This window comes from Triticum aestivum, chromosome 2A, assembly GCF_018294505.1.
Source record: "Triticum aestivum cultivar Chinese Spring chromosome 2A, IWGSC CS RefSeq v2.1, whole genome shotgun sequence".
NCBI lineage: Eukaryota > Viridiplantae > Streptophyta > Magnoliopsida > Poales > Poaceae > Triticum > Triticum aestivum.
This window is the reverse complement of record NC_057797.1, coordinates 559,302,513-559,374,601: the sequence shown is the minus strand read 5'-3', so window position 1 is coordinate 559,374,601 and position 72,089 is coordinate 559,302,513. Positions and strand designations below refer to the sequence as shown.

General features: G+C 44.9%; 2 protein-coding genes across 7 annotated transcripts; one reads left to right on the top strand and one right to left on the bottom strand.

Moving 5' to 3' along the window:
* Nucleotides 1–19,250: 19,250 nt before the first annotated feature.
* On the bottom strand, nt 19,251–24,400 carry LOC123189410 (uncharacterized). Of its 6 annotated transcripts, none has more exons than XR_006495809.1 (9): nt 24,150–24,400; nt 23,561–23,633; nt 23,247–23,341; nt 22,514–22,599; nt 22,204–22,312; nt 20,677–20,750; nt 19,983–20,212; nt 19,622–19,891; nt 19,251–19,533 (listed from the first exon to the last, which is right to left on the bottom strand). XR_006495809.1 is itself a non-coding variant. In XM_044601820.1 (3 exons), exons 1-3 carry the CDS (start codon nt 19,988–19,990, stop codon nt 19,479–19,481), a joined length of 333 nt encoding a protein of 110 aa, XP_044457755.1. In that variant the 5' UTR covers nt 19,991–20,670; the 3' UTR covers nt 19,251–19,478. The 6 variants fall into 6 exon arrangements, 2 of the variants coding, with proteins under 2 accessions (XP_044457755.1, XP_044457754.1); XR_006495810.1 differs by having other exon boundaries at nt 24,194–24,397; XR_006495807.1 differs by lacking the exon at nt 24,150–24,400 and having other exon boundaries at nt 19,983–20,062; nt 23,561–24,110.
* Nucleotides 24,401–53,445: 29,045 nt separating this feature from the next.
* Nucleotides 53,446–57,848, top strand: LOC123189408 (glutathione hydrolase 1). Its single transcript, XM_044601818.1, has 7 exons — nt 53,446–53,549; nt 53,642–53,967; nt 55,446–55,961; nt 56,406–56,638; nt 56,838–57,102; nt 57,202–57,339; nt 57,474–57,848. Exons 1-7 carry the CDS (start codon nt 53,543–53,545, stop codon nt 57,693–57,695), a joined length of 1,707 nt encoding a protein of 568 aa, XP_044457753.1. The 5' UTR covers nt 53,446–53,542; the 3' UTR covers nt 57,696–57,848.
* The last annotated feature ends 14,241 nt before the right edge of the window (nt 57,849–72,089 follow it).

Sequence of the window (72,089 nt, the reverse complement as noted above, 5' to 3'; positions counted from 1 at the left end):
CGAGCGTAGGAGGTCTTCTAACTTGCGGATAATGCCCTTGAGTGCGATGATATGCTCCTTCAACAAAATATTTTCACGTGTGAGATACTTATTTTGTATACGAGCTAACTCAATCATCTTGAAAGCTTCGATTTCTGTTGGGGTAAGAAGATTGTGATCCAGTTGAAGGGTGTCTTTTGTTGTCGGAACTTGGTCCTCCATGGCCTTATTGATCCCTTCATCCTTGTTGATCTCCATGGGTTCTTCTCTCTTCAGCTCTATATTCATTAGCCAAGCATCGTTGTCCTCATGGTTGGAGGAGGAGGGAGATGACATAGTGCCTGGCCTTGACAACCCTGACAGAAAACAACATGAAACAAATATAGGATATTTTTGCGTGATACGGGAGTCGAAACCCCCGGGAGGTTATATAATGAATTTTTACCGACCAAAATACGTGTCGTGTACGAAAATGGAGTCCAGAGAGCACACGAGGTGCCCACGAGGTAGGGGGCGCGACCTCCACCCTCGTGGAACCCTCGTGTCCTTCCCGGACTGCTGCTTATTTTTCTATTTTTTAAATATTCCAAAATGGACAAATATTGCCTTGAAAACTGTTTTGGAGTCGGTTTACTTACCGTACCACATACCTATTCATTTTCGGAGTCTGAAACATTCCGGAAAGTGTCCCTTATGTATTCCTTCGGGGTTACGGTTTCAATAACATTGGTTTCAACATTTATGGGATTATCTGAGATATAGTGTTTGATTCTTTGACCGTTCACCACCTTTGAATTCGTGCCTTCGAAATTGTTGATTTTTATGGCACCGGAACGGTAGACCTCCTCGATAACGTAAGGACCTTCCCATTTAGAGAGAAGTTTTCCTGCAAAAAATCTTAAACGAGAGTTGTATAGCAATACATAATCACCTACATTAAACTCACGCTTTTGTATCCTTTTGTCATGCCATCTTTTAACTTTTTCTTTAAACAACTTGGCATTTTCATAGGCTTGGGTTCTCCATTCATCAAGTGAGCTAATATCAAATAACCTCTTCTCACCGGCAAGTTTAAAATCATAATTAAGTTCTTTAATAGCCCAATAAGCCTTGTTTTCTAGTTCGAGAGGTAAGTGACATGCTTTTCCATAGACCATTTTATATGGAGACATACCCATAGGATTTTTATATGCAGTTCTATAGGCCCATAATGCATCATCAAGTTTCTTGGACCAATTCTTTCTAGACCTATTAACAGTCTTTTGCAAAATTATTTTGAGTTCTGTATTACTCAATTCTACTTGACCACTAGACTGAGGGTGATAAGGAGATGCAATTCTATGATTAACATCATGTTTAGCAAGCATTTTACGGAAAGCACCATGAATAAAATGTGAACCACCATCAGTCATTAAATATCTAGGGGCTCCAAATCTTGGAAAAATAACTTCTTTAAGCATTTTAATAGAACTGTTATGATTAGCACTACTAGTTGGAATAGCTTCTACCCACTTAGTAACATAATCAACAACAACTAAAATATGTGTATAACCATTAGAGGAAGGAAAAGGTCCCATATAGTCAAAGCCCCAAACATCAAATGGTTCAATAACAAGTGAATAATTCATAGGCATTTCTTGGCGTCTACTAATATTACCAATTCTTTGGCATTCATCACAAGATAAGACAAACTTACGGGCATCCTTGAAGAGAGTAGGCCAATAAAAACCAGATTGCAGTACCTTATGTGCAGTTCTATCTCCAGCATGGTGTCCTCCATAAGCTTCGGAGTGACACTTGTGTAGGATCTGTTCCTGTCCATGCTCAAGTACACAACGTCTAATAAAACCATCTACTCCTTCTTTATAAAGATGTGGGTCATCCCAAAAGTAATGCCTCAAATCATAGAAGAACTTTTTCTTTTGCTGGTATGTGAAACTAGTTGGTATAAACTTAGCAACAATGTAATTAGCATAATCAGCATACCATGGAGCAGTATGAGAAGCATTTATGACATTTAATTGCTCATCAGGAAAGCTATCATCAATAGGTAGTGGGTCATCAAGCACATTTTCTAACCTAGACAAGTTGTGTGCAACGGGGTTCTTAGCTATCAACAATATGCAAATCAAATTCTTGTATCAAGAGAACCCATCTAATAAGTCTAGGTCTAGCATCTTTCTTTTCCATAAGATATTTAATAGCAGCATGATCAGTGTGAATAGTTACTTTAGAATCAACAATATAAGGTCTAAACTTATCACAAGCAAATACAACTGCTAAGAATTCTTTTTCAGTAGTAGCATAATTTCTTTGAGCATTGTCTAGAGTTTTACTAGCATATTGAATAACATTTAGTTTCTTAACAACTCTTTGTCCTAGAACAACACCTACAACATAGTCACTAGCATCACACATAATTTCAAAGGGTAAATTCCAATCAGGTGGCTGAACAATAGGTGCAGAAATCAATGCTTTCTTAAGTATTTCAAATGCTTCTACACAGTCATCATCAAAGACAAATGGTATATCTTTTTGTAATAAATTAGTTAGAGTCCAAGAGATCTTTGAGAAGTCTTTAATGAACCTCCTATAAAAACCGGCATGACCAAGGAAACTTCTTATACCTTTGATGTCCTTGGGACATGGCATCTTTTCAATAGCATCAACCTTGGCTTTATCAACTTCAATACCTCTTTCAGAAACTTTATGCCCCAAGGAAATACCTTCATTAACCATAAAGTGGCACTTTTCCCAATTCAAGACAAGATTAGTTTCTTAACATCTCTGCAAAACTCGATCAAGGTTGCTAAAGCAATCATCAAAAGAAGATCCATAGACGGAAAAGTCGTCCATGAAAACCTCACAAATCTTTTCACAAAAGTCAGAGAATATAGCCATCATGCATCTTTGTAAGGTAGTAGGTGCATTACATAAACCAAAAGGCATACCTCTATAAGCAAAAGTACCAAAAGGGCATGTAAAAGTAGTCTTTGATTGATCTTTGGCTGACACATGTATTTGAGAGAAACCAGAATAACCATCTAGAAAGCAAAAATGTGTATGTTTGGACAATCTTTCTAGCATTTGATCGATAAAAGGTAAGGGGTAATGATCCTTTTTAGTAGTCTTATTTAATTTGCGGAAATCAATTACCATCCTATAACCTGTAATAATTATTTGAGGAATCAATTCATATTTATCATTAGGAACAACAGTAATACCTCCCTTCTTAGGGACACAATGGACAAGGCTTACTCACTAACTATCAGCAACGGGATAAATTATAACTACCTCAAGGAGCTTTAGTATCTCCTTTCTTACCACTTCTTTCATTTTAGGATTCAGCCGGCGTTGATGATCACGAACTGGTTTAGCATCTTCTTCCAAATTAATTTTATGTTGACATAGAGTAGGACTAATGCCCTTAAGATCATTAAGAGTATACCCAATAGCAACGCAATGCTTCTTCAGAGTTTTCAATAGCTCTCTTCCTCATGCTCTGAAAGGTTAACACTAATAATAACAGGACATATCTTTTTCTCATCAAGATAAGCATATTTAAGAGTATCAGGTAACGGTTTAAGATCAAACACGGGATCACCCTTGGGTGGAGGATCCCCTAGGATTTCAACAGGTAAATTATTTTTCAGAATAGGTTCCTGTTTAAAGAATACATCATCTAATTCCCTTCTTTCATTCATAAACATATCACTTTCATGGTCTAGCAAGTATTGCTCTAAAGGATCACTAGGAGGTATGGCAATAGAAGCAAGACCAATAATTTCATCCTTACTAGGTAATTCTTCTTCATGGTGTTGTCTACTAAATTAAAAAATAAATAAATTCATGATTCATATCATCTAAACTGATAGTAACAACATCTCTTTTGCAATCTATGGTAGCATTAACAGTATTTAAGAAGGGTCTACCAAATATAATGGGACAAAAGTTATCTTGTGGGGAACCAAGAAACAAGAAAATCAGTAGGATATTTAGTTTTCCCACACAAGACTTCAACATCTCTAACAATTCCCATTGGTGAAATAGTATCTCTATTGGCAAGTTTAATTGTGACATCAATATCTTCCATCTCAGCAGGTGCAATATCATGCATAACTTCTTTGTATAAGGAATAAGGTATTGCACTAGAACTAGCACCCATATCACATAAGCCATGATAACAATGATCTCCTATTTTAACAGAAATAACAGGCATGCCTACCACAGGTCTAGGTTTATCTTTATCACGGGGTTTAGCAATTCTAGCAGTTTCATCACAGAAATAAATAACATGCCCATCAATATTATCAGACAAGAGATCTTTAACGATAGCAATATTAGGTTCAACTTTAACTTGCTCAGGAGGTGTATATGTTTTAATATTGCTTTTACGAACCACAGTTGAAGCTTTAGCATGATCCTTTATCCTAACAGGGAAAGGTGGTTTCTCAACATAAGAAGTAGGAACAATAGGATCATTATAAGTGATAGTCTTTTCTTCAACTTTAATAGGTGCAACTACTTTTACTTCTATGGGAGGATGATATTTAAACCACTTCTCCTTGGGGAGATCAACATAAGCAGCAAAAGATTCACAGAAAGAAGCTACTATCTCAGAGTCAAGTCCATATTTAGTGCTAAATTTGCAAAAAATATCGGTATCCATAAAAGATTTAACACAATCAAAACTAGGTGTCATACCTGACTCCTTACCATTGTTGAAGTCCCATTCTCCAGAGTTGCATTTAATTCTTTCCAATAATTCCCATTTGAATTCAATAGTATTCATCATAAAAGAGCTAGCACAAGAAGTATCAAGCATGGTGCGATTGTTACCAGAAAGCCGAGCATAAATTTTTTGAATAATCATTTCTCTTGAGAGCTCATGATTGGGGCATGAATATAACATTGATTTAAGCCTCCCCCAAGCTTGAGCAATGCTTTCTCCTTCACGAGGCCAAAAATTATATATATAATTGCGATCACGATGAACAAGATGCATAGGATAAAACTTCTGATGAAATTCCAATTTCAATCGTTTGTAATTCCAAGACCCCATATCATCATAGCCTATACCATGTTGATGCATCTCCCCTCAAAGATAAAGGGAAGACCTTCTTCTTAACAACATCTCCGGGTACACCTGCAAGCTTAAATAATCCACAAACTTCATCCACATATATCAGATGTTCATCAGAATGTTTTGTTCCATCTCCTAAAAAAGGATTAGCTAGCAGTTTTTCTATCATACCCGAAGGAACTTGAAAGCAAGCATTTTCATTTTCATTTTCATTTTCAGTAGGTTGAGGAGCAACTCTTTGCTCTACTGGTCGGCGTGAAGATACCCCGAACAAGCCCCTCAGAGGATTACTTTCCATGGTAATAAGTGACAGTCAATTTCAGCACACTATATAAATTTTTCCTTACCAAATTCCACCTACCAAAGGCGCTTCACTCCCCGTCAACGGCGCCAGAAAAGAGTCTTGATGACCCACAAGTATAGGGGATCTATCGTAGTCCTTTCGATAAGTAAGAGTGTCGAACCCAACGAGGAACAGAAGGAAATGATAAGTGGTTTCCAACAAGGTATTCTCTTCAAGTACTGAAATAAGTGGTAATAGATAGTTTTATGATAAGATAATTTGTAACAAGCAACAAGTAACAAAAGTAAATAAGGTGCAGCAAGGTGGCCCAATCCTTTTTGTAGCAAAGGACAAGCCTGGACAAACTCTTATATGATGTAAAGCGCTCCCGAGGACACATGGGAATATCGTCAAGCTAGTTTTCATCACGTTCATATGATTCGCGTTTGGTACTTTGATAATTTGGTATGCGGGTGGACCGGTGCTTGGGCACTGCCCTTACTTGGACAAGCATCCCACTTATGATTAACCTCTATTACAAGCATCCGCAACTACAACAAAAGTATTAAGGTAAACCTAACCATAGCATGAAACATATGGATCCAAATCAGCCCCTTACGAAGCAACGCATAAACTAGGGTTTAAGCTTCTGTCACTCTAGCAACCCATCGTCTACTTATTACTTCCCAATGCCTTCCTCTAGGCCCAAATAATGGTGAAGTGTCATGTAGTCGACGTTCACATAACACCACTAGAGGAGAGACAACATACATCTCATCAAAATATCGAACGAATACCAAATTCACATGACTACTAATAGCAAGACTTCTCCCATGTCCCCAGGAACAAAAGTAACTACTCACAAAGCACATACATGTTCATAATCAGAGGGGTATTAATATGCATATAGGATATGAACATATGATCTTCCACCAATTGAACCAACTAGCATAAACTACAAGGAGTAATTAACACTACTAGCAACCTACTAGCACCAATCCCGGACTTGGAGACAAGAATTGGATACAAGAGATGAACTAGGGTTTTGAGATGAGATGGTGCTTATGAAGATGTTTATGGAGATTGCCCTCTCCCGGTGAGAGGAGCATTGGTGATGACGATGGCGATGATTTCCCCCTCCGGGAGGGAAGTTTCCCCGGCAGAACAGCTCCGTTAGAGCCCTAGATTGGTTCCGCCAAGGTTCCGCCTCGTGGCGGCGGAGTCTTGTCTCGAAAGCTTGCTTATGATTTTTTTCCCATCGAAAGACTCCATATAGCAGAAGATGGGCATCGGAGGGCCACCAGGGGGCCCACGAGGCAGGGGGCGCGCCCAGGGGGGTAGGGGGCGCCCCCACCCTCGTGGCCAGGGTGTGGCCCCCCTCTGGAACTTCTTGTGCTTAGTATTTTTTTATTCTGAAAATGACTTCCGTGAAGTTTCAGGACTTTTGGAGCTGTGCAGAATAGGTCTCTAATATTTTCTCCTTTTCCAGCCCAGAATCCCAGCTGTCGGCATTCTCCCTCTTTATATAAACCTTGTAAAATAAGAGAGAATAGGCATAAGTATTGTGACATAATGTGTAATAACAGCCCATAATGCAATAAATATCGATATAAAAGCATGATGCAAAATGGACGTATCAACTCCCCCAAGCTTAGACCTCGCTTGTCCTCAAGCGAAAGCCTAAATCGAAAAATATTTCCACATGTTTAGAGATAGAGGTGTCGATAAAAAATAAAATGGGGACATGAGGGCATCATGATCATTCTTAAAACAACAACTTATATAATTCTTGTCATATGATCTCTTATGCTAGAGTAACAATTCAATCACAATTTCAAGTATGAATCATAAACTTCATTGAAAACTAACAAACTATAATCTCAGTCATTGGAGCAATTGCAATTTACCATAACATAGGAAAGAGTCAATATAAGAGCTTTTCAGCAAGTCCACATACTCAACTTGATATAGTCTTTCACAATTGCTAACACTCATGCAATACTTATGGGTATGGAGTTTTAATCGGACACAGAGAAAGATAGGGGCTTATAGTTTTGCCTCCCAACATTTTACCTCAAGGGTAATGTCAACAATAATAGTTCATGAAAACTCACATCCAATTAGCCATATATACCAGGATCTTTCCAACATGTTGTGCTTGCCAAATGATAAAAATGTAAAAGGAAGGGTGAAGATCACCATGACTCTTATGCAAGGTAGGAGATAAAAGTAAAAGATAGGCCCTTCGCAGAGGGAAGTAGAGGTTGTCATGCGCTTTTCTGGTTAGATGCACAAAATCTTAATGCGAAAGAACATCACTTTATATTGGCACTTGTGATATGGACCTTTATTATGCAGTCTGTCACTTTTATTTCTTCCGTATCACATGATCGTATAAAGCTTATTTTTCTCCCACACTAATAAGTCATACATATTTAGAGGGCAATTTTTATTGCTTGCACCGATGACAACTTACTTGAGGGATCTTACTCAATCCATAGGTAGGTATGGTGGACTCTCATGGCAAAAGTGGTTTAAGGGTGTTTGGAAGCACAAGTAGTATCTTGACTTGGTGCAAAGAATTTGGCTAGCATGAGGGGGAAAGGCAAGCTCATCATGTTGGATTATCCATGACAATATAATTTATCTCAGATGTAAGAAAACATAACCCATTATGTTGTCTTACTTGTCCAACGTCAACTCTTTAGCGTGTCATATTTTAATGAGTGATCACAATCATAAAAGATGTCCAAGATAGTGTATTTATATGTGAAGACCTATCTTTCTTTATTACTTCCTATTAATTGCAACGATGATCAAAACTATGTTTGTCAACTCTCAACAACTTTTATTCATCATACTCTTTCTATGTGAGCTCATTACTCTCCATAAGATCCATATGATCTCTTTGTTTATTTTTATTTCTTATCTTTTCTTTTATTCACTCAAGATTATGGCAAAATAATCAAGCCCTTAAATCAACACTAATCTTTATTATAAATAGCTCACGAACTCGATTACATAGAAGGATCATAAAGCAAAACTCACAACTAGATCATACTAAAACTTTATGCTACTAGATCAAGATATTACCAAAAGGATCAAACAAAGAAAAACGGTAAAGATAGAAGTGATGGTGATACGATACCGGGGCACTCCCCCAAGCTTGGCAGTTGCCAAGGGGAGTGCACATACCAGATACTCAATTCTTCTTTGTTGGTGGAGAGGGTGGAGTTGTTGATGATGTAGGCTTGTCGTCCTTCTTCCAAGGCATAGGCTCGCCATCATAGAAGGATGACTGAGTCTCCTGAATCCTCAAATTTGTAGCCAAACTCATCCTCTTGAATCTATACTCATACTCACAGTTTTGGTTTTGCAGGTCATAGATCTGGGCTTGGAGGTGCTCGATTTTCTCGTGAAGCTTGAAGATGGCCTCCCCAATGTCCTTGGCATCCAGCTTGTGGTTGTTGGTTAACTCCGTGATCATAATATGATTGGAGTCAAGTCCACGCTCCACCATCTCCTGGCACCTGAAAACTTGTTGCTCCATTGCCTCGAGCCTTGTTTCCACGCTTCCGGTCCTCCTTGGTCCCTCAACATCGCAGATGTGCAACAACCCCTCACGCATCTCAATGGTTTGAGGGTGTTGCAGCACCTCTGCGAGGTAGGGGTTGATGACCTTCTCAAATAACTTGTCCTTGGGGGAACTTGAGGACGACATGATGACCTAGATCTGTCAGATAAACAGCTCGAAACAAAGACGAGAGATATTTGCGTGATACATGAGCCAAAACCTCCGGGAGATTATATAATGAATTTTTACCGACAAAAAGAAGTATCGTGCAAGAAAACGGAGTCCGGAGAGCACACGAGGTGCCCACGAGGCAGGGGGGCGCACCCTCCACCCTCGTGGAGCCCTCGTGTCCTTCCCGAACTGCTTCTTATTTTTCTATTTTCTAAATATCCCAAAACGGAGAAAAATTTCCATTAGAATTGTTTTGGAGTCGGCTTACTTACCGTACCACATACCTATTCCTTTTCGGATTCTGAAACGTTCCGGAAAGTGTCCCTTATGTATTCCTCCGGGGTTACAGTTTCAATAACATTGGTTTCAACATTTATAGGATTACCTAAGATATAATCTTTGATTCTTTGCCATTCACCACCTTCGGGTTTGTGCCTTCGAAGTTGTTGATTTTTATGGCACCAGAACGATAGACCTCCTCGATAACGTAAGGACCTTCCCATTTAGAGAGAATATTTCCTGCAAAAAATCTTAAACGGGAGTTGTATAGCAATACATAATCACCTACATTAAACTCATGCTTTTGTATCCTTTTATCATGCCATCTTTTAACCTTTTCTTTAAACAATTTGGCATTCTCATAGGCTTGGGTTCTCCATTCATCAAGTGAGCTAATGTCAAATAACCTTTTCTCACCGGCAAGTTTGAAATCATAATTGAGCTCCTTAATATCCCAATAAGCCTTATGTTCTAGTTCGAGAGGTAAGTGACATGCTTTTCCATAAACCATTTTATACGGAAACATACCCATGGGATTTTTATATGCAGTTCTATAGGCCCATAATGCATCATCAAGTTTCTTGGACCAATTCTTTCTAGATCTATTAACAGTCTTTTGCAAAATTAATTTGAGTTCTCTATTACTCAATTCTACTCGACCACTAGAATGTGGGTGATAAGGAGATGCAATTCTATGATTAACATCATACTTAGCAAGCATTTTACGGAAAGCACCATGAATAAAATGTGAACCACCATAAGTCATTAAATATCTAGGAACTCCAAACCTCGGAAAAATAACTTCTTTAAGAATCTTAATAGAGGTGTTATGATCAGCACTACTAGTTGGAATAGCTTCTACGCACTTAGTAACGTAATCAACAACAACTAAAATATGTGTATATCCATTAGAGGCAGGAAACGGTCCCATATAATCAAAGCCCCGAACATCAAATGGTTCAATAACAAGTGAATAATTCATAGGCATTTCTTGACGTCTAGTAATATTACCAATTCTTTGACATTCATCACAAGACAAGACAAACTTATGGGCATCCTTGAAGAGAGTAGGCCAATAAAAACCGGATTGCAATATCTTATGTGCAGTTATATCTCCAGCATGGTGTCCTCCATAAACCTCAGAGTGACACTTGCGTAGGATCTGTTCCTGTTCATGCTCAGGTACACAATGTCTAATAATACCATCTACTCCTTCTTTATAAAGGTGTGGGTCATCCCAGAAGTAATGTCGTAAATCATAGAAAAACTTTTTCTTTTGCTGGTATGTGAAACTAGGTGGTATAAATTTAGCAACAATGTAATTAGCATAATCAGCATACCATGGAGCAGTATGAGAAGCATTTATGACATTTAATTGTTCATCAGGAAAGCTATCATCAATAGGTAGTGGGTCATCAAGAACATTTTCTAACCTAGACAAGTTGTCTGCAACAGGGTTCTCAACTCCTTTCTATCAATAATATGCAAATCAAATTCTTGTAGGAGGAGAACCCATCTAATAAGTCTAGGTTTAGCAGCTTTCTTTTCCATAAGATATTTAATAGCAGCATGATCAGTGTGAATAGTTACTTTAGAATCAACAAAATAAGGTCTGAACTTATCACAAGCAAATACAACTACTAAGAATTCTTTTTCAGTTGTAGCATAATTTCTCTGGGCATTGTCTAGAGTTTTACTAGCATATTGAATAACATTTAATTTCTTATCAACTCTTTGCCCTAGAACATCACCTAAAACATAATCACTAGCATCACACATAATTTCAAAAGGTAAATTCCAATCAGGTGGCTGAACAATAGGTGCAGAGATCAATGCTTTCTTAATTATTTCAAATGCTTCTACACAATCATTATCAAAGACGAACGGTATATATTTTTGTAATAAATTAGTCAGAGGCCGAGAAATTTTTGAAAAGTCCTTAATGAACCTCTTATAAAAACCGGCATGACCAAGGAAACTTCTTATACCTTTGATGTCCTTGCGACACGACATCTTTTGAATAGCATCAACTTTAGCTTTATAAACTTCAATGCCCCTTTCAGAAATTTTGTGCCCCAAGACAATACCTTCATTAACCACAAAGTGGCATTTCTCCCAATTCAAGACAAGGTTAGTTTCTTCACATCTCTGCAAAACTCGATCAAGGTTGCTTAAGCAATCATCAAAAGAGGATCCATAAATGGAGAAATCATCCATAAATACCTCACATATCTTTTCACAAAAATCAGAAAATATAGCCATCATGCATCTTTGAAAGGTAGCAGGTGCATTACATAAACCAAAAGGCATACGTTTATAAGCAAAAGTACCAAAAGGACAAGTAAAAGTGGTCTTAGATTGATCATCAGCTGACACAGGTATTTGGGAGAAACCAGAATAACCAGCTAGAAAGCAAAAATGTGTATGTTTGGATAATCTTTCTAGCATTTGATCAATAAAAGGTCAGGGGTAATGATCTTTTTTAGTAGCCTTATTTAATTTGCGAAAATCAATTACCATCATATAACCTGTAATAATTCTTTGCGGAATCTCATCTTTATCATTAGGAACGACAATAATACCTCCCTTCTTAGGAACACAATGGACAGGACTTACCCACTGACTATCAGCAACGGGATAAATTATACTGCCTCAAGGAGCTTTAGTATTTCTTTTCTTACCACTTCTTTCATCTTAGGATTCAGCCGTCGTTGATGATCAATAACTGGTTTGGCATCTTTCTCCAAATTTATTTTGTGTTGACATAGAGTGGGACTAATGCCCTTAAGATCATCAAGAGTATATCCAATAGCTGCATGGTGCTTCTTCAGAATTTTCAATAATTTTTCTTCCTCCTTCTCTGAAAGGTTAGCACTAATAATAACATGATATATCTTCTTTTAATCAAGATAAGCATATTTAAGATTATCAGGCAAAGGTTTAAGATCAAACACGGGATCATGCTATGGTTAGGTTTACCTTAATACTTTTGTTGTAGTTGCGGATGCTTGCAATAGAGGTTAATCATAAGTGGGATGCTTGTCCAAGTAAGGACAACACCCAAGCACTGGTCCACCCACATATCAGATTATCAAAGTACCGAACGTGAATCATATGACCGTGATGAAACCTAGCTTGACGATAATTCCCATGTGTCCTCGGGAGCACTTTTCTCTATATAAGAATTTGTCCAGGCTTGTCCTTTGCTACAAAAAGGATTGGGCCACCTTGCTGCACTATATTTACTTTTGTTACTTGTTGCTCGTTACAAATTATCTTATCACAAAACTATCTGTTGCCTATAATTTCAGTGCTTGTAGAGAATACCTTGCTAAAAATTGCTTATCATTTCCTTCTGCTCCTCGTTGGGTTCGACACTCTTACTTATCGAAAGGACTACAATAGATCCCCTATACTTGTGGGTCATCATCCTCCTCCTAGTAGGAGTAGGATTCCCCTCCTTCCTACTCCTACTAGTTGGGGGAAAGGAAGGGGGAGAAGGAGCAGGAAAGTGGGCGCCGGCCCCCCTCTCCTAGTCCAATTCGGACCAGAGGGGGAGGGGGCGCGCGACCTGCTCTGGCCGGCCCCTCTCACCATTATTTCACCTGGAACTCTTCCGATGTCCAAATGTAGGCTTCCACTATATCATCTTTATGTCTTGACCATTTTGAGACTCCTTGTCATGTCTGTGATCATATCCGGGACTCCGAACTACCTTCGGTACATCAAAACATATAAACTCATAATACCGATCATCACAGAACTTTAAGCATGCGGACCCTACGGGTTCGAGAACTATGTAGACATGACCGAGACATGTCTCCGGTCAATAACCAATAGCGGAACCTGGATGCTCATATTGGTTCCTACATATTCTACGAAGATCTTTATCGGTCAAACCGCATAACAATATACATTGTTCCCTTTGTCATCAGTATGTTACTTGCACGAGATTCGATCGTCGGTATCCTAATACCTAGCTCAATCTCGTTACCGGCAAGTCTCTTTACTCGTTCCGTAATGCAACATCCCGCAACTAACTCATTAGTCACATTGCTTGCAAGGTTTATAGTGATGTGCATTACCGAGAGGGCCCAGAGATACCTCTCCGATAATCGGAGTGACAAATCCTATTGTTGAACTATGCCAACTCCACGAACACCATCGGAGACACCTGTAGAGCACCTTTATAATCACGCAGTTATGTTGTGATGTTTGGTAGCACACAAAGTGTTCCTCTGGTATTCGGGAGTTGCATAATCTCATAGTCATAGGAACATGTATAAGTCATGAAGAAAGCAATAGCAGTAAACTTAAACGATCAAGTGCTAAGCTAAAGAAATGGGTCAAGTCAATCACATCATTCTCTAATGATGTGATCCTGTTAATCAAATGACAACTCATGTTTATGGCTAGGAAACTTAACCATATTTGATTCAACGAGCTAGTCAAGTAGAGGCATACTAGTGACACTTTGTTTGTCTATGTATTTACACATGTACTAAGTTTCTGGTTAATACAATTCTAGAATGAATAATAAACATTTATCATGATATAAGGAAATAAATAATAACTTTACTATTGCCTCTAGGGCATATTTCCTTCACCACCTTTCTTCAACAATTATCGGTTAGTATCAGTTGAGCCTAAGTTTTTGCTTATCCACATGAGTTGTGCTATTGTTGGAATTTCATTTTATTTTGTTTTGCTAGCTATTTTAATAAGATACTTAGATCTGAAAGTTTTTAAATAAAATAGAGTCCTCAAATAGTTGCCAGAGAGGCTAAGTAAGAGGCATTCACATCCCGTGAACGAAGCTCTTTCCTATGTCATTTACTCTTGTGATTATCCTATGAGCAAATTGTTGAATAAATTGAATATCATGAAGTTGAAATAATATCATGCCTAGTGGTAGCTTCACATTGGGTTTAGAAAGTGAAATCTTTTGAGGCTTGACAATCACAATATTGGTCACACAAACAATTCATGAATAATTAGTATAAGGAAGAGAACTTTCACATATAAATACACTATCATGGAAATCTTTTGTGATTGTGAGCCCCCATCAAAATATTATATGTCAAAATTGTTGACGTTGGACAAGGAAGACAACGTAATAGTTTATGTTTGTTCATATTCACATAGAAGTTATATTGTCATAGATCCTTCAACATGTGGTGCTTGCCTTCCATCTTTTCTAGCCAAAAATTCCGCACCAAGTAGAGATACTACTTGTGCATCCAAAAACCATTAAACCCAAATCTTATTTTTTAAGAGTCCACTATACCTACCTATATGTTGTATTATTTTGCCGTTCTAAGCAAATTTGTATGTGCCATCTCTAATTTTCAAAATAAATTTCTCTTTTGTGTGCTCGTACCGCTCGTGAGGCGGCGAGGGGTGGCCAATATTTTCCATGATATATGTGTTATTCTCATGATGAGTGTTTATTCACTTGTCATTGCACGAGAGTAAGGCAAAGGTATTAGGGATGCCCAGTCCCGAAATGAAAAATGAATTTACTTTATGTTGTCAAATAATAAATTCCATGGAAAGTGTTGGTATGGTGGGCACCCGTGGATACGGTTAGCCATGGAAAGTGAAAGTATGGTGGAAAAAGGAATAAACTTTATTTTCTGTTTGGGAATCGCCAATGATATATCTAGCATGGAAAGTGTTGGGAGCTCTAAGTCGTTTTCGTTGGTGGGAAAATTATGCCTCTCAAAATGTTTTTATCTCTCAATTTTCACCTTGAGCTCTGGCACCTCTACAAATCCCTACTTCCATCTGCGAAGGGCCTATCTTTTACTTTTTAGTATTTACTTTTATGCAAAGAGTCAAAGTATTCCTCTCTATTCCTTTTTATTTTCTCTTTTGGTAAGCATCATGTGGTGAGGAAAGATCTAGGAACATATGTCCAGTTGAATATGGGTAGCATGAGTTATTATTGTTGACATCACCCTTGAGGTGAATACGTTGGGAGGCGAAATTATAAGCCCCTATCTTTCTATGTGTTCGGTTGAAACGTTTTGCCCATGTGTACAAGGTGAGTGTTAGCACTCATAGAGGACTATATGATGGTTGAGTATGTGGAGCTCTTACTTAAACTTTGTTGAATAAGTTGAATTGCAATTGCTTAGTGACTAAGAACATAGGTTGTTGAGTTTCAAGAGAATTTATTGTTTGAACCTTAACATGTGAATTGGTTGCTACTATAACATAAGAAGTTTCATAAGAAAGAATTGCTGCTATGATGCTAGGAAAAGTGATTGAAATTATCATTGATCAAACTTATGCACTTTGCTAGCATTCACACTTCATAAATTATTTCTTTTATCATTTACCTACTCGAGGACGAGTATGAATTAAGCTTGGGGATGCTGATACGTCTCCAACGTATCTATAATTTATAAAGTATTCAAGTTGTTATTTTATCATTCTTCGGTGTTTTACAATCATTTTATAGCAACATTATATCATTTTTTGGGACTAACCTATTGACCCAGTGCCCAGTGCCAGTTGTTGTTTTTTGCTTGTTTTTTACATCGTAGGAAATCAATATCAAACGGAGTCCAAACACCGCGAAACTTTACGGAGATTATTTTTGGACCAGAAGGAACCCAATGGGCTAGAGCTACTCTTGGGGGTGCCCCGAGGGGGGCACAACCCACCAGGGCGCGCCAGGGCCCCCTAGCGCGCCCAGGTGGGTTGTGCCCACCTCGGTGTCCTCCTGTACCCCTTCTTTGCACTATAAATTCCCAAATATTCCGAAACCGCTCGGGGTTAACCTAGATCAGAAGTTCCACCACCGCAGGGCTCCGTAGCCACCGAAAACCAATCTAGACTCGTTCCGGCACCCTGCCGAATGGGAAGAATCATCTCCGGTGGCCATCTTCATCATTGATACGTCTCCAACATATCTATAATTTTTGATTGTTCCATGCTATTATATTATCAACCTTGGAAGTTTTATATGCATTTATATACTATTTTATATGATTTTTGGGACTAACCTATTAACCTAGAGCCCAATGTCAGTTTCTATTTTTTCCTTGTTTTAGAGTATCCCAGAAAAAGAAAATCAAACGGAGTTCAATTGATCTGAAATTTCACGGAGATCATTTTTGAACCAGAAGAAGCCCATAGAGTACCGGAGATGGGCCAGAAGAGTCTCGAGGCCACCATGAGGGTGGGGGGCGCGCCCTACCCCCCTGGGTGCGCCCCCCTACCTCGTGGACGCCTCGGGGACCCCCCAAACTTGTTCCCGACTCCAACACCTCTTATATAACCCAAAACTTCCATAAAGAAACCTAGATCGGGAGTTCCGCCGCCGCAAGCCTCTGTAGCCACCGAAAACCAATTTGGACCCGTTTCGGCACCCTGCCGGAGGGGGGGAATCCCTCTCCAGTGGCCATCTTTGTTGGAAATATGCCCTAGAGGCAATAATAAATTGGTTATTATTATATTTCCTTGTTCATGATAATCGTTTATTATCCATGCTAGAATTGTATTGATACGAAACTCAGATACATGTGTGGATACATAGACAACACCATGTCCCTAGTAAGCCTCTAGTTAACTAGCTCGTTGATTAATAGATGGTTACGGTTTCCTGACCATGGACATTGGATGTCATTGATAACGGGATCACATCATTAGGATAATGATGTGATGGACAAGACCCAATCCTAAGCCTAGCACAAAGATCGTGTAGTTCGTATGCTAAAGCTTTTCTAAATGTCAAGTATCATTTGCTTAGACCATGAGATTGTGCAACTCCGGATACCGTAGGAATACTTTGGGTGTGCCTAACGTCACAACGTAACTGGGTGGCTATAAAGGTACACTGCAGGTATCTCCGAAAGTGTCTGTTGGGTTGGCACGAATCGAGACTGGGATTTGTCACTCCGTGTAAACGGAGAGGTATCTCCGGGCCCACTCGGTAGGACATCATCATAATGTGCATAATGTGACCAAGGAGTTGATCACGGGATGATGTGTTACGAAACGAGTAAAGAGACTTGCCGGTGACGAGATTGAACAAGGTATCGGGATACCGACGATCGAATCTCGGGCAAGTATCGTACCACTAGAGAAAGGGAATTGTATACGGATTGATGAAGTCCTTGACATCGTGGTTCATCCGATGAAATCATCGTGGATCATGTGGGAGCCAACATGGGTATCCAGATCCCACTGTTGGTTATTGACCGGAGAGGTGTCTCGGTCATGTCTGCATGGTTCCCGAACCCGTAGGGTATACACACTTAAGGTTCGATGACGCTAGGGTTATAGGGAATAGATATACGTGGTTACCGAATGTTGTTCGGAGTCCCGGATGAGATCCCGGACGTCACAAGGAGTTCCGGAATGGTCCGGAGGTAAAGATTTATATATGGGAAGTCCTGTTTTGGTCGCCGGAAAAATTTCGGGTTTTATCGGTAATGTACCGGGACCACCGGGAGGGTCCCGGTGGTCCACCAAGTGGGGCCACCAGTCCCGGAGGGCTGCATGGGCCAAGTGTGGGAGGGGACCAGCCCCTGGTGGGCTGGTGCGCCCCCCCACCAAGGCCCAAGGCGCCTCCAAGAGGGGAGGGGGGCAAACCCTAGGGCAGATGGGCCCTAAGGCCCACCCCAGGTGCGCCTCCCCCTCTCCCCCTTGTGGCCGCCACCCAGATGGGATCTGAGGGCTGCCGCCACCCCTAGGAAGGGAACCCTAGGTGGGGGCGCAGCCCCTCCCCTTCCCCTATATATACTTGAGGTATTGGAGGCTACAAGACACACGAGTTCTTCTCCTTCTTGGCGCAGCCCTACCCCTCTCCCTCCTCGTCTCTTGCGGTGCTTGGCGAAGCCCTGCTGGAGTACCACGCTCCTCCACCACCACCACGCCATCGTGCTGCTTCTGGATGGAGTCTTCCCCAACCTCTCCTTCTCCCCTTGCTGGATCAAGGCGTAGGAGACGTCACCGGGCTGTACGTGTGTTGAACACGGAGGCGTCGTCCGTTCGGCACTAGGATCATCGGTGATTTGGATCACGACGAGTATGACTCCATCAACCCCGTTCTCTTGAACGCTTCCGCGTAGCGATCTATAAGGGTATGTAGATGCACTCTCCTTCCCTCGTTGGTAGACTTCTCCATAGATTGATCTTGGTGATGCGTAGAAAATTTTGAATTGCTGCTATGTTCCCCAACAGTGGCATCATGAGCTAGGTCTATGTGTAGTTTCTATGCACGAGTAGAACACAAAGTAGTTGTGGGCGTTGATTTTCTTCAATATGCTTACCGTTACTAGTCCAATCTTGATTTGGCGGCATTGTGGGATGAAGCGGCCCGGACCGACCTTACACGTACTCTTACGTGGGACTGGTTCCACCGACTGACATGCACTAGTTGCATAAGGTGGCTGCGGGTGTCTGTCTCTCCCACTTTAGTCGGATCGGATTCGATGAAAAGGGTCCTTATGAAGGGTAAATAGCAATTGGCATATCACGTTGTGGTTTTTGCGTAGGTAAGAAACGTTCTTGCTAGAAACCCATAGCAGCCACGTAAAACATGCAAACAACAATTAGAGGACGTCTAACTTGTTTTTGCAGGGCATGCTATGTGATGTGATATGGCCAAGAAGAATGTGATGAATGATATGCGATGTATGAGATTGATCATGTTCTTGTAATAGGAATCATGACTTGCATGTCGATGAGTATGACAACCGGCAGGAGCCATAGGAGTTGTCTTTATTTATTGTATGACCTGCGTGTCATTGAACAACGCCATGTAATTACTTTACTTTACTAGATGACTCGTTGCGCCAATGGCGCAAAGGCCGAAAGGGAGCCAAGTATTGTGAGAATATTTAGACACTTAAGTCGAAAACCAAATGTGGCCAACACTGCAGCAACCTCTACTTGAAAGCCGCCTTTTCTCACCGGATCTAACATAGATACATAATTCTTCAAGAGCAAATTTCAAAGAAAATATAAAACATGGAAGGCTTTAAGTTGTACTATTGAGACCATACCACCATATCTTCATTTAGTTTCTTTGGAAATCTAAAGGTCTAAGAGGATCATACATGTGAGAAGCTGTGAATCCACAACAAAAACCTAAACTAACTTCCAAACAGCTCAGATCTCTCGTTGTAGTGCGGGGACATGTCCTTAATCCTGCATCCACAACACATAATTTTTCAACACCTAAATCCACGAAATCCAACCGAAGGAAATCATGGCAGAAAAATGTGTCGTGGCTTACATCTCCGAGAACTTCTTGGCATACTTCTGCAGGTTGGACACAGCAATCCTCGCTGCGAGCTGCTGAAGAACCACACATGCACCTTCCTTCACCTTGCCCTTGGGGAGGAGGGGGGCAACACTTGCAGCGCCACGACAAGGCTTTGCAAATGCCGCCGGCGAGAGCGCGCAGCAGAGGGCGTTGAGAGTGGCAGCGGCCTTCGCCTCGGCGCGGGCATGGTGGCCATGCGACTCGAGGCAGCACACGAAGCGGTCGCGCTGGAGCACCACGCTATGCACAGATGTGTAGGCAAGTAACAAAGATTGGTCAAAGGGAAACAAATTATCCAAAAGAAGAAAGGTTTTATATATTTTCAACATACCCAGCCATAAAATCAGATGCTTCTTGATTAACAAAATGAACACACAATTAAGCGGGGCATAGAAGGTGTACAATTATGTACTGAAAAAAATCAGAGGGGTTAGATTATGTTCAAATGAGATAAATCATCAAGGTTCCAATGATAGAAAACTTTGGGCCCGATGCACTGATTAATGTTACAGCACACAGGCAAGCTAGACATCTACGTCTGGAGCGAATACTTTCTTCTTCCTATATATATGAGAAAAAAACACGCGCATCAGACTTGAAAGCAAAACGAGCCTGGAAAAATTGATGTAGTGCAGAGGAGTAACAAATAAAGGAACACAAAAATTCCAGAAATTGTTCAGGGTCCTTTTTGTTCTGCAGACATTTTATTTTGTAAATGGCACTGTTCACCATTTGGGGATCACTTATGTCTTGTGCGGACTTACGGTTGACATTTGCCATAAACATTTCTCAAGGATTCTTCACTTGTGTAATATGAAATCCTCGTTTCTGAGATAAACCGTGGATAACAGAATATACATAGAACCTGATTGGAGCAGAATATTTATTCTGAGGATGTTGCAAGACCGTAAGGTTCTGACTGTCCACTACCATGCCAAATACAGTATGAATGATAGTGTCTCCAGTATTTTGCCTAAATGAATTGTATGGTTTGAAACAGAGACAACTGAAAGAACAGTGCTAACCATGGCATCGCTGGGAGACTAGCGTTCATCCTCCAAATTGTCTGGTTTGGAGCAGCAACTGATCCGGGTTCGCACTGAAACACACATACACAAGAAAACATCTTCAACACCTAATTCAGTAGAGATTTCTCTCTGTCTCTCCAAGAAAATAACATTCCCCTCAAGCAACCAATGAACAAGAACGATTCTGCGTATCTGAAGAACGGAACCGGGATGGTGATAACATCAGAGGCTCCCAATTTGCAGCCCCGATATGAGCACCCCCCCCCCTCTCCTATACAGGTATAAAAGAACTCACCTCTGGCCGGCGGCCGGTGGGCGGAGCTAAATGACCTACAAGATCTCTACTACCCGAAGTTTCTTAAATTATCACCAAATTAATACCTTTAACTAATTAAGGATGGAAAAGATTAAGCAAACATTAAGCTACAGAATCGTCTCCTGGATTGTTATGAGCATAAGAACCTGCTTTTTTGCGATTTCAAATCTGATTTTTTTTGTGGCAATACAATTCTAAGGCCGTAAATAAAAATTATTATACTATTGTCTGGTCAATTTAAGATCTATGTTGAATAGGTTGAAGTTCTGTCGGTACTACAAATCTCCACTTTTGGGGAAAGCAACAAACTTGGAATCACCAATGAAGATTCAAACAGGAAGACAACTGCATATTTAACTTTCATAAAAGCACTTCCTTATTTTGACCATTTATATATATCAAGTATATACACCATCGACTCAATTTCAGTCTTCTTTAATCTCCGGCGGCCGGTGGGCGGAGCTAAATGACCTACATGATCTCTACTACCCGAAGATTCTTAAATTATCACCAAATTAATACCTTTAACTAATTAAGGATGGAAAAGATTAAGCAAACATTAAGCTACAGAATCATCTCCTGGATTGTTATGAGCATAAGAACCTGCTTTTTTGCGATTTCAAATCTGATTTTTTTTGTGGCAATACAATTCTAAGGCCGTAAATAAAAATTATTATACTATTGTCTGGTCAATTTAAGATCTATGCTGAATAGGTTGAAGTTCCGTCGGTACTACAAATCTCCACTTTTGGGGAAAGCAACAAACTTGGAATCACCAATGAAGATTCAAACAGGAAGACAACTGCATATTTAACTTTCATAAAAGCACTTCCTTATTTTGACCATTTATATATATCAAGTATATACACCATCGACTCAATTTCAGTCTTCTTTAATCTCTAACTGAACCAAATAACAAAAGCTTAAGCTTAAGCATCCACACACACAGAAAATGCAAAACAAATCTCACATAAAACTGTCCCAAGTCAGATACAGGGGAAACCAAGGTGAGATGATCATGTTTCTTATAGGAAACAATAACCATAGGTAAATACATACATTATTGCCCTGTCAGAAGGTACTTAGTTGTACTTCAAGTGGTACTGGGACATGAAACTAAGCCATTGAAATTTTTGAAACAGAATAGATGATAACACCAGTGTAGGCCATGAACAAAAATACAAAGAGCATAATCAAGCATAACCCACCTCGACCGAAGCAACGGTTGATCAACAGCAGGAACCTGAACCTCATGATGCTACACCATATATCTATGGTTACCCTTTTTATTTCTCCCGCCTAACCTGAAGTAATTATCTGGACAAAATAGGGAGGCACACTTCAACTAATCAGTTCTTAGTAATTATAGAATGCCCTGTATTAAAGGAAGTAAAATCAAGCATGTATATGCTCTAACTTTCATAACTGCATGTAAACTCAGCGATTAACTTTATATACCAAAGTGTACAATTCTCAAGTTTAGCTACAGAGACGAAAACAGAGACAGAGGGCGTGCACCTGAAACCTGACGGAGTTTGCTTCGGCCTCCAATCCAGAACATAATCATCAACCATGCGCGCCTTCCCCATGTACTTCACAAGCATCTATAAAGATGGAATTGACATAAGCCATAAATCACAAGTTCTTGGCACCAACGGCAATAGGGTGTCATTTTAAACAATGTTCAGAATGATGGCTCTGATGAATCTTTTAATGCCTACAGCAGACAAATCTAAATTGAATTTTGTTTGTTTTTTATGTAACTAAGAAGTTGGAAATTGACAATCATGTATATAGATCAAGGAAAAGTAGAGTAGAAAATGGACCACAATTATGCTAGCAGCAAAGTACTCTGGAAATGAAAAAAAAAAGAGAAATGCAAGTTAGATTATTCTTTGGAAATGAAAAAAAAAGAGAAACGCAAGTTAGATTATTCCAGTCAAGTGATGCAAGTATATCTTTCAAGCATCGAAAAAATAGATACGAATCAAAAGAGGCTATCGCATCATCCTGGTCATTAACATCAGAACCATAATTCTGGATTTCTGAAGTTGTAAAATACTTCTGGAAGCTGTTGTATTGTTAATTCACATTTATCCTACAACATCCATACATCATACAAAAAATGGAGAAAGAAAAACCAATAAAAACCTGCTCGAAGGTAGTCATCATCAACAATTCTTGCTTCAGTAATGACAACCAACTAGCACATATATCCATCCATGATACATAAAGGGGGGAAGTAAATTACCTTGTATGAGAACAAATGAATTGTCAGGTTGCTGCAGCTGCCAAAAATGCCCCAACTTAATACATGGATTCTGTCAATGCAACTCACATAGTCACCTGGGTACACATTAATAGACAAAAATAATGCATCAATTAAAAGGAGCCAAAACAAGCAGAGCAGATCACGAACAAAAAAGAAATGAGAAAAGTCACTGGAATATAAGTAAAATAAAGTAGTTGGCATTCATGTAAACAAATCTAAACAAGGATAAAATAAATCATAACATCAAATTGCAGGAACAAATGTGACTTTGCTTGAGACAGAGGTGAATTCACCTTATTCTTCTTCACCAAACTCTTCCTTGGGATTCTTCCTCTTCTCTTCTTTTACAGATCTGCACACATTGTTCTTACGAAAACAGAAGAAATCAAAATCAGATTACTGGAGAACTGGGGGGGAGGGGTCAAAGGGGAGAGGAAGATGGAGAGGATTTATATGTGCAGCCTAGATTCTCCAGACTCGCAGTCCTTCTCCCACCTATGTCCTCCTCACCTCCCCAAGATCCGTCACACCCACCATAAAAACTACACACCCAGACCCTAAATTAATTTAGAGTGGAAGGAATCAGGAGGAAGAAGTTAAACAGGGTGGAGTTCCAAGGAGGCATTGAGCCGCTGCCTTTCATCATTTTTGTGGAGAAAAGTTGAGATAGTGCACGGGAGGGGAGGAGGCAACAACCCAGCTCGTGGAAGCCAGCGCGGAAGAGCCTGCGGGGGAGGGCGGTGGATTGAGGCGGCGCACAGGAGATGGCATCACTGGGATCCGGGGTCGAAGGAGCGACGGGCCATGGCAACACGGAAGGGGGAAGATAGGGTGGGGGAGAGAGAGATAAATCAAGGGAAGGAGGAGGGGAGCAGGGGGTACCTACGCATGGGGAGGGAGAGGCTGACCGATGGCTCGAGCTCCACCTGCCATGGCGACAAGGAGAAGAGGGCTAGGAGGTCCCCGATGGCCGGCGCCTCTCTCCTCGCCGCTCCTTCCTCCAGCGCCGGCCTCCAGCTCCGGCCGACTGGCCCTGCTCCCCCTCGACTGCGACGTCGGCGCCCGCCACCCTCCTCTACCGCCCGCGTTTTCCAGGCGAAGTCCATGGGGTGGCCGACGGATCCGGCGACCCATCGGAAGGAGGAGGAGGTGGTTGGAGGGAGCGGCGGTGGGTGAGGATGAGGGAGGGAGGAGCGAGGGGCGCGGGGCTATGGATTGGGGCTAGGGTTAGGGAGCGGCGGCGGGTGAGGACGAGGGAGGGAGGGAGGGAGGGAGGAGCGAGGGGTGCGGGGCTGTGGATTGGGGCGCCGCTCTCTACCTCGCGTGCTACGGTGTTTTTTTTCCTTCGCGTGGTGCGCTGCACCCCCACGCGCGGCGCGATACGATGGGCTTTTTTCCCTCGCATGGTACCGTGCGCTCGATGCCTTCGTTGTGACTACCTACCCCTTCATCCTTTATAAGTTAGATTGCTAACCGGTAGCCATAGTAGTGGAAGTAATAAGTTGGCGAGACAACTTCATGGAGACACAATGATGGAGATCATGATGATGGAGATCATGGTGTCATGCCGGTGACGATGATGATCATGGAGCCCCGAAGATGGAGATCAAAAGGAGCAATATGATATTGGCCATATCATGTCACTATTTGATTGCATGTGATGTTTATCATGTTTATACATCTTATTTGCTTAGAACGACGGTAGCTTAAATAAGATGACCCCTCACTAAAATTTCAAGAGAAGTGTTCTCCCTAACTGTGCACCGTTGCAAAAGTTCGTCGTTTTGAAGCACCACGTGATGATCGGGTGTGATAGATTCTTACGTTCGAATACAACGGGTGTTGACGAGCCTAGCATGTACAGACATGGCCCCGGAACACATGCGAAACACTTAGGTTAACTTGACGAGCCTAGCATGTACAGACATGGCCTCGGAACACGGAGGACCGAAAGGTCAAACATGAGTCGTATAGAAGATGCGATCAACATGAGATGTTCACCGATGATGACTAGCCCGTCTCACGTGATGATCGGACACGGCCTAGTTGATTCGGATCATGTATCACTTAGATGACTAGAGGGATGTCTATCTGAGTGGGAGTTCATAAGATGAACTTAATTATCCTAAACATAGTCAAAAAGTCTTTGCAAATTATGTCGTAGCTCGTGCTTCAGTTCTACTGTTTAGATATGTTCCTAGAGAAAAATTAGTTGAAAGTTGATAGTAGCATTTATGCAGACAGTAGAAGGCTTATGTCCTTAATGCACCGCTCAGTGTGCTGAACCTCGAACGTCGTCTGTGGATGTTGCGAACATCTGACATACACGTTTTGATGACTACATGATAGTTCAGTGCGTAATGCTAAATGGTTTAGAATTGAGGCACCAAAGACGTTTTTGAAACATCGCATAACATATGAGATGTTCCAAGGACTGAAATTGGGATTTCAGGCTCGTGCCTACGTCAAGAGGTATAAGACCTCCGACGATTTTCTTAGCCTGCATAATAAGGGAGAAAAGCTCAATCTTGAGCTTGTGCTCAGATTGTCTGAGTACAACAATCGCTTGAATCGAGTGGGAGTTGATCTTCCAGATGAAATAGTGATGGTTCTCCAAAGTCACTGCCACCAAGCTACTAGAGCTTCGTGATGAACTATAACATATCATGGATAGATATGATCCTTGAGCTATTCGCGACACCGCGAAAAGTAGAAATCAAAAGGGAGCATCAATCGTTGATGGTTAGTAAAACCACTAGTTTCAAGAAGGGCAAGGGCAAGAAAGGGATACTTCATGGAACAACAAATCAGTTGCTGTTCTAGTGAAGAAACCCAAAGTTGAACCCAAGCCCGAGACTAAGTGCTTCTGTAATAAGGGAACAGTCACTGAAGCAGAACCACCCTAGATACTTGGTAGATGAGAAGGCTGGCAAGGTCGATAGAAGTATATTGGATATGCATTATAATGTGTACTTTACTAGTACTCCTAGTAGCACCAGGGTATTAGATACCGGTTCGGTTGCTAAGTGTTAGTAACTCAAAACAAAAGGCTACGGAATAAACGGAGACTAGCTAAAAGGTGAGATGACGATATGTGTTGGAAGTATTTCCAAGGTTGATCAAATATCGTATGCTCCCTCTACCATCGAGATTGGTATTAAAACCTAAATAATTGTTATTTGGTGTTTGCGTTGAGCATAGACATGATTGGATTATGTCTATCGCGATACGGTTATTCATTTAAGGAGAATAATGGTTACCCTGTTTATTTGAATAATACCATCCCGATCGTAGTGATACACATTTTCATGCCAAAGGTATCAGATAGTAATGATAGTACCACACAAATGTGGCACTGCGATTTGAGTCATATTGGTATAAAACGCATGAAGAAGCTCCATGTTGATGGATCTTTGGACTCACTCATTTTTGAAAGGATTGAGACATGTGAACCATGTTTGTTGGTAGATATGCATGAAGAAACTCTATACAGATGGATCGTTTGGACTCACTTGATTTTGAATCACTTGAGACATGCAAATCAACCACATGGGCAAGATGACTGAAAGCCTCGTTTTCAGTAAAATGGAACAAGAAAGCAACTTGTTGGAAGTAATACATCTTGATGTACGCAGTCCAATGAGTGCTGAGGCATGTAGTGGATATCGTTATGTTCTTACTTCACAGATGATTTGAGTAGATACTGAGTATATTTACTTGACGAAACATAAGTCTGAATTATTGAAAAGTTCAAGTAATTTTAGAGTGAAGTTGAACATTGTCGTGACAAGAGGATAAAATGTCTATTATATGATCGTAGAGATGAATATCTGAATTACGAGTTTGGCACAGAATTAAGACATTGTGGAAATTGTTTCACAACCGATACAGCCTGGAACACCATAGTGTGATGGTGTGTCCGAACATCATAACTGCACCCTATTGGATATGATGCATACCATGATGTCTCTTATCGAATTACCACGATAGTTTATGGGTTAGGCATTAGAGACAACCACATTCACTTTAAATAGGGCACCACGTAATTCCGATGAGATGACACCGTATGAACTATGGTTTAGAGAAACCTAAGCTGTCATTTCTTAAAAGTTTGGGGCTACAACGCTTATGTGAAAAAGTTTCAGGCTGATAAGCTAGAACCCAAAGCGGATAAATGCATCTTCATAGGACACCCAAAACAGTTGGGTATACCTCCTGTCTCAGATCCGAAAGAAATAAGGGATTGTTTCTAGAATCGGGTCCTTTCTCGAGGAAAAGTTTCTCTCGAAAGAATTGAGTGGGAGGATGGTGGAGACTTGATGAGGTTATTGAACCGTCTCTTCAACTAGTGTGTGGCAGGGCACAGGGAGTTGTTCCTATGGCACCTACACCAATTGAAGTGGAAGCTTATGATAGTGATCATGAAACTTCAGATCAAGTCACTACCAAACCTCGTCGGACGACAAGGATGCGTACTACTCCAGAGTGGTACGTAATCCTGTCTTGGAAGTCATGTTGCTAGACAACAATGAACCTACGAGCTATGGAGAAGCGATGGTGGGCCCGGATTCCGAAAATTGGCTCGAGGTCATAAAATCCGAGAGAGGATCCATGTATGAAAACAAAGTGTAGACTTTGGAAGAACTGCTTGATGGTCATAAGGCTGTTGGGTACATATGGATTTTAAAAGAAAGACGGACAATGGTGGTAAGTATCACCATTAAGAAAGCTCGACTTGTCATTAAGATGTTTTCCGACAAGTTCAAGGAGTTGACTACAATGAGACTTTCTCACTCGTAGTGATGCTAAGAGTCTGTTGGAATTATGTTAGCAGTTAAAGCATTGTTTATGAAATCTTGCAGATACGATGTCAAAATATTGTTTCCTTGACGATTTTCTTGAGGAAAGGTTGTATGTGATACAACCAGAAGGTTTTGTCAGTCCTGAAAAATGCTAACAAGTATGCAAAGCTCCAGCAATCCTTCTAAGGACTGGAGTAAGCATCTCGGAGTTGGAATGTACGCTTTGATGAGATGATCAAAGCTTTTGGGTTTATACAAAGTTTATGAGGAACTTGTATTTCCAAAGAAGTGAGTGGGAGCACTATAGAATTTCTGATGAGTATATGTTGTTGACATATTGTTGATCAGAAATGATGTAGAATTTCTGGAAAGCATATAGGGTTATTTGAAAAGTGTTTTTCAATGGAAAACCTGGATTAAGCTACTTGAATATTGAGCATCAAGATCTATAAGGATAGATCAAAACGCTTAATGGTACTTTCAAATGAGCACATACCTTGACATGATCTTGAAGGTGTTCAAGATGGATCAGTCAAAGAAGGAGTTCTTGCCTGAGTTGTAAGGTATGAAGTTATGAAGTTAAAGCTCGACCACGGCAGGAGAAAGAGGAAGGACGAAGGTCGTCCCCTATGCTTTTGTCATAGGCTCTATACGATATGCCATGTTGAGTACCGCACCTGATGTGTGCCTTGCCACATGTCTGGCAAGAGGGTACAAAGGTGATCTAGGAGTAGATCACCAGATAGAGGTCAAAATTATCCTTAGAGGAATAAGGATATGTTTCTCGGTTATGGAGGTGATAAAGAGTTCGACGTAAAGAGTTACATCGATGCAAGCTTAACACCTATCCGGATAGCTTTGAGTAGAGATACCGGATACGTATAATGGAGCAACAATTTAGAATAGCTCCAAGTAGAACAGTTATTTGAAATGGCTCCAAATATAGCGTAGAGATTTGCGAAGTACATACGGATCTGAATGTTGCACACCCGTTGACTAAAACCTCTCTCACAAGCATAACATGATCAAACCCAGAACTCATTGAGTGTTAATCACATAGTGATGTGAACTAGATTATAGACTCTAGTAAACTCTTTGGATGTTGGTCACATGGCGATGTGACCTGTGAGTGTTAATCACATGGCGATGTGAACTAGATTATTGACTCTAGTGCAAGTGGGAGACTGTTGGAAATATGCCCTAGAGGCAATAATAAATTGGTTATTATTATATTTCCTTGTTCATGATAATCGTTTATTATCCATGCTAGAATTGTATTGATAGGAAACTCAGATACATTGGATACATAGACAACACCATGTCCCTAGTAAGCCTCTAGTTAACTAGCTCGTTGATCAATAGATGGTTACGGTTTCCTGACCATGGACATTGGATGTCGTTGATAACGGGATCACATCATTAGGAGAATGATGTGATGGACAAGACCCAATCCTAAGCCTAGCACAAAGATCGTCTAGTTCGTATGCTAAAGCTTTTCTAAATGTCAAGTATCATTTCCTTAGACCATGAGATTGTGCAACTCCCGGATACCGTAGGAATACTTTGGGTGTGCCTAACGTCACAACGTAACTAGGTGGCTATAAAGGTACACTACAGGTATCTCCGAAAGTGTTTGTTGGGTTGGCACGAATCGAGACTGAGATTTGTCACTCCGTGTAAACGGAGAGGTATCTCTGGGCCCACTCAGTAGGACATCATCATAATGTGCACAATGTGACCAAGGAGTTGATCACGGGATGATGTGTTACGGAATGAGTAAAGAGACTTGCCGGTGACGAGATTGAATAAGGTATTGGGATACCGACGATCGAATCTCGGACAAGTATCGTACCAGTAGACAAAGAGAATTGTATACGGGATTGATGAAGTCCTTGACATCGTGGTTCATCCGATGAAATCATCGTGGAGCATCTGGGAGCCAACATGGGTATCCAGATCCCGCTGTTGGTTATTGACCGGAGAGGTGTCTCGGTCATGTCTGCATGGTTCCCGAACCCGTAGGGTATACACACTTAAGGTTCGATGACGCTAGGGTTATAGGGAATAGATATATGTAGTTATCGAATGTTGTTCAGAGTCCCGGATGAGATCCCGGACGTCACGAGGAGTTCCGGAATGGTCCGGAGGTAAAGATTTATATATGGGAAGTCCTGTTTTGGTCGCCGAAAAAGTTTCGGGTTTTATCGGTAATGTACCGGGACCACCGGGAGGGTCCCAGTGGTCCACCAAGTGGGGCCACCAGTCTCGAAGGGCTGCATGGGCCAAGTGTGGGAGGGGACTAGCCCCTGGTGGGCTGGTGCGCCCCCCCCCCCCCCACCAAGGCCCAAGGCGCCTCCAAGAGGGGAGGGGGGCAAACCCTAGGGCAGATGGGCCCTAAGGCCCACCCCAGGTGCGCCTCCCCCTCTCCCCCTTGTGGCCGCCACCCAGATGGGATCTGGGGGCTGCCGCCACCCCTAGGGAGGGAACCCTAGGTGGGGGCGCAGCCCCTCCCCTTCCCCTATATATACTTGAGGTATTGGAGGCTGCAAGACACACGAGTTCCTCTCCTTGGCGCAGCCCTACCCCTCTCCCTCCTCGTCTCTTGCGGTGCTTGGCGAAGCCCTGCTGGAGTACCACGCTCCTCCACCACCACCATGCCGTCGTGCTGCTGCTGGATGGAGTCTTCCCCAACCTCTCCTTCTCCCCTTGCTGGATCAAGGCGTAGGAGATGTCACCGGGCTGTACGTGTGTTGAACACGGAGGTGCCATCCGTTCGGCACTAGGATCATCGGTGATTTGGATCACGACGAGTACGACTCCATCAACCCCGTTCTCTTGAACGCTTTCGCATAGTGATCTACAAGGGTATGTAGATGCACTCTCCTTCCCTCGTTGGTAGACTTCTCCATAGATTGATCTTGGTGATGCGTAGAAAATTTTGAATTTCTGCTACGTTCCCCAACAATCTTCATCATCCCGACGCTCTCCATGACGAGGAGGGAGTAGTTCACCCTCAGGGCTGAGGGTATGTACCAGTAGCTATGTGTTTGATTTCTCTCTCTCTCTCTCTCTCTCTCGTGTTCTTGATTTGGCATGATCTTGATGTATCGCGAGCTTTGCTATTATAGTTGGATCTTATGATGTTTCTCCCCCTCTACTCTCTTGTAATGGATTGAGTTTTCCCTTTGAAGTTATCTTATCGGATTGAGTCTTTAAGGATTTGAGAACACTTGATATATGTCTTGCATGTGCTTATATGTGATGACAATGGGATATCACGTGATCCACTTGATGTATGTTTTGGTGATCAACTTGCGGGTTCTGTGACCTCGTGAACTTATGCATAGGGGCTGGCACACGTTTTCGTCTTGACTCTCTGGTAGAAACTTGTGACACCCCCAATGCAATCGTACACTAATCATACACGCAAACGTGTACGATCAAGATCAGGGACTCACGGGAAGATATCACAACACAACTCTAGACGAGTCAGCGGAAACAACAATATCTGAGTACAGACATAAGTTAAACAAGTTTGCCTTAAGAAGGCTAGCACAAACTGGGATACAGATCGAAAGAGGCGCATGCCTCCTGCCTGGGATCCTCCTAAACTACTCCTGGTCATTGTGAGTGGGCTGCACGTAGTAGTAGGCACCTCCAGTGTAGTAGGAGTCGTCGTCGACGGTGGCGTCTGCCTCCTGGACTCCATTGTCTGGTCGCAGCAATCGGGTATAGGAAGGGGGAAAATGGGGAACAAAGCAACCGTGAGTACTCATCCAAAGTACTCGCAAGCAAGGAGCTACACTACATATGTATGCATTGGTATCAAATGGAAAAGCGATATCATATGTGGACTGAACTGCAGAATGCCGGAATAAGAGGGGGATAGCTAGTCCTATCGAGGACTACGCTTCTGGTAACCTCCATCTTGCAGCAGAAGAAGAGAGTAGATGGTAAGTTCACCAAGTAGCATCGCATAGCATAATCCTAACTGATGATCCTCCCCTCGTCGCCCTGTGAGAGAGCGATCACCTGGTTGTATCTGGCACTTGAAAGGGTGAATTTTATTAAGTATCTGGTTCTAGTTGTCATAAGGTCAAGGTACAACTCCAAGTTGTCCTGTTACCGAAGATCACGACTATTCGAATAGATTAACTTCCCTGCAGGGGTGCACCACATTTCCCAACACGCTCGATCCCCTTTGTCCGGACACACTTTTCTGGGTCATGCCCGGCCTCGGAAGATCAACACGTCGCAGCCCTACCTAGGCACGACAAAGAGGTCAGCACGTCGGTCTAAATCCTATGGCGCAGGGGTCTGGGCCCATCGCCCATTGCACACCTACACGTTGCGTACGCGGCCGGTGAGCAGACCTAGCCTCCCTTATACAAGAGCAGGCGTTCCAGTCCAACCCGGCGCGCGCCGCTCAGTCGCTGACGTCACGAAGGCTTCGGCTGATACCACGACGTCGAGTGCTCATAACTGTTCCCGCGTAGTTGGTTAGTGCGTATAGGCCAGTAGCCAAACTCAGATCAAATACCCAGATCTTGTTAAGTGTGTTATTTTAAAGTAACCGCGAACGCCGACCAGGGCCAGGCCCACCTCTCGCCTAGGTGGTCTCCGCCTGCCCTGTCGCTCCGCCTCAAAGTAACAGTCGGGGGCCATCGGGAACCTAGGCCCACCACTACCTGGGTGGAACCACCTACCCCTTCAGCCCCCAACATCAGAATCACTTGCGGGTACTCAACGAGCCGACCCGACTTTAGACACAACATGTATAGTATGTATGTATAGCATATACCCGTGATCAACACCCGACGTGATCACGGCCCGATAGTATAGCATGGCAGACTGACAAGAAGGTAGGGCCACTGATGATAATCTAGCATCCTATACTAAGCATTTAGGATTGCAGGTAAGGTATCAATAGTTGCAACAATGACAGACTATGCATCAGAATAGGATTAACGGAAAGTAGTAACATGCTACACTACTCTAATGCAAGCAGTAGATAAAAGAGTAGGCGATATCTGCTGATCAAGAGGGGGCTTGCCTGGTTGCTCTGGCAAGAGAGAGAGAGGGGTCGTCAACACCGTAGTCGTACTGGGTAGCAGCGGCGTCGGTCTCGGTATCTAGCGAGAGAAGGAGAAGAAACAATAAATATTAAGCAAACAGATGCATAGCGATGCATGACACGACAAGTAGCGGTGCTAGGGGTGCCCTAACGCGGTATGAGGTGGTACCGGTGAAGGGGGAAACATCCGGGAAAATATCCCCGGTGTTTCACGTTTTCGGACAGATGAACCAGAGGGGGAAAGTTGCGTGTTCGCTATGCTAGGGATGCGTGGCGGAAGAACGGGCTGCATATCCGGATTTTCTCGTCGTTCTGAGCAACTTTCATGTATAAAGTTTTTTCATCCAAGTTACGGTTTATTTTCTATGATTTGACAAAGTTTTTAAATCATTTTTTATAATTATTATATTTAGTTTAATCCGGATTGACCAGGTCAATTTGACTAGTCAAAAGGGAAGGTGTGGCCCACATGTCATAGGTAGCAGTTGTATTTAGGATTTATTCAGACTATTAATTACATGGAACCCGAATGTCCTCTGTACATAGGCTAAGCTAGCCACTAATTGATCCCTAAACTAATCCAGCTCTAATAATCTAAATAGGCCGGCTATGCTGGGCAGTAGGAAGCCGCTATGCATGGCTAGGCACGCATGCAATACACTGGAGTGCACGGCGGCTCCGCAGGCAGCAGTAGAAAGCTGCGGCAGCGGGCAACAGTAGTGCCAAACAGCAGCGTAGCAGTAGGCACGCGGGCTGGACGCGGTCATGGCCAGCAGCAGCATCAGCACAGCAACAAGTATCGGCTAGCGGCAGAAGCAGAGCAGCCGCAATGCAAGAACAGCAGCAGTAGGGAGCAGCAGGAGTTAGCAGCGAGAAGTGCATGGCGCGCACGAGAGACGGCGGGCGGACAGGCGCACATGCACGTGAGCACGGCAGAGGCCGGCCACGGCGCTGGTCAGCGAGAAGCGGCGCGGGAGTGGCGGCCAGCGTCGGCGCTACGTGCAGGCGAGCGGGGCATGGCCGGTACATGCGGGGCGCGTACGGGGCGCAGTGGCACGAGGCGCGGGCGCGCATCGCGGCCAACGGCCGGAGCTTGGACGGCGGCAAACGACGTCGGGGAGAGGGGAAGAAAGAGGGAACGCGCGGAGGCTCACCCCGAGGAGGCCGTGGACGAGTTCGGCGAGGCCGGGAGGCGCCGGTGGTGGAGATCGACGGCGATAGCCGCGACGGCCGTGGGGGATCCCGGCGACATGGGACGAGGCGATTCGGCGGAGGGAGGCCCCGCGGCCCGGGATAGTGGGCGGTGACGAAGTGGACGAGAGCGGGGAGGCTCATGGTAGGTTCTCCCGAGGCGGCGAGCTCTTTGGTCGGGGTGACGACGACGCAGCGGCGGTGGCGTCGGGCGACATGGGGGAGAGGAAAATGGCGCGGGGAGAGGGGGAGGAGGACTAGGGTTCGCAGAGGGGTTGGGGATGAGGTCTTGTAGCCGTCCGCGACCACAGGGGAGCACCGGTGTCGCGCATCGGTCGGCGATGGCGCATCCGAGCCGCTCGCGTGCTGACACGCACGAGGAAGGAGACGCTGGTCGTCATATGGTGTGGGATGGGCCAAGTCCTGTGCATTCCTGGGCCTAATTTCACAAAACCATTTTCCTATTTTATCTTTCTGTAATAAACCTGTTACTGTTTTCTATTTATTTTAGATAGCAATTGATTTTTGTTTAATATGAAATTGTGCACATAATTCAAGCACAATATTGTTAGGTGGCACAAAAAGTTCAGGGCTAAAATAAAATATATAAACTTAGGTTTATATTTAAATGGTTAATTTAACTACTGTTGGGCCACTTATTAACTTTCTGGGATTTAATTGGTGAGTCAAATAATGTTGGGTTCAACATGAGAACGATCAGGGAATTTTGTAGAATATTGTGAACATTTTAATTTTACTGTTTGAAGAAACAATTTATTTGACTTTATTTTAAATATTGAAATTGGCTTTGATTTTATCAAGTGGCAATTTGGCTTAGTTAATCTTGATGACCTGGCACCATTAGTCTGGAGTTACTGTAGCTTAACTATCCGGGCGTTACAAAACTTTGGGGCACTTTTTGAAGTTCTTTGTGTTGGTTGAATAGATGAATCTGAGATTGTGTGATGCATATCGTATAATCATACCCATGGATACTTGAGGTGACATTGGAGTATCTAGGTGACATTAGGGTTTTGGTTGATTTGTGTCTTAAGGTGTTATTCAAGTACGAACTCTAGGATAGATTGAACGGAAAGAATAGCTTCGTGTTATTTTGCTACGGACTATTGAAAGATCGGTCAGAAAGGATAACTTTGAAATGGTTTCGTACCCTACCATAATATATTCGTTTGTCCTCCGCTATTAGTGACTTCGGAGCGATTCTTTGTTGCATGTTGAGAGATAGTTATACGATCCAATTATGTTATTATTGTTGAGAGAACTTGCACTAGTGAAAGTATGAACCCTAGGCCTTGATTCCTAACATTGCAATACCGTTTACGCTCACTTCTATCATTAGTTACCTTGCTGTTTTTATATTTTCAGATTACAAAAACCTATATCTACCATCCATATTGCACTTGTATCACCATCTCTTTGCCGAACTAGTGCACCTATACAATTTACCACTGTATTGGGTGTGTTGGGGACACAAGAGACTCTTTGCTATTTGGTTGCAGGGTTGTTTGAGAGAGACCATCTTCATCCTATGCCTCCCACGGATATATAAACCTTAGGTCATCCACTTGAGGGAAATTTTCTACTGTCCTACAAACCTCTGCACTTGGAGGCCCAACAATGTCTACAAGAAGAAGGTTGTGTAGTAGACATCAATCATCCCGGCGACAACCACGATGAGGAGGGAGTAGTCCACCCTCGGGGCTGAGGGTTTGTACCAGTAGCTATGTGTTTAATCTCTCTCTCTCTCTCTCTCTCTCGTGTTCTTCAGATGTCACGATCTTGATGTATCGCGGGCTTTGTTAATATAGTCGGATTATATGGTGTTTTCCCCTCTCTATCTTCTTGTGATGAATTGAGTTTTTCCCTTTGAGATTTCGTGGTTATAGGATTGAATACTTTTATGGATTTGAGAACACTTGATATTTGTCTTGCAATTGAATACTCGTGGTGACAATGGGGCATCGTATTGATTCACTTAATACATGTTTTGGCCCTCAACTTGCGGATTCCCGCAGTGACATTGGGGTAATCTATGCATAAGGGTTGATGCATGTTCTTGTCCTTGTTTCTCTAGTAGAAATATTGGGGCACTCTTGTAGTTCTTTGTGTGGATTGAGTATTATGAATATGAATATGCTTTGGTGTTATTCTAGTACGAACTCTAGGATAGATCGAACGAAAAAAATAGCTTTGCGTTATTTTAGTACGAACTCTTGAATAGATCGAACGGAAAGAATAGCTTTGAGGTGGTTTAGTATCCTACAAACAATTCCTATCTTTTGTTCTCCACTAATAGGAACTCGGGAGTGATTCTTCGTTACACTTTAAGGGATAATCATATGATCCAACTATGTTAGCATTGTTGAGAGATTGCACCAGCGAAAGTACGGACCCTAGGCCTTGTTTTTAAGCATTGAAATACCGTTTTTGTGCTCGTTTACTATTTGCTACCTTGCTGTTTTTATTTATTCAAATTATAGAAATATATTTCTACCATCCGTATTACACTTTTATCACCATATCTTCACCGAACTAGTGCACCTATACAATTTGCCATTGTATTGGGTGTGTTAGGGACACAAGAGATTTCTTGTATTTAGTTGCAGGGTCATTTGAGAGAGACCATCTTCATCCTACACCTCTCACAGATTGATAAACCTTAGGTCATCCATTTGAGGGAAAATTGCTACTGTCCTACAAAACTCTGCGCTTGGAGGCCCAACACGTGTCTACAAGAATAAAATTGCGCAGTAGACATTACTGACTTCTTGTGTGAGAATTGCCTTCCACTTAATATTGTCAATTGAAGGTCTTGGGAGATTCTATTGGAATCTATTGGGAAGTATGGTTCTGATTATATATCTCCTTCTTATCATCAAATGAGGGAACCATTGTTTGATAAGGCAAAGATCAAGACCTACAACTTGAGAGGGAAGCATGAAGTTGCATGGAAAGAATATGGTTGCTCACTCATGTCAGATGGCTGGACGGACATGACCGGGCGACACTTGATCAACTTCCTCGACAACAGTCCCGAAGGTACCTTCTTATTAGGGATAGCCAATGTTTCTTCTGAAATCGTTGATGCAAATTTGGTGGCAAAGTTGTTGAGCGAGCAAATTGATGCAATTGGCTCTGAATTGGTAGTCCAAGTAGTTAGCGATAATGGATCTAGCTACAATGCAGCCGTCATACTTCTAATGGTACAATGTATTGGACACCTTCTGATATCCACTGTTTGGATCTTATGCTAGAGGACATCAAGAAGATCAAAGAGTTCAGCCATTGCATTGCTAAAGCAAAGAGAACAACCAAATTTATTTATTCTCATGGAAAGGTTTTTGATTTAATGAGAAGCCTGAATGGTAAGCAATAAATTGTGAGGCCTGGAGCAACTCGTTTTGCTACGTCATTCCTTACTTTGGCCAGCATGTGGAAGCAAAGGCAAACATTGAAAACTCTCTTTGTTAGCACACAATGGTATGCAAACAAATTAAAGGACAATGAAGGAGGGAAGGTCGTTGAAGCAACTGTGATCTCCGTGCCATTTTGGCAATCGGTGGAGTGTTGCATGAGAGCTTCACAACCCCTTCTTAGGGCTTTGAGGATCGCTGATGGTGATGAGACTGCGGCTATGGCAGAAATGTGGGCAGCCACAAATGTTGCAAAGACACACATAAAGGAAGCTTTGACACATAAGCCAAACCTCCTAGGTCAACTGGTAGCTATTGTTGATAAGAGATGGGATAATTAGATGGAACAAAAGCTACGTGGGGCTACTTTGTTCTTGAACCCAAATAAATTGTTTGTCATTAAGGAGTCCAACAAAAGACAAGCTTCCCGTCTTCGTTCAATGTTCAATTATGTGCTATGGAAGATGGTGCCCAATGATGAGCAACAAAGAACTATAAGTAGGGAAGTCAACGACTATGAGCTGCCGGAAGGTGAATGTTTGTTGAAGCCATTGTCAATTAAAGACCGTCACAAAAAAGCCCTCATAAATATAAATTTTATGGCAGCTTGTGTCGTCTTGTTAAACTCAATTACTCCACTAATTGTTGGTTATTTTGGCCTTCTCTTTAATGTTGGACTTGCTGATTTTGTAGTTCTTTGGTGGAATGCTTATGGTGGCCTTGCTTTTGACCTCCAAACTCTTGCAAAGCGAATCATTAGTCTATGTTGTTCAGCATCCGACTGCGAGCACAATTGGAGAGTATTTGCTCATGTAAGTAGACATTAGTTGGCTGGTTTGATAGGCTAATTTCAGCAGCTTCTCACATATTTGTGTGCTTGCAGATCCACACCAAAGGGACAAACCGTCTAGAGTACAAGAGATTGAATAAGCTATCATATGTCTTGTACAACCGGATAATGGAAGCCAGGTTTCAGAATCTGCGTGAGCAAGGCTCTAAGACAACGAAATCTAATCCACTTGTGCTAGAAGAATTTTAATGGGATAATGAATGGGTTGATATCAATGCTGAAATGGTCCATGAAGATCAAGCTCAAGTCATGGACGGTGAAATACCACTACTTTGGCCTCAAGTTGATGAAGCCATGGGTCTGTCGACTTCTCTAGCAGGTCGCAACTATCCTAGGAGAGCTCGTGGTGATCCTGGCGAACCTATTGCAGGACCCATAGGCCCTTATATCACCTACACTTGGAACCACGCAAGAACAAGGCTGGTTGTGCATGATGAAGAGTTGAGAGCTGAATTAGAAGCGGCAGAATATGACAAAGACAAGAGAGCAACGATGAAGACAATGATGAAGACACCGGTTTTCAACTTGAAGACATGGATCTTGAGGCAATTCATGTTTTGGTGTTAATTGTCGAAGTTTTACTTGCATTTGGATCTAGTTGCATGTAACTTAATGTTGGACCTGTTGTGTTTTAATTTCATCGTTGAACTTCTTTATTTGCTACCCTATTTGTGCTATGTTTGATATTTATTCATTGGGCTGGATTACTGGAGTGTTGAACTTCATTCTTATGCAAATCTGATTGGTTTTATTGTCTTGTAGGCTACTGGTTCATGGAGAAGAGGAAGGCCCTAGACATTGTATGGAAATGCCCAGATTTGTATTACATTGTATGGCCTATTTTATTGTACCTACTACCTATTGCTTAACTCACGTCGAATCATCGCCATGTCAACTCGTCGACCGTGAGTCTAGACTAGTCACGACTAGTCTAGAGTCGCCTCCCCCCCCCCCTCCGAGTGACCCATCGACTCATCGAATCAAAAACTTTGATGACAACACACCCAACCTACAACCGATTCTTCTCCCTTCCCTCTTTCCTTTTCCGTTTGGATCCACACATATGTCCTCGCACCCTGCCAGACGGCATACCCATATACTCTCTCTATAAAGAAATATAAGAGCGAAATTACTTCACGTACAACGAAATCCAGTATGATTTTTATTTGATGTGATAGTGCATGGTGAGGATGCTTCCTACATATGCAATCAACGTTGACTATTCTGCATCGTACAAAAATTCTACGAGATTTGTCGTATGTGAAGCATCACTCATATTTTTTTGCGAAATAGCATCACTCATATCTGATGAGGGACTTATTTTTGTAGAAAAGGAGGATATACCCCGGCCTCTACATCTGGGCGATCTATGCAACCATTTTATTAATCATTCACAAAAACCTTACCGAGTAATACATCAGTAAGCTTGAAACCACCATCTGGGAAACCATTGTTGCTACTCCTATGCCCTTGATAAAAGGTGCCAAATTTCTGTGCTGAATACCAAATAGACATCACACCAAAACGTAACATCTAAAGCCGGATGCCCCAACCAAGCCATAATGCCGGGACTGGGTCACACACCGGTCCGGCGGAGTCTCAGAGGCCGCCGTCGCCGTCTTCCACCGATCCATCTCCAGAGCAGGTACTGATACACCGACCTTGCCAGGCATTGCCACCGACGCCACCACGGCGCTAGACAAGGCCACCATCCTGTGCATATCCATCCACATGCGTCCGTCACCGAAACTCCGTAGCGGCATGCATACGGGATCTGCCGCCGGTCTTGTGATAGATGTAACACCGCTCCTCCTCTTGTCCCCTCCAACCTACATCTGCTCCAAAACAATACCCCAAGGAGGGAGAATGACACTAAGGTGTCGTCATCGTCTGATCCGATAGACCCAGATCTAGGGTTTCCCCCGGAACATCCCGATCGAGTAGACGAGACCTATATTGGGACCTATATTACACAAAGTTCTTGTTACTTTCCTGAGAAAATCAGAAGGCGCTCTCCTCTACCAAGGTAACCACAAATGCTGCCAATAAGCAAAATTCCTTTTTTCGATAAAGAGCGCTTTTATTATCTCAAAATGTAGCATCAAGCACATAAAAAAACATTATGAGTAACACCTGGCCTATGCATGACTAGCGTGTACATAGCCAAACAACAAAAGTCTGACAAAAGGAAAAGTAACAAAAATGAAAAGTCGGAAACAATAGAATTTTATAGACTGGCACTATGCCTATGTCGAAAATGGAGGTAGATCAATTCGGAGGTTATGATGCCAGCCATGTTGGAAAAAACCTCCATAGCCACCTGCTCCAACCGTGTACACACTGTCTTGAGCAACGGTTGGTGCTTCGGTCGTTGTAGCGTAGACCACATACAAAGCAAATGCGTACAATGAAAAATAACCTATAGAGAAGAAGAATTTTTATCATTAAAAATTAAATCATTTCTAAATAGCCAAAGCGACCAAAGTAAGGCATACTCTCCCACCCTTATTAGAGTTTTGAACTTATTTGAAATACCGCCCAACCAATGACCAAATATATTGGAAACACTTGTGGGCGGATACAAATTTGATGCTATTTGGATGACTGGCCATGTAGAACATGCAAACTTGCATTGGAAGAAGAGGTGCTTGATTGTCTTGTCATGAGTACAAAAGCAACACTGCTTACTTCCTTGCCAGTTGCGTCGTATAAGGTTGTCTTTTGTTAGCACAACTCCCCTACGAAGATACCACATGAAGATTTTAACTTTTAGTGGAATCTTCGACTTCCAGATTTTCTTTTTATTACTCACTGGCACCTCAGAATGTATTAACGCACGATGCATAGAGTCTACTGTGAAAGACCGTGATGTAGTAAGGTTCCAGCGAAAAACATCCCGGCCTTGTGTCAAGTTAATCGAATTCAGTCGGGATAAAAAATTATACCATGACATAAGTCAGGGGCCAATCAAATCCTGTCTGAAGGAAATATTCGGCGGGGATGAACTGAGCATGTGCGCAATAGTATTATTTTTATCACGAGAAACAGTGTATAAGGCTGGGTATTGTTTTTGGAGACCGACATTGCCTAGCCATATGTCTTCCCAGAAAAGAATTTCCGACCCGTCCTTTATCGCGAAAGACCCAAAGCGAAAGAGATATTTCTTTGCCACCATTAGGCCAGCCCGAAAGTGCGAGTCGCTAGGTTTTCAATAGGCCCGAGCCACTGCCTTTGGCTTAGATACTTGTTGCGCAACATGTTTGCCAAACAACATCCTTAATAAGAAGTTTGAACAACCATTTACTAAGTAGGGCCACATTTTTGACCTGGGGGGCATGAATTCCAAGGCCACCTTGGTCTTTCGGTCTACAACATCTCCTCGCCAAAAGAATATGGATCTAAAATAGTTCAGTCTTTGCAGCACCTCTTTTGGGAGTTGGAAAAAACAAAACATATAGAGAGCCATATTTGTGAGGATGGAGTTAATCAAAACCATCCGTCCTCCAACTGAGAGCATCTTGTCTTTCTAACTGCTCAACCGTTTCTCTAAACGCTCCTCTACATGTTTCCACTCCGCAATGGTGAGACGTCGATAGTGAATCGATGTTCCTAGATATTTAATCAGGAATTGGCCATATGCACAACCAAACATGTCGGCATAATCGGCGGCCGCCTCAACAACATCTCGATAGCAGAAAAGTTCGCTTTTACGAAAGTTAATTTTGAGACCCGACATTTTCTCAAACGCTGAAAGTAAGAGTTTCAGGTTTTGAGCCATGTCCAGGTCATGTTCCATGAAAAGAATTGTGTCATCGGCATATTGCATAATAGATAGGCCACCATCCACAAGGTGTGGCACTACTCCGACAACCCAGCCGTCCTACTTGGCGCGCTCAATCAGAATAGTCAACATGTCAGCGACAATGTTAAATAACATTAGGGACATGGGGTCACCTTGATGTAGTCCTTTTTTCTCTGAAAGTAATGGCCTAGGTCATCATTGACTTTGATGGCTACACTACCTCCAGTTACAAAATTTTGGATCAACTGACACCATTTTTTAAAGAAACCTTTCATTCTTAGGACCCATTGGAGAAAAGGCCATTTGACCTTGTCATAGGCGTTTTCAAAGTCGATCTTGAATATTACCCCACTCATGTTTTTTGATGCATTTCGTGAACGGTCTCATGGAAAATTACTACATCATCAAGTATATTTCTTTCTTGCATGAATGCCGTTTGAGATGGCCGGATAACATGGTCAGTTGCCGAGTTTAACCTATTCGTAGCCACTTTGGTGAAAACCTTGAAGCTAACATTAAGGAGCCATATAGATCTGAACTGTTGGATCCGTTCGGCCTCCTTAATCTTTGGCAACAAGACAATCCCGCCAAAATTAAGTTTAAATAGGTCTAGTCGGTCGGCATGAAAACAATCGAACAACTCCAAAAGGTCAGTCTTGATGATATCTCAGAAATTCTGATAGAATTCTGCGAGGAAACCATCTGGGTCTGGAGCTTTGTTATGTTCCATTTGGAACACAGCCGCTCTCACCTCCTCTTCTGAGAATGGTGCCATTAGGATATCATTTTCTTCTTTCGTAACTTGTGGAATATCATCTGTTCGGATCTCGTCGAGGGTGAAGTTCCCTTCAGTCGGCGCTCCAAACAAAGATTTGTAGTACTTGGTAATATACTTTTTGAGCTCCTCCTGACCTTCGATCCGCCCCTCATTTTGTTGGAGACTGTAAATACATTTCTTCCTATGCCGCCCATTGACGACCAATTAAAACTATCTTGTATTACTATCGCCCATCAAAATGAAATCAACTTTGGATCTCTGATAGTATTTGATCTCCTCTTCTCGTAAAAGACGGGCAACCTCACAAAATTCCTTCTACACATCTATTTATATCGTCGGCACAACCGAGTGAGATGTCAAATTCTGGCAAAAGGAATGATTGATTAATTGGCAGCGTGCAGCCGTACCAACCAGCATCCAAAATCTCAAAACTTGGTGTAGGAAGAAGAAACCTTTTCAGCAAGAGCTTCAGGAACTAGAATCTAGTATCAAGCAGATTCAGGAGCTTCCAATCAATCAGCAAGATCATGCTTTAGAAAATTCGCTTATTCTCAGGTATGAGAAAACTCTCTCTAAACTGAATAGTTTTTATAAGCAAAGAAGTAAGAAGGGATGGGCTACTGATGGTGATCGTAATACGAATTTTTTTCATCAAGCTGTGCTTAAGAGAAGGAAAAGGAATACTATCTGCTCGGTTAAGGATGAAAATAATATTGTGCATTTTAAGCCTAGTCTCATTGCTAATACCTTTGTTAATTATTTCAGATATATCTTCTCTTCCACTCATATCAACTGTGGTAGACCTTTTCTTGCTTCTCAATTACCGGAGGGCTCTTTGGACCCTACTTATTTAATTCCGGATAAAAATGAGGTCTTGCAGATTTTGAAGGACATGAAGTTGAATGCTTCTCCAGGGCCAGATGGTTTTAATGTCGAGTTTTATTTGGCTACTTGGAATTGGATAGGAGACGATGTCACTCAATTGGTAGTCAATTTTTATAGAACAGGTATATTGCCCTCTCACGTGAGTGATACAAACATTGCTCTCATTCCAAAAAAACTTGTTCCTCGGGTTCCTATGGATTATCGTCCCATTAGTCTTTGCAATGTTATTTATAAAATCATTGCCAAATCTTTGGCTAATCGTCTTAAGCCTCATCTTCCAGTTATATTGACCCTTCTCAACAAGCTTTCATTGAAGGTAGAAGAATTAGTGACAATATCATTATTGCTCAAGAGATTTCTCACTCTTTTGCTCTTTGTTCTTGGAATCACCTTGCTTTCGTGCTTAAAATTGATCTTGCTAAGGCTTTCGATCGTTTAGAATGGAGCTTCATTGTTTCAGCTCTTGCACGTAAAGGATTGCATGCTCATTTCATAAATTTGATTTATGAGTGTGTTTCTTCTCCTACTTTTTCTGTGGTCATTAATGATAGGCCTTCTCATAAATTCAAAAGTTCTAGAGGTATTCGTCAAGGTTGTCCTATGTCCCCTTATTTGTTTTTTATTGCCATTAATGAATTATCTCTTGCTCTTAACGAAGCTTTAGCTGCTCATAGTCTTCAGGGTATTTTGCTTGGACCAAATTGCCCCCCGATTCACTCTCTTTTGTTTGCAGATGATTTGTTGGTATGTGGTCAAGCTACTGTTCAGGAAGCTAATGCTATGGCCAACATTATCAATCATTTTTGTTCCATATCAGGTCAAACTCCAAATTGGGCCAAGTCTGCTATTATGTCTACTGCTCATGTTAGTCATGCTGTTATTCAAGATATTAAGCAGATTTTTCCTATTTCTAACATGGATGCTAATTTTTCTCATCTTAGTCATCCTCTTATTCTTCCTGCTAATAATAGATCTGCGGCCTACAATTTTGTTTTGGATAAATTCATGAATAAGCTTCCTGCTTATAAGGCCAACTTGCTCTCTCATGCAGCTAGGCTTGAATTGATTAGATCAGTTTTTTCTGGTATTCCTGTTTACTATATGGCTAATATTTTATTTCCTAAGAAGTTCATAGCCAAACTCACTGCTATTATTAGGAACTTTTGGTGGACAAGTATTAGAGAGCATAATTCGAGCAAAAGCTTGTGTCTTAGGGCTTGGAAGGATATTTGTTATTCTAAAAAAGAGGGTGGCCTTGGTATTAGGAACTTACAAGCCATTAATGAAGGCCTGATGCTTGCAGCTGCTTGGCGTATAGCGAAAGATTCTTCTTCCCATCTCCATCTTGTTCTTAAGTCCAAATACTTCCATGATTCTTCCATCTGGACTGCTAGCCCTTCTAATCCAAAATCAGCTTTTTGGTCCTCCATTCTCAAAATACTGCCCAAAATCAAAGCTCATTCTTTTTATCAGATTACTCAAGGTAATATTTCTATATGGAGCACCCCTTGGTGCTCGCGTTGGAATGCTATTTATGATTATCTTATTATTCAACCTTCAGGATATAGTTACCCTTCTCTTGTTAAAGATCTTTGGGTTCCTGATAGGAAAGAATGGAATTCTACCCTTATTTACTCTCTTTTCCAACAACCTCTTGCTTCTACTATTATGCAGACTGATATTATTCAAGAGGACGGTCCAGATATTCTGTGTTGGGACCTTACCCCTAATGGTATTTGTACTTCTAAATCTACTTATAAGCTGTGTTTGCAGGATATTCATGCCAATCCTAGATTTGCACATTCTCAGGTTTCTTTGCAGGTCAAGAATCTTCTAAATGGGGTCTGAAAACAAAAGATGATGATTCCCAGGGTAAAAACTTTTGCTTGGAGGCTTCTTAGAAAAGCTCTTCCCACAGGTTTGAGAGCTGGCCGCTACTCCGTGCACATATCTCAACTTTGTAGCAGATGCGGTAAGCCTGAGGATGAGATGCATTTATTTTTTCTTTGTGATTTTGCTAGAGCTGCTTGGTTTCTGAATCCTTGGTGCATTAGAATGGATATTTTAGTTCAAAGTAATCCTAATATTCACAGTATTTTCCTTGCTCTGATTAATATGAATCATCCTCATGCTTCTCTACCCAACATTCTCAACTTTATGTGGTGTCTTTGGAAAGCTAGGAATGACTATTTATTTAGTAGGAAAAAATCTCTTCCTTATCATATTAACACTGTTGCTATAGCCCTGTGTAATGAACTCGATGATTCTATACATATTTCTTCTCAGCTCAAATCCAATGAGATGGTCGGTGTTTTACCTCTTACTAATCAGATCCCTATGCAGGGGAAAACGATTAAGTCTGATCTTCAAGTTACAGGACCAAAAGTATACTCTGATGCAGCATTTAGATGCAAAAAAATTCCAGGCTTGACTCAAGGATCTGTTGCTACTGGAATTGGAATTTACCTCTCTTTACCACAAGACCAATTGGAGGTCAATGTGCAGATCCAAGCTTCTACTGTTATCACAGATACACCTTTACAAGCTGAAGCTTTGGCGCTTCTTTTGGCGGCTAGAGTGGCCAAACAGCTATGCATTTCTCAGCCCACTTTCCTCACTGACAATCTGTCTTTGGCGTCATGGCCGGCTAGCAGAAAGATTAAGGAATCTACTACTCCTTGGACTATAAGGAAAATTCTGGCTGACTTCTTCTGCTACTCCTCAGATCTTCAGTCCCAGGTGTTTCACATCTCTAGGGAGATCAATGGTATTGCACACAATGTAGCTCACCAGGTTCTAACATCAGTGGTAGAACCTGATATATGTTGTTTCGCTTCAGCTCATCGGAATATGACTTGCCCAGTAGTTTCTCTTCTCTCTACTTTTCAATTTCAGGGCTTTGTAATTCATGTTGTACGGTGTTTCTGAGCTGAAATAAGAAAGTTTGGCGCCTAGTGCGCCTTTTGTTGTTCAAAAAAAATCTCAAAAGAAAAAGGAGATATATATTCGGGATCTGCATATTTTTATGGTTGGGCACCAAAGTACACCACATGCATGCATGAATCATGCACGAGTGACTGTGCATGCATGTGAAGAAGATGGCCCTATCGGCGTTTCTCGTCCCCCTCCTCTGCGTTCGTGTCTCTTTTGCTGTTGGTGACATTGTTGTGTTGTGAGCTGTGACCGATCGAGGATCAACGATCGGTGCTTGTCCCTTCGTTCGGAGAGGCAAACAGCTCGACCGGTCGGTGTCTCGTGCCATCGTGGTAAGCGAGAGTCGTCTGATTTAAAACCCATGTGGAATGAATGTGATAGTCTGATTGAGGCGGCTTGGCTCAGTGATAGTCCCATAGCTCCTTAAAAAACAACATGCAGTTGTCCTCTTCCCATGTGTACGTTGAGCCGCGTCACCAATTCCGGGTTTACTTCTTGACCTCAGACTGGGACCAAGACTTCTACCTATCATAATACTCTTTTTTTCTAAAATGTGAGCTCTGCCTCCGGGTTTACTTCATGACCTCAGACTGGATCGATCCAAGACTTCTGCATAAGATAATGTTTTGATTGTTTTTTGCCAATACTTTGGCGCGATGATGTATATGCCTCACCTAGTGTATCTGCTGATCGGCGAGCTAATATTCGATATCTATTATCTTGATTTTATTAGCGGCAATTTGCAAAGCTAGGGTCAACTACAAACGCTATGACAACTCAAACATATTTTTTGGTGTCCAATGCCCGCAAAGGTTTAATAATCTCACCAAGCGGCGAAATGATTCTACACAGATGCCAGAACAAATAGATTGCTAAAGAAATCTAATATTTTTTCTCATGTTCTCATAAATTACTCATCTCGGATCTCGCAAAAAATTTACTCATCTCCTAATCTAGTCCTATTGCATTGTATTGATGGCCATATAAACATCTTTGTGATAAATTGGACCGCATGTACCCCACACAACAATATCATGATTGGTATCTCATTCGCAAAAAAAAAAAAGAAGAAAAAAGAGGGTGATTGGTATCTTCAAGCAACAGTTGCCATCGATGTACACGCAAGCGGACAAGATATGGTTGACTAATGGCAAGAATGCTATAAAAGTTGCAGTGAGCAAAATGTTTAGGCAATGTTATTTTAAGCTTGGACATTATCTTCTAAAATAAAGTTACACGTCTCACGAGCTTGGAGTTTACATGCAATTGATTCATTGATGTTATTTTTACATTTTTTTTATGGAACTAATGGATCGACCTTGCAACAATTTATTTTTCCCCGAAAAGGAGGATGAAACCCCGGCCTCTTTATAAGCACGATGCACAGGACCTTTCGTATTAATGCTTAAGTAGAGTACACAACAAAGGCAACCACTGCTGAGCAATTAACAAAATCAATTAACACTTATATGTCGACTTCTTCTGATCAACGCCTTTCAAAAAGAATAAAGTCATCATGCCATTATCACCACATCCAGCCCGAGATGGCGTGGACAAGGATTTTCATCCTAATTGCCCAGACTAGCCAATGAAGACCAGTGCAACAGCAAATAAACAACATCTTCAACAAGGTAACAACGCAAGTCCGCAGCTGCCGAGCACGACCAATATAGGCCAGGACAAAAGTTTTCACTCTGGACATGAAGGGGTGTTTCGATCAGCATATTGATGACAAATCGCTCGATGGCCGGGTTCGTCAGCACTCCATGCCAGGCCAAAAATCCTTGTCCGCCGCCGCATCGTCTTGCTTCTCGCTGCGGTGCCCCATGGCGATGTCAAGCTCGTGGGATGGCTCCAACGTCCATGAGGACCACGTCAAGTTCCTCCGCCAGACGCGACGCCTGCCCGGCGAGGACTTCGTTCGGGTTCGTCTAGCGCCGGAGAAGGAGATTTCGCCGGCAACGGAGGAGGGCGAGCGGGTGATCTTCCGCTCGCACTGCCTGCGCGGCTTCGGCCTTCCGGCGAGCGGGTTCCTCTGAGCCTTCCTCGAATTCTACAACCTCCAGCCGCATCACCTCACGCCCAACGCGGTGATGCTGCTGTCGGCCTTCGTCGCGCTGTGCGAAGGCTTCCTTGGGGTCCTCCCCACGCTCGAGCTCTGGGCGGAATTCTTCCAAAGCAAGCTCGGCACCGTCGTCGCGGGCGTGCCCGCCCCTTGCGGAGCCTTTATTGCCATGAGGCGGGCGAGCGAGAACAACCCGTTCCCGCCCATCCCGCTGATCCAGTCGGTGAAGCTCTGGCAGAAGTCATACTTTTACGTGAAGAATGTCGCGCAGCAAGGAGACTACGTCAACCTGCCGGCTTATGAAGCCGGCCTGCCGGCTGGGAGGCGACCCTCATGGAGCTACCGGGCCAGGTCGTTGTCTCAGGCCGGGAACGCAGCCGTCTCCCGGCTTCGGGTGATGATCCAGTCGGAGGGCCTGACCGGAGCCGACTTGGTGGCCGCCTTTGTGGAGCGCCGGGTTCTTCCCCTCCAAAGCTGGCCTCACATGGTTTGTCAGATGAGCGGCCGCTTCGACCCAAGCCGGCTGAGCACCAGGGAGATGCCTCATGCGGAGGTCTCCTACATGGTGAACTACATCTCCAACCGTAAGCTCGCTGAGGATTGGCGGTACGGCAAGGGGCCGTACTCTTGCGCCAACCCTCCGCCCGTCGTAAGTTCTTTCTTCTTTTCTTCCTTTGGTAGCCGGCCTCATGATAGCCGACTCTTTGATCAACTGGTTTGCCTTTTGCAGAACCCTCTTCTCCCGCTGACAGCCAGGGCCGCGGGGGTAGAGCGCCAACTCCTCCCCGACCGCACGGTGGACGACGCCGACGATCCGGACCTGGGAGCGGCCGCCATGGAAGACGCCATCGTGGGGGAAGGCGACGAGGCCGGAGGCGCGGGGCTCACGGCCGGCTTCGAGGACTGGCAGGATGATGCCGATGCCGAGGTCGAAGTCGCCCCGCGCCGCCAGCCGACGCCTGATCATCAAGGTGCGAGCTCGTCCGCCGCGCCGGCTGCTGGCGGTGGCGCCCAGAAGCGTCGGGCCATGTCGATCCTCTTCGGCAGCCGGCCGAAGAAGTCCAAGGCTTCCACAGCGGCGACCAAGCGAGATGAGGCGGCCGCGAAGGCGGCCCGCTTCCGCAAGGCGGTGAAGCAGCCGCAGACGATCTCAGCGTAAGTCGTCGAATGCTTGGATACATATTTTTTGTTGTTCTTCTTTTCGATTGAAAACTCTTCTAAACCTTTCTTTGCTCGCCGGACAGGGCGCCACTTTCCCTTGAGCAGGGTCCGGGCGGCTCCGTAGTCGGGCCGACTGGAGGGTCTTTAGGCTCCCGCCGCGTGGATCCCCGCGCCGACCTCAGGGAGGCCACGGAGCGGAACACACGAGAGGAGCGGGAGGAGCGGGAGGCGGCGGAGCGAAGGGCCGCCCAGGTGACGAAGGAGCAGGACGATGCAGCATCCAAGGCCCGGGCGGAGGCGGCAGCTGCGGAGACAGAGGCGGAGGCTTCGCACAACCAGCCTCCGCTGCTAGCCATTCCCCTCCGCACCGTGGCCCCCAACATTCCTGTGCCTCCGCTGGAACACTTTGGGTACTACCAAACGTCACAACGTAACTGGGTGATTATAAAGGAGTACTACAGGTGTCTCCGAAGGTACATGTTGAGTTAGCATAATTCGAGATTAGGTTTTGTCACTCCGATTGTCGGAGAGGTATCTCTGGGCCCTCTCGGCAATACTCATCACCTAAGCCTTGCAAGCATGTAACTAATGAGTTAGTTATAAGATGAAGTATTACAGAACGAGTAAAGAGACTTGTCGATAACGAGATTGAACTAGGTATTGGATACCGACGATCGAATCTCGGACAAGTAACATACCGATGACAAAGGGAACAACGTATGTTGTTATGCGGTTTGACCGATAAAGATCTTCGTAGAATATGTGGGAACCAATATGGGCATCCAGGTCCCGCTATTGGTTATTGACCAGAGATGTGTCTCAGTCATGTCTACATCGTTCTCGAACCGTAGGGTCCGCATGCTTAAGGTTTCGATGACAGTTATATTATGAGTTTATGTATTTTGATGTACCGAAGGTTGTTCGGAGTCCCGGATATGATTACGGACATGACGAGGAGTCTCGAAATGGTCGAGACATAAAGATTGATATATTGGACGGATATATTTGGACGCCGGAAAGGTTCCGGAGAAGTTTGGAGCCCCGGGAGGTTACCGGAACCCCCCGGGAGGTATATGGGCCTTATTGGGCCCATGTAGGAGGAAGAGAGAAGGAGCAAGGGAGGGGGGCGCCCCCCCCCCAAGCCCAATCCGAATTGGGGAGGGGGGCCGGCCCCCCCTTTCCTTTCTCCTTCCCCCTCTTCCTATTACTACTACTAGTACTACTTCCTAATACTAGTACTCTTTCCTTCCCCATCCAAATAAGATAAGGAAAAGAGAGGGAAACCTACTTGGAGTAGGTTTCCCCCTCCTCATGGCGCGCCCCCCTAGGGCCGGCCACCTCCTCCCTCCCTCCTTTATATACGGGGGTAGGGGGGCACCCTAGAACACACAAGTTGATCATTGATCGTTCCTTAGCCGTGTGCGGTGCCCCCCTCCACGATATTACACCTCGGTCATATTGTAGCGGTGCTTAGGCGAAGCCCTGCAACAGGAGAACATCAAGATCGTCACCACGCCATCGTGCTGACGGAACTCTCCCTCGGCGCCTCTGCTGGATCGGAGATCGAGGGTGCGTCATCGAGCTGTACGCGTGTCAAGAACTCGGAGGTGCCGGAGTAACGGTACTTGGATCGGCTGAACCGGAGGACGTATGACTACTTCCTCTACATTGCGTCAACGCTTCCACTTCGGTCTACAAGGGTACATAGACAACACTCTCCCCTCGTTGCTATATCATCACCATGATCTTGCGTGTGCGTAGGAATTTTTTTTTGAAATTACTACGTTCCCCAACAGTTCGGACTGGAGCCCCGTGGTCTGATGGAAGCGTGAAACTCGTCATCGGTCGGTGATGATCGGTGGTACTCTACAGTGGGGTTGAGTGGTGTGGTTTCGCGACCCTTGAGACTCGACCAGGACAGTAGAGGCTCAACGCGGAAATAGCGGCGAGGTGTGCGGTATGCACGGGGCATGGAGACGGGCCAGGGCTCTGGTGGTCATACGTGTGGTGAGACAATTGTGATTTGACTCGGGGTGACTACAAGCAATGGTAAAATTCCTTCAAGTTTCAGTCAGGCGGTCAAGAAAGGAGCGGTGATGTTGAGTTCAGATAACTCTTATGTGTGACACCCAATATGTGAGTTGTTCACTTTCACGCAGGTCAGTGATCAGTGTGCGATGGCGTTGGACGGATACTCTGGAAGTTGGGAGCACAAACTAGAGTAAAGAGGAACTTAATTTTGCTCGAGTGTTGACTGTGGTCAAGAAAAGAAGGGACTACAAGTTACAGGTGGAGTCACATGGAGTCTTTGAAGTAGCAGCAGCACTCATGGGATAAGCTCAAGTCCAATGTACATGGAAGTTTGATGCATGGACAAATCGAGGATGGTGGAGAATATTCGGCAAGGTGGAGTTTGTTAGAGTTGTGTCGAATATTGTGTACAAGGTAGATTACAGTTGGACTTGTAGTTGTATTGTGTTTACAGGGTATGAAGTCGTGTTCTAGTAGGACACTTGTATCCTAGGCCTCTCATATATAGCGGGGCTAGACACACGATGTAACCTATGCCAACATAATATCACCGGAACGCAGGGGAAGCCGGCGGCATGTGCCGGTGTCCAGGGCGACCGGGTGCGGTATTGTGACGGTGTCAATGGAGAGGAGCGCCCATAGTCAGGCCTCGGAGATGTAGCCATATCGGTGAACCTCGTTAACAAATCTCGGTGTCGTGCTTGTGTGATTGCTTGACCTTGGATGATCAACGGTATGCCTCGGATTTATTCTAACACATAGGGGTATGGTATGCCCCTATGTTTTCATAGGGATGAGTGTATGCGTGTATTCTCTCCGTTTTTATTTACTCCGCATATTTGCTTTAGTCAAAGTAAAACTTTGTAAGCTTTGAGTTTATAGACAAAAATATTAACATATACTTCTCCGTCCGAAAATATTTGTCACCAAAATGAATAAAAAAAGATGTATCTAAAACTAAAACTAATCAATACCATTAGATTCATTATTAAATGTATTTTCATGTTATGTAGATTTGTTATGATAATTTTTTTTTATAAAGTTGGTCAAAATTTAGAAAGTTTGATTTTAGTCAACTCTAATATACGTCGTAAATAAAAACGAAGGGAGTACATGTAAGCGGCTGCTTTGTACTGTGTTAAAAAACTTGTTTTTAAACAAAACCTGTATATAAAACCTTGCCGTGTGGCCTTCTCATACTCGATCGACTCGTCCAACTCGCCGGTCAGATTCTTCCACGCGGTCCTCTCCCTCCCGCGCCTCTGCTGATGGCCCGTTAGACTCTGTTCACTCTCTTCCCTCCATCGTGCGCGCAAATTGTATCACTGTGCGCTAAGCGACTCCTTTTTCTTTCTCACCTCGAGCAGCTGGACGCCTACGATGGTCGGCGGCCGCGCTCGTCCTGCTCTTCCTTGCCGCCGGGGCGGCGGCGGAGGCTGCACGCAGGGAGGTTGTGACCTCGCCGCGCGGCGCCGTGGCGGCCGACGACGAGCGGTGCTCCAAGATCGGGCGTGACGCGCTCCGCTGTGGCGGCACCGCCGTGGACGCCGCAGTCGCCACGTCGCTCTGCCTCGGCGTGGTCAGCCCCGCGTCCAGCGGCATCGGCGGGGGCGCGTTCATGCTCGTCAGGCTCGCCGACGGCACGGCCGTCGTTTACGACTCCCGTGAGACCGCGCCGCTGGCGGCTACAAAGGTGCGTGATTGGAAGAGTCGTCTCTTACCTTGGTCTACTCAAAGACTTGTGGATGCTTGTGCATTTCCTTACTTTATTCGTTCAATCATATGATTTGAGACTTGACCATACTTACGGTGCAGACTACTCGTAATCTAGTACAATGCAAATTTGCATGCATGGTTAAGCTGATTGAGCCGAAACATTTTGCGCTGTGTTGGGCGCCTCTCAAGCATCCACACCAAAATTTCCAAACTTACTGACAACAATACCACCAAACCCATCCTAGAAAAAAATATATATCGTCAAGCCGATGGAGTATCAATCAAACTAAAAATACATATAACCGTAGTACCATACACACACCTACTCGGTGGTTAATTCACATGGTTGGTGTGCCTTTCTGGATCCCTTATACTATTATTCCGTCACAACTGGCAAAGAACATGGACATGCCATGCCATTGCCATGCCATGCATGGGAGAGATGAGACACAGCGCACCCACTCTAGCTGCTCGATTCCTACTCCCTAGTACTGTAGTAAGTATTCAGTATTGGTCGAAACACTTGCTGTTGCTTGTGTTGGGTTGTAGTACTAAGATAGTATACCTTGGAGTGACGGGAAGAACAAAGGGAGGACGGCGACCCATCGGCGTGGCCGAGGGCCATACGCGTGGAGGCTAAGCTACATAGTGGCGCCATGTTCAATGCCGCGCGTCCGTGTGTTTAACCAGTGGAGAGGAGGCGCCCCACGCTATCACGCGCCCACTTGCTTCTCTCGGCCGCCAGTTGCAGCCCGGACTGGGAAAGCCAAAACGAATCCGCGTCCGGCCGGCCGGCGTGCAAACTGATGCTACGATGCGCCCAACCACGTCCCGTTCAGTGCTTCGGCCGCTACTTTTTTGTCAGCGCACTAGTGCGGTAATGTACAGGAACATGATCCGCCATTCCATATGTCTAGCCAGAAATAAAATTGTGGGTGTGGACACTCGAAAAATAATTGGTTGGGCTGTTGCCTATTATGCTTGGGGTCTGCTTAAAAGGGTTAACTTGGACAAATTCCTATATATGGTAAAAGTACCTCAAAATTCCATATGCAATTCCATATGCCTGCCAGTTGTTAGCTTGCTGTCGCCCCACTTGATCGTTACATTCTATCTAACCCGTTACCAGTCTACACGAAATGCCAGGACTTGTTCTCTAATTTTTTCGATAAATGATACTTTCATTAGCTTAAAATGTAGCATAAAGTGGATACAGATCATAATGGGTAACATCTGCCTGATGCACACATCTAAACCTGTCTCATTTGAAAACATAAAACTGAAAAACACATTGCTAGTTTGCTACTCTCGAGTCTTGAAGTTGATTATATGGCCAGGTCTTGAATCTAAGAGTCTTCTTGCCCATTTACCGTTTGGGATTTGGCAAGAACAATTGCTCCTGTACGTAAAAAAAAGGTGAATTATGAACACTAGCGATCTCAATTGTGCATTCAGGACATGTACGGCGGCAATGACACGCTGAAAGCGAGGGGCGCGCTCTCCATCGGAGTCCCGGGTGAAATCGCGGGCCTCTACGAGGCGTGGAAGCGCCACGGCAAGCTCCCATGGAAGGAGCTGGTGATGCCGGCCGCGAAGCTCGCCTGGGCGTTCACGGTGTCGCCGTACCTCCACATGCAGATGAAAGCGACCGAAGCTGGCATCCTCGGCAACGCCGGGATGCGGGCCGTGTACGCCTCCAACGGGGCGATCCTCAAGGTCGGCGACGTGTGCCGCAACGGCAAGCTCGCGTGGACGCTCGAGGCCGTCGCGGAGAGAGGGCCGGCCGCGTTCTACAGTGGCCCGGTGGCGGACCTGCTGGTCAAGGACGTGAAGGAGGCCGGAGGGATCATGACCAAGGAGGACCTGGAGCATTATCAGGTCAAGGTGCGCCGGCCGCTCTCGCAGAATGTCATGGGGCTTACCGTGCTCAGCATGCCTCCTCCTTCTGCCGGTGGTGCCGGCCTCATGCTGGTAAGCTTTCTATATGTGCAAATTTTTGTTCACTGTTTTTCATTTCAGTATACAGAAATTTTTTGGTTGGAATTTCATGCACTTTTGCTATATGTTGTTTTGACGATGGACAGAGATATTGGCTGCTTCTTCTTTTTTCTGAATAGTCAGCTAGAGTAGCTATTTCTTGTCAAAAGTTCCATTGAAAAGATATGCATCGTGCTTAAGAAAATTGGTTCTGGATAAGATTGATAGAGATGCGAAGACTTCACATTTGAAGGATGTGAAGTTCTTTAATGAGATATTTATTCAACACGAGACAAGTACTCTTTCGGTGAGAGATAAGCACAAGGGTTGCATTCAGGTCAAGTGGTGTCATCACGCTTTTGGAAGAAAAATCTAACGTTCCGACGGCGACAATTTCTGTGTGCATGTTATTTCTTGATATCCCTTTTTACTTTACAGGTTTTGAACATCCTGGCTCAGTATGGAGTTTCTGGTATTTCTGGCTCTCTTGGGATTCATCGCCTTGTTGAGTCCTTGAAACATTACATGGCAGTGAAGATGAATCTTGGAGATCCCGACTTTGTTGATGTTGGTGCGGTTGTCTCTGATATGCTCTCCCCCAAGTTTGCTGCTGAGCTGAAGAGAACGATTTATGATAATATGACATTTTCACCTCAACATTATGGAGGAAGGTAAAGAAACCTGCATCCCAAAACCATGTTCTCATCACCTTCGTGGATGATATGCCCCAAAATCACCTGACCATCTTGGATCATACCATGAACCTGAACTTCTCAGTGCACTACTACATCATGGAGCAGTGCCATCTTTCCTGATTCAGTGCGAGCTGCCCTACCAATTGATCCTGCCTGACCAACTTGCATATTTCAGGTGGAACATCCTTCAGGACCACGGGACCAGCCACCTATCCATCGTGGACGGCGAGAGGAACGCCGTCTCGATGACGAGCACCGTCAACGCCTACTTCGGATCCCTGATCCTGTCCCCGAGCACAGGCGTTCTGCTCAACAATGAGATGGACGACTTCTCCATGCCGGCGAACACCACCGCGAACACTCCACCGCCGGCCCCCAACAACTTCGTGGCCCCTCTGAAGCGCCCCCTCTCCTCCATGTGTCCAACCATCGTTCTCAAGGTTAGATTAGTAGGCCGCAATGGAAGATGTGAACTGCGTCTTGTAAATTTTCCGACGAGGCTGAAGGTTCTGATTGTTTTCGTGCTGTATCTGTGGTAGGATGGGAAGCTGAAGGCCGCGGTGGGCGCCAGCGGCGGGAGCATGATCCCTGCCGGGACGATCGAGGTGCTCCTCAACCACTTCGCCAAGAACATGGATCCGTTGTCCTCTGTCATGGCGCCGCGAGTTTATCACCAGGTCCCATTCTTGATTGAAACTATTTCTTGTTCTCTTCGTTTCATCAACTATATATGCACAAATGCAAGCTCGAACGACCATCCCATCCGACAACTCTGATGCTTTGGTTGCTTGGTATTGGACAATGGTTGCAGCTGATCCCGAATGTGGTTCAGTACGAGAACTGGACGACGGTGACCGGCGACGTATTCTTGCTGGACGCAGCGACGAGAGGCGACCTGCTGAAGAAGGGCCACGCCCTGAAGCTCCTCGCCGGGGGAACCATAAGCCAGCTCGTGGTGCACAACGTCGAGGGCCGCGGGGACCTGACCGCCGTGAGCGATCCCAGGAAAGGCGGCGTCCCGGCGGGGTACTGAACTTGATGGCTGGACCGCGTCTACGGGTTCATTCGACGGGCAGCCTCTCTGGCTGTTATCGGCTCAAGATACACGCGTGATTCTTGTATCACTTCTGCTTCGGTAGACAACCCGTAAACACAAAAAGGGCTGAGATTGCCCAATACCCCTTCATAACAAAGGGTAGGATGGGCATAAGATTGCCCCGCCGGCCCGCCCGCTCGCAAAAAAAAAACAGACGGAGGTATACGTATATGAATACAGGCCGGCCGCCCGCCCGGGAGGGAAAAAAATTAAAGCGGCCGCTCGCAGTCAACGCGTTGTCGGTGGCGCCGCGCCGGCCCCACCCCCACGCCCGCCGGCCCCACGCAATCCCACACCCGTCGTGTGGCGTGTCGGCCGCCAATCACGGCGCCCGAGGCGCGCATGCACGCAGGCGGTTCCACGCGCGTGCCTTCTTGCGTGCCGCGCCGCCGCTGCCGCCTGCAGCCGCGCCGCCGCTGCCGCCTGCAGCCGCGCCTGCCGGATGCCACCGCTGCCGCCTCCTCGCCTGCCGCGCCGCCTGCCGGACGCCACCGGTGCCGCCTCCTCGCCTGCCGCGCGACCGCTGACGCCTGCCGTCGCTGTCGGCTCCTTGGCTGCCACGCCGATGCTGCCACCTCCCGACGCGCTGTTCGCTTCGCCCGACGGTCAAACGCCGCCTCGCCTGCCACGCGCATTAACGCGCCGGCGTTAATAACCACGGCGCCGCCTGCCCGCCTCCCTCCCTTCCCCCGCTATAAAACGGCACCGGCCCGATGGCTTTCTTCCGCCACCTCCCGCACCTCCCGCACCCTCCACCTCCACGCCACCTCCCGCACCCGATGGCTTTCTTCGGCGGCAGCAGCAGCACCGGTGGCGGCGCCGCCGACGACGCCCCCGGCGCATGGCCGACGAGCATCGGAGGGCCGGAGACGGAGGAGCTCCACCACTACTGCCTCCCCGTGCCGCCGGGCTGCCGTCTACCGCGCAACTGGAAGATCGACGCGGAGGGCTTTGCGACGTTGGGTCCCGGCGCGACGGAGGAGGAGCTCCGCAACCACAGCGGCGGTCGGCACAACATCGAAGGCCGAAAGCGGTTTTGGTGCGGGAAGGACTATTGGGAGGTGATGGCGGCCTTCCGCCTTGCCGCGGCCGGCGAGACCCCGGATCTGACGGGCCGCAGCGGCCGTCTTCGCGCACCGCCTCCACCGCAATATCGCCGCAGACGTGGCGGCGGCCACGGTGTGTACCCGGCACGGGCGCCCGCGCCGGCCGCCCCTCCTTTGCCGCCGGGGATCGAGTTGCCGCCGGAGCAGGTCATCCTCCGCGAGGACGGTGATCCGGATGACACGCCGGGGTACCACGTCGCCCTACGGGCGTCGGAGGCTGCAGCGGCGGCGGCGGAGGCGATGGAGGCCGCCGAGATTGCGGACGCAATCCAGGCGGCCGAGGCGGCGCAGCAGGCGGCGATGGTGGCGCCGGAGTGGTAGCAGGTGCCGCCGGAGTGGCAGCAGGAGTGGCAGCAAGCGCCGGCGGCGGCGGCGGAGGAGGATTCCGACGACGATCCGATAGACTGGGACGACCTCGCGAACCGGTCCAGCAGCGACGATGACGGCGGCGACGGCCCGGCCGTCATTGACCTCGTCAATAGCGACGACGAGTAGTTTTTTTGTGTTTTTTATTTAATTTGGTTATGTCGTTGTAAGCCTAAGTAGTAGACTTTATGTGGTGAACTTTTAATCATTGAGTTAGCCCGAGTATGTAAAATATTTTATCTATGTTGAATGAAATTTGAGTGAAATTAATTTTGTCCATTTCATTCGAGAGTTTTGATTTGATGATGCGTTTGTACATAAATACTTGCTAAAAACGCTTAGTATGAGAGTACGTCCTGCACGCACGATATGGACAAAAACAGAGAGGAAAGACACGTCGCGTCACGTTCGGACATCGGTGTAGGGTACTTTTTCCTTAAAAACCCCAGAAAATGCGTAGAGCATCGAAAAAATACGCGAGTTGCCGTGGGTGCTGTGGATGGTAATGGCAACTTGTGGAAAAAGTGTCGCGAGGTTTGACGGAGTAGAAAAAAAACCGTAGTTGGGAACCCCCTCCCCGGCAGACCGACAAGTAGCTGGTTGCACTGGGGTTACGTGATCGCATGCATGCAACTGCACCAAAGTGTGCGTACGTGTGGGCACGGCCAACGTAGGCCCCCACGCAAGGTTGGAATGAAAACGGACACAAAACGGACGTTGCATCACGTCCGGGCAGTGTTTTTGCGATTTTGGACCTGGAAAACCCTAGAAAATGCGTGGAGCGTCGGAAAAATACGCGAGTTGGCGTGGGTGCTGTGGATGGTGATGGCAACTTGTGGAAAAAGTGTCGCGAGGTTTGACGGAGTAAAAAAAACCGTAGTTGGGAACCCCCTCCCCGGCAGACCGACAAGTAGCTGGTTGCACTGGGGCTACGTGATCGCATGCATGCAACTGCACCAAAGTGTGCGTACGTGTGGGCACGGCCAACGTAGGCCCCCACGCAAGGTTGGAACGAAAACGGACACAAAACGGACGTTGCGTCACGTCCGGGTAGTGTTTTTGCGATTTTGGACCTGGAAAACCCTAGAAAATGCGTGGAGCGTCGGAAAAATACGGGAGTTGGCGTGGGTGCTGTGGATGGTGATGGCAACTTGTGGAAAAAGTGTCGCGAGGTTTGACGGAGTAAAAAAAACCGTAGTTGGGAACCCCCTCCCCGGCAGACCGACAAGTAGCTGGTTGCACTGGGGCTACGTGATCGCATGCATGCAACTGCACCAAAGTGTGCGTACGTGTGGGCACGGCCAACGTAGGCCCCCACGCAAGGTTGGAACGAAAACAGACACAAAACGGACGTTGCGTCACGTCCGGGCAGTGTTTTTGCGATTTTGGACCTGGAAAACCCTAGAAAATGCGTGGAGCGTCGGAAAAATACGGGAGTTGGCGTGGGTGCTGTGGATGGTGATGGCAACTTGTGGAAAAAGTGTCGCGAGGTTTGACGGAGTAAAAAAAAACCGTAGTTGGGAACCCCCTCCCCGGCAGACCGACAAGTAGCTGGTTGCACTGGGGCTACGTGATCGCATGCATGCAACTGCACCAAAGTGTGCGTACGTGTGGGCACGGCCAACGTAGGCCCCCACGCAAGGTTGGAACGAAAACAGACACAAAACGGACGTTGCATCACGTCCGGGCAATGTTTTTGCGAATTTGGACCTGGAAAACCCTAGAAAATGCGTGGAGCGTCGGAAAAATACGGGAGTTGGCGTGGGTGCTGTGGATGGTGATGGCAACTTGTGGAAAAAGTGTCGCGAGGTTTGACGGAGTAAAAAAAACCGTAGTTGGGAACCCCCTCCCCGGCAGACCGACAAGTAGCTGGTTGCACTGGGGCTACGTGATCGCATGCATGCAACTGCACCAAAGTGTGCGTACGTGTGGGCACGGCCAACGTAGGCCCCCACGCAAAGGTTGGAACGAAAACGGACACAAAACGGACGTTGCGTCACGTCCGGGCAATGTTTTTGCGATTTTGGACCTGGAAAACCCTAGAAAATGCGTGGAGCGTCGGAAAAATACGGGAGTTGGCGTGGGTGCTGTGGATGGTGATGGCAACTTGTGGAAAAAGTGTCGCGAGGTTTGACGGAGTAAAAAAAACCGTAGTTGGGAACCCCCTCCCCGGCAGACCGACAAGTAGCTGGTTGCACTGGGGCTACGTGATCGCATGCATGCAACTGCACCAAAGTGTGCGTACGTGTGGGCACGGCCAACGTAGGCCCCCACGCAAGGTTGGAACGAAAACGGACACAAAACGGACGTTGCGTCACGTCCGGGCAGTGTTTTTGCGATTTTGGACCTGGAAAACCCTAGAAAATGCGTGGAGCGTCGGAAAAATACGGGAGTTGGCGTGGGTGCTGTGGATGGTGATGGCAACTTGTGGAAAAAGTGTCGCGAGGTTTGACGGAGTAAAAAAAACCGTAGTTGGGAACCCCCTCCCCGGCAGACCGACAAGTAGCTGGTTGCACTGGGGCTACGTGATCGCATGCATGCAACTGCACCAAAGTGTGCGTACGTGTGGGCACGGCCAACGTAGGCCCCCACGCAAGGTTGGAACGAAAACGGACACAAAACGGACGTTGCATCACGTCCGGGCAGTGTTTTTGCGATTTTGGACCTGGAAAACCCTAGAAAATGCGTGGAGCGTCGGAAAAATACACGAGTTGGCGTGGGTGCTGTGGATGGTGATGGCAACTTGTGGAAAAAGTGTCGCGAGGTTTGACGGAGTAAAAAAAACCGTAGTTGGGAACCCCCTCCCCGGCAGACCGACAAGTAGCTGGTTGCACTGGGCTACGTGATCGCATGCATGCAACTGCACCAAAGTGTGCGTACGTGTGGGCACGGCCAACGTAGGCCCCCACGCAAGGTTGGAACGAAAACGGACACAAAACGGACGTTGCGTCACGTCCGGGCAGTGTTTTTGCGATTTTGGACCTGGAAAACCCTAGAAAATGCGTGGAGCGTCGGAAAAATACGGGAGTTGGCGTGGGTGCTGTGGATGGTGATGGCAACTTGTGGAAAAAGTGTCGCGAGGTTTGACGGAGTAAAAAAAACCGTAGTTGGGAACCCCCTCCCCGGCAGACCGACAAGTAGCTGGTTGCACTGGGGCTACGTGATCGCATGCATGCAACTGCACCAAAGTGTGCGTACGTGTGGGCACGGCCAACGTAGGCCCCCACGCAAGGTTGGAACGAAAACGGACACAAAACGGACGTTGCGTCACGTCCGGGCAGTGTTTTTGCGATTTTGGACCTGGAAAACCCTAGAAAATGCGTGGAGCGTCGGAAAAATACGGGAGTTGGCGTGGGTGCTGTGGATGGTGATGGCAACTTGTGGAAAAAGTGTCGCGAGGTTTGACGGAGTAAAAAAAAACCGTAGTTGGGAACCCCCTCCCCGGCAGACCGACAAGTAGCTGGTTGCACTGGGGCTACGTGATCGCATGCATGCAACTGCACCAAAGTGTGCGTACGTGTGGGCACGGCCAACGTAGGCCCCCACGCAAGGTTGGAACGAAAACGAACACAAAACGGACGTTGCGTCACGTCCGGGCAGTGTTTTTGCGATTTTGGACCTGGAAAACCCTAGAAAATGCGTGGAGCGTCGGAAAAATACACGAGTTGGCGTGGGTGCTGTGGATGGTGATGGCAACTTGGAAATGCGAGGTTGACGGAAAAAAATAAATTATTTGGGAACCATATTTTAAAAAAAAATTGTTTTCTGTTTGTATTTAAAAAAATAAAATAAATCATATTTAATATTGTGATGTGACTTTACCTAACTGCGCGGCAGTTCACTGCGAGACAGTGTACTACCTGGCAGTTATGTAGAGCCATATCATAATATCATATATGACCATGCATGGACTACCGGAGACGGCTATATAAACTGGTCGGGACATCCTTCGACGGCCGAGGTGGGACTAAATTTGAAGTGCAGCACGCCGACGCGAATCGCCGTGTCGTCTGGGGCCCGGCCCAATCATTGCGGACGGCAGTAGAGACACAGGAGACGCGGGCCTGACCGAATCTATCGTTATTAGCACCTGGCACGCCCGCCGCCGTATGCCCTCGTCACCCACCCTAACCCACCCGCATAGTTAATAGCCGGATCTAACCCCCACCTATTGCTGACGTGGCGGGGAGGGAGTGGCCCTCGAAGGTGTCCCGGCTATAGCCGACTCCAGCCGATCCGAGGAGGTCAAAGCCCTAGTGGACCTCGCCTCGATCGGGGGTCAAAGCCACGCCGCGTCCACGATCGCGAGTCCACGCCGCCTCCACGATCGCCACTAGTCGCCGCCTAACCCTAGCTGCCTGCGCCCGCCGCCCCCGACGCCATCTGCGGCTGACGCCGCCACCGACGCCCCCGACGCCGACGGCCCCGACGCCATCTGCCGCCGACGCGCCTTCACGCCGACGCCCCCTACGCCCCCGACGCCACCTTCTAGCCGACGCCCTCGACGCCGACGCCCCCTACGCCAGCGACGCCATCTGCCGCCGACGCGACCTCACGCCGACGCCCCCGACGCCACCTTCACGCCGACGCCCGACGCCCCCTACGACCTCGACGCCACCTTCGAGGTAACTCCCGAAACCTGCCCCCCGTCGCCGCCGTAGACGCGTTCTGACGCCGACGCCAACTTCCTAGAGTAATTAGAAAATATTTTTAGAGTAGGCCTAATATTTTTAGAGTACTTAGAAAATAATTTGTTATGAAACAGGGCATTAAAATATAAGCATAACCTTGATCGTTCAATATTTTGTCCCAAGGTCAGTACACTATGTACTTAGAGAATAATGTGAGAATGTCTAATTTGATTATGTCTAATGTGAATGAGGTTATATATCTAATTTGGCTATAGTTTTGGTAATAATTATGCATGCATGATAGCTTATATATGTATGAATTTTGTTTGTAGTTAGCAACGCCAGCGCGCCATCGTCCCCAAGGGCCGGCACCGATCTCATGGCACGAGGTACTATGCATTCATCATGTTTATCATGTACGCATACATAGTAGCTAACATTATTTTTGCTCCTATTCCTAGCGATGGAGGAGTACGGAGAGATTTTTTGTTCGGTTGAGAAGTGGTGTCTCTTGGTCAGCAAACTAAACTCTAGGCAGAAAACGCGGTTTGCGAGCACTAGTCTTGAAAAAATGTTGATGATTCCTAGTGTGCTGATGCGAAAATGTTTGCTCAAGTTTATTATTAAATCGTATGCAATGGACAGAAAAAGGTTCATCATGCCATCAAAAAACGGTGCGATTTCATTGCGCACCGAAGATGTGTATGACATTTTTGGGCTACAGAACAAGGGCAAAGATGCCATTAAAGCCCTAGGTAAAGGGGGGTTAAAGGCGAAGGTGAAGGTGCCTAGTCGTTTTGTAGATTCGAAAATGGGGCAAATGATGATAGACGATCTGATTGACAACATCGTTGCCAGTGGCACGTACGATGATGATTTCCTCCGTAGAATTGTTCTGGTTCTTCTGGGCACGGTTCTTGCACCGCAGTCCACCAGAGAAGTTCCTAATGCTTACTACAAGTTAGTGCACGATGTGGAGGCCATCAAATCATATAATTGGAACGCATTTACTTTACGCGTTTGCGTGGAAGGCATCACAAAGACCTTGTCAGATCTTGAAAAATTTACTTGGCCGATCGGAAACCTTGCCCTCATACAGGTAAACCTTATGTTATATTTGTTTATTTGAAACTAAAGTTTGTGAAAAGAATTTGCTGATATACTTCATGTTTGTGCAGTACATGTTTTGGGAGAAAGTGCAGCCACTGGATGAAGAGGCATTTGATCCACTAGCTCATGAGTATCCGTTGATGGTCAATTGGTCAGAAGATGAGGCTATGAAGCGTGACGCGTACGACACGGCATACGGCCGTGGTAATGGGACGGTAAGTTTTAATGGTTCCAACTGCATGCAATTATGTTGCTATTTATGTGTTGAGAAATTTATATTGATTTAATATGTAACAGATTGATGACGTGATAAGTGAGAAGTACAGACAGACATTAATTGCTCAGCAAGGAAGAAAGGCAGAGGAAGAATTAGAGCAAGAAGATGGAACAGATCGTGCCCAAAGAATGAAAGATAATAGAGACGAGGCTTCTTCCAGCAGGGATACTACATTAGATCAAGTGATGAAATGCATCAAAGATATGCAAAAAGAAATTAGACTGCTCCCTGAAAAATGTGCTGAGGTAAATACTGATGTGTATTTCAGTTTGCATGGGATTATTGATAATTTATGCATGTAATAAATAATTTCGATGTGTCATTGCAGATTGTAGTGCAGAAGCTAGAGAAGGAAGGTCTTGCCTTCAGGGGGTTTCGTGATGACATTGAGTTTGTGGAGCATAGTGAAGCGTGGATGGGGAAGTATGGTCCATCAAAATATAAATCAAAATATTGGACAGATGTAAAATCAACTCCCGCAAAAGAAGACATGGACAACAGGGTGGATGCATCCTTCACCACCGGGAACGGGAAGAAATTGGCGCGTGATAAAGGTGTGCATCACAACACACCTGGTACAGGAGATGAAGGCGACCCCTTCGTTATTTATGACAACGGTAATTCACCCGACCCATCTCTTGAGACGGTAGCCACGAATGAATTTCCACCTTTTACTTCAACCCCCAAGAATATGAATGAAGTGTCAGACGGGTCTAGCGCCGATAAATCTGAGGAGTTTAGTATGGATAGTCTGAACACCCGTATTAAAAATGCGATAGAAAGTGGCACTCAGAAGAGTGATGGGAAGGAGAATGATGGGAAGGAGAATGATGGGAAACGCAAGAGGAAACAGTCAAAATATTGCCTTTCACCTTACCAGCAGAACGGTGGACGTAAACGTGCAAAGAAAAGTAAGTGCTAAGTAGATTATTGTAGCAACATACTTCTGTCCTTGCATGCACACTTTATTAACTCATTGTTTCTTACTATTTTAGGTCTGTTTGGTATAAGAGCTGCTATGATTAATACTGATTACATTAATGAGGATCACATAGAGGCCGCAAAGATTTATATCCGGACACTGGCAGACTCGGAGAAGCTTCGCAGGAAAACTGTCGTGCACATGACGGGAATTGGTGGGGAAACATGTACACCTCATATGCTTGAAGCCATCATTTCGAAAAAATGGTTGCATGGCGGTGTAAGTATTAGCAATAAGTTATTAAGTTGGACATGTCATTTGCATATAAATTATCTAATAGGCGTATTGCTGTTATGTTATTTTGTAGGTCATCAATTGTTATTGCAACCATATGCAGACCCATAATCCTCGTGCTGACCGTCACATATTATCATCTTGGGTGTCCCACTGGCTTATTCTTCGTGCTGATGGAAAGGTTGTCAACTCTAAGAGGCATTTTATGGATCATTTCACAAACCAAACTAAAATGGTGTCTAGAGTTACTGAAGAGTATTTCATCAAAGATAAGGTACTTCAGTTTAGTATGATCATTCGTAGTATATCTGTGTGTACACCAACATGAATAAACTTTGTTGTAGGCATACTTTCCTTTTCATGTGGAAGAAAATCATTGGATAACAGTTCTTATGCACAACAAGAAAAAGGAGTTTCAAGTATTAAACTCTACTGGTAAATGCAGCAAAAGAGTTCTTGCAAAGATTGCTAAGCTGGTAAGCTTACAACGTTACATAAAACAATATATATTTCTTCGAAAAGTACTTTATATGGATTTGTCAATTTTATTTCAGAGGGCAGAGATAGCTATTGATACAAAGGAGGTGAATGCTCTTATTGAAACGGATCATCATGATGTATCTTCCTGGCCAATAAGGGAGTACAATATGCCGTCACAAAAAGACGGGTATGTTGCAAATGTTGAATTAGTATGTACTTGTATGATCCATCAATAACTGACTTGTGGTTTCTTGCAGAGTCTCTTGTGGTCTTTTCGTGGTGAAATGCGTTCAACACTGGGACGGAGATGGTTGGGCATTTGAGTTCGATCAAGATGAGGTTAATGCTTCAAGGGGACGCATTCTAGCTGAAATACTTTTTTCAGAGTGCAACACGAAGGAAGTAGTGAAAGAGAAGATCCTCAAGATCATGGAGACCAAATGAGTAGGAGGATGGGGTGTTGGCTATTATCTCCACTAAATAAATGTGCCGTTGTCGGTATCTTGATACAATTTACATATTAAGACATTTATATATTTGCAGTGGTTGGTATTTGCTACAATATTACTCTTATCTGCGGCATGGTTTAGCATGTTTCGCAACTAAATAAATGTGATGTGGTCTGCTACAATATCACTCTTACTTGCAGCATCGTGGGTGATGATTTTTGAACATGTTATGTACGCACTTCGTATTATGCACTGCAGCCGCTATTTTCTGCCAAAATAAAGTGAAGTTTTTTTAAAAAAAATGCCCGACCACCGCTGCTGGGCCCATAGTAGCTTACGGAAGCTACCCAAATCAAGCCCAGAGGCGACTCGGGCGGCCGATCGAGCGCACTAGCGGGCCCAGCAGCGGGGGCCAACGGGGCGCACGGGGATAATAAGAGAGGAGTTCGAAAGGGGGGCGGAGGCAGCTATTTAAGCCGCTCCTGGCGCCCCCCCCCCCCCCCGCTTCCGAGGTGGGACTAAAACTTGGGCGCTGCCCCACGCGGGCGAGGGGGAGGGGGCGTGGGCCGCGGGAGGGGCGCCGGGAGAGGCCGTGGGCCGGGGGAGGAGCCCCGCGCGGGCGAGGGAGGGCCAGCACGTTTTTATAATTTTTTTTCTGGTTCGTTTTTCTTTTCTTTTTCTTTTTCTTTTCTTTTTCTTTCATTGAAAGTTCACGGATTTGAATAAGTTAATGAAATTTTATAACTAGTTCAGGAAATACAAAATAGTTCAAGAAAAATAAAAATAGTTTTTTCAAATATAGTTCACGTATTTTATAAAAAGTTCAGCAAATTGAAATAAGTAAAGAAAAAGAAAAAGAAAAAATATATAAAAAACGTGCTGGCCCTCCCTCGCCCGCGCGGGGCTCCTCCCCCGGCCCACGGCCTCTCCCCTCGCCCGCGCGGGGCTCCTCCCCCGGCCCAAGCCCCCCTCCCCTCGCCCCTCCCCCGGCCCACGCCCCCTCCCCTCGCCCGCGCGGGGCAGCGCCCAAGTTTTAGTCCCACCTCGGAAGCGGGGGGGGGCGCCAGGAGCGGCTTAAATAGCTGCCTCCGCCCCCCCTTCGAACTCCTCTCTTATTATCCCCGTGCGCCCCGTTGGACCCCGCTGCTGGGCCCGCTAGTGGGCTCGATCGGCCGCCCGAGTCGCCTTTGGGCTTGATTTGGGTAGCTTCCGTAAGCTACTATGGGCCCAGCAGCGGTGGTCGGGCATTTTTTTTTAAAAACTTCACTTTTTCAATTATTTTGGCAGAAAGTAGCGGCCAGAAACAACATCAAACAAAATCATCATCAGTACAACATATATGCCCAGGTAGCAAACAGCAAACAAAATCATCATCATGCCCAGGTAGTATAACATATGCAATGTCATCTCCAAATTTATTACATATATCTTTTATCAAAACACAAACAAATAACTTATCAAGTTTTCTTGCAGACACGTACGAATAAAAAACGACAAAGGTTCGTGCGACCACTTTTATTCTTCGTACAAACCAAGCTGCGTCTCTACGCCCAGTTCCTGAACAAAACATAAAGAAATGGATGAGCAAATATAGTTGGTAAAATCAAAGTAGCAACATAACAAAAATAAAAAGGTTGCAACTCACTTCTCGTTCTTACTGCATGTAGCCTTGTTATGACCTGGGAGACCACACAGACTGCACAAAGGACCACTTTTCTTCTCTGTAAAATCTTTTGGCCTACCATTCTTTGTAACGTCGGGGCCCCCCTTCGATCGCCCCTTCTTAGGTGCACCCTTCGTCGAAACTTTCTGAGGATCACCAATACCAGGCTCAACTTGTTGCGCCTGACTTGCCTCCTTCTTCAGCATAGCATACCTTCTACTTCCTACAAGTTCCTCCTCTGAAATCTTTTTCTGCGCTATTATGTTGTCCAGACATTTCATCAACTCGTCGTACAAGAAGGGATCATTTGCTGCAACATGAGCAGCTTCTGCGGTTTTAATGGTTATTGCACTATACCGTTCTCTCTCCAATGGCCCTGACCAACCCCATCCAAACATATCACTCTTCCGCTGCACAGGCAACCCATCTCTCGCATGTTTGGACAACCGATGCATGACACAACACTTTGGTATTTCAGTTAAGTTCAGATGATGGAGAACAAACAGAATGTGTTTGCATGGCAGCCCTTTCCGAACCATCCTAAGACAACTGCATGTAATAGTTTGTTCTGAGTTACCTGGTTCATAAACAACATTGTACGTGAACTTGTGGTTATCCTTCCATGTCACCATGAATGTTTGACGCCCAATTCCCACGAGCGTCTCAAATATCTCCAGCTGACCCATCTTATGCAAATCATCTTGCAGGATGTAGAAATTAGCAGGTGTGAATACTTTGGCGGCATGCTCCTCAAGGGCCTTATATTCAGTAACCGACGGTGGTTCCTTCTGGAATGCCTCGCAGTCATCGTACGCCTCGTTCTCACGCAGGCGAACTATACAATTCTCATAATGCACCACCAAATCAACAATTGTCATACCGTAGTCCAGGTGAAGGTGAAGGCAGGAGTTGAGGCTTTCACTCCTCTGGTTACTTCGCATACCAAGGAAAAAACCATCGGAAAGATATGAAGCTGCCCAAAGTCTCCTCTTCCTGTACATCCTGTCAAGCCACTCTTCGGTTCTATCCGTCTTCCACTTATCATAGAAAGCTTTCCATCTCTGCTCAAAGTTCGCTTGAGAGGTGGCATAGTACAGGAGCGATCTGAACTCATCCAGTGACTTGTAATGCAGGTGCCTTTGCATATTTTTCTCGATATGCCAGGAGCAAAGACGATGGAAAACATCTGAAAGGACAGTCCGAATAGCCCGGATCATTGCAGCGTCACCGTCTGTAATTATTGACTTTGGCTTCACCTGACAGTTTGCCTTCATAAATGTCTGCAGCAGCCACACGTATGTCCCTTCCGTCTCGTCAGCAATGATGGCACAACCAAACACTGTGGTGCAACGGTGGTTGTTAACTCCGACAAAGGGGACGAACGGCATACCGTATCTGTTCATCTTATACGTGCTATCAAACACGACCACATCTCCGTAGTCCTGATAGTCCCTCCGCGACTGTGCATCGCACCAGAACATACTCTTCAATCGCCCTTCCTTGTCACGCACATACTCAAAAAAAAACTCAGGGTCCTTCTCCTTCCTGCTCCTCATAATGCCAACTGCCGTCTCTGCATCTCCCTTTGCAATGAGCTTCGTTTTTTCTCTGCAACAAAGATTGTAAATGTCCCTCCTGATAAGCCCGCACTTATCGTACGAACCGTATCTGCTGATGAAGTTGTCCATTATAATATGCTTCCTTATCCCGGCCGCTTCCATCGCCAATATCTCCGCCCTCTGGCCATCTCCAATCCGTCTGTGTGACCACAAAAAACAAACCTCGTCGGGCCGAGCCATCGCGTGGTTGTGATCATCCACGAATGATGCGACGAACCAAACGCCACGTTCTCTGTCCAGCTTCACCACCATATGTGCACCGCAGTCGCAACGAGTCTCCGGTCTAAGCCTGCGCTTGCGGCCCTCCATGGTTATGAACTTGCTCTGCCTTCTCCCTGCCCTGGAGCAAAGAAACCGCCGGTACCGTATCATTCCCGAAGCACCTCGTTTCACCTTCTGTTTCCTGATACTAAACCCGTGCTCTCTGGCGTGATTGTTGTAGAATATGTATGCATCCCCTTGCGACCGAAAGGTCATAGCCATAACCTTCCAATGTGTCTCAAGCATCTTCTGCTCCCTTTGAGCCTCCTCAATATCAATCTCTCCCTCATCGTGATCAAGTACAAGACCATCTGACTCCTCCTACAACATTCATTTGAAAATATATATGTCAATTACTATCATTTAAATCATACTATTGATCGACGTACAACATCTAACAACTAACCTGGCTCCAGTTATCTGCAAATGATTCCTGCCAATTATGTTGCACATTGTTAACATCCACATCTTCCTGTAAATTTGTACACAAAGATATATAGTTAGCCATGCCATACTTTGCAAATTCAAAAATAAAAACAAAATATACGCCACTTACGTTCTCGCTATTTGCGCCATGTTCATTATTATCAAAATCCTCCGGAGGTAAGATATCATATGACGAGACGGAATCGTTGTCGCTGCTGTCATCATCTTCGTTCAAATTATCGTTATCGGTCTTAGTCACCTTATCAGTACCATTCTCGTCCCTCCCGAATGCGGATTCTTCGTCCATGTCAACACGCCAAACTCACAGAACTGCAAACCATTTGAAGTGTTGATTACAACAAGGACAAAAACTCATGTTGGTTTGCAAAAAAATAGAAAGACGTGTAATCCATGAACCCAGCAGCTACCATGAATTTTTTCTTAAAGCAATGGTTCAAACAACACTTTTTTGTCTTGTGTGAAACAAATAGTTGAGGTTGCCCATCGGTGTGTGCATATTGTGTGATGTCGTCATGACATAAATAAGCGTTCCTTAAATTAAGTCTGGCCTCCATTTACATTCTAGATTCATCACTTAACTAGCCCTAACTTATATCCATCATGCCCGCTAGGTTTAGATGACAAACCTTGCCCCGCGGTGTAGGCGTCGCCGGCGTTCGACGACGGCAGCTGTCCCCGCCTTGAATCTAGCAGCCGGCGACGTGCA

Coding starts and splice junctions, on each gene's coding strand:
- LOC123189408 (XM_044601818.1), top strand. Junction 55,962..56,405: donor GTGGTGCCGGCCTCATGCTG/GTAAGCTTTCTA, acceptor TTTACTTTACAG/GTTTTGAACATCCTGGCTCA. Junction 57,103..57,201: donor GTCCAACCATCGTTCTCAAG/GTTAGATTAGTA, acceptor TATCTGTGGTAG/GATGGGAAGCTGAAGGCCGC.
- LOC123189410 (XM_044601819.1), bottom strand. CDS start 19,980: ATGTTGAAAATATATAAAACCTTTCTTCTTTTGGATAATTTGTTTCCC. Junction 19,534..19,621: donor GCCAAGAAGTTCTCGGAGAT/GTAAGCCACGAC, acceptor TTGTGGATGCAG/GATTAAGGACATGTCCCCGC.